The 63,391-nt window shown below is 43.0% G+C and overlaps 1 protein-coding gene across 7 annotated transcripts; it reads right to left on the bottom strand.

Annotated features, from left to right (window-relative positions):
• Nucleotides 1-23,383: 23,383 nt before the first annotated feature.
• Nucleotides 23,384-33,267, bottom strand: LOC106577588 (mucin-5AC). Of its 7 annotated transcripts, none has more exons than XM_014155766.2 (12): nt 32,978-33,267; nt 30,418-30,507; nt 30,127-30,240; nt 29,673-29,771; nt 29,453-29,527; nt 28,535-28,555; nt 27,144-27,212; nt 26,862-26,906; nt 26,161-26,262; nt 26,022-26,046; nt 25,814-25,884; nt 23,384-24,167 (listed from the first exon to the last, which is right to left on the bottom strand). In XM_014155766.2, exons 1-12 carry the CDS (start codon nt 33,039-33,041, stop codon nt 24,154-24,156), a joined length of 789 nt encoding a protein of 262 aa, XP_014011241.1. In that variant the 5' UTR covers nt 33,042-33,267; the 3' UTR covers nt 23,384-24,153. The 7 variants fall into 7 exon arrangements, with proteins under 7 accessions (XP_014011241.1, XP_014011242.1, XP_014011243.1 ...); XM_014155767.2 differs by having other exon boundaries at nt 25,817-25,884; XM_014155768.2 differs by having other exon boundaries at nt 27,168-27,212.
• Nucleotides 33,268-63,391: the final 30,124 nt, after the last annotated feature.

Raw genomic sequence — 63,391 nt, 5'->3', positions numbered from 1 at the left:
TGTGCTAAACAGAGAGTAGTGTAGTAAAGATTAAGACTAAAAGTGGTAAAGTAGTAGCCTACAAGAAGGAAAAATTCCATGTATACGGGAAGTGTCCAGATAAAAAATATTTCATAAATATTAGATGATACTTACCCAGACACGCTTGTCTAAATTGATGGGTCATGTGAAATAAATGCTGTAACCCCCAGCCAAATTTTGCTAAGTGGATGGGTCTTTACAGAAGGTGTAAACGGTACAGCGAAATAGTTACTTGCATAGTAGCAATATCAAAAAGAGAGTGTGTCAATATAAAGAAAAAAGAACAAGTGTCAATGCCAGTAGAGAAAGAACAAAATAATATACAGTATGTACAAGAACAATATCAATAATGATATCAGTGATTTTAGTGATAGATGAGGTAGTTATATGCATACAATCAGGGGTAAAGTGGCTGAGCTGCAGGATAAAAAGAAATTGTAGCAGCAACGTATGGCGTGTTTATAAGGAGAGAGTCATGTGAATAGAGGCACTGCAGATAGTGCTGATGACTGGGAACTCGCCCCCAGTGATAAACTGGCCCATCCAAACCACGAATGAACAAGGGAATCTATATTCAGAGAGCTTGTTTCTGTCCTGCCCTTGATTTTGGTGCAGGGCATGTGATGTCCACAGCCTCTTCGTCGCAAAACTCCCTGATTTTCTCAAAGCTAAGTTTGTCTAGCTGTGTCCAGTCCAGGTGGTGCTTGTACAGGCAAACCATCTATGGGAGGAAGGATGTCAGTGTTGTGCAGCAGCTGAAACCTGGTCCTGACTGAGTCTGAACGTTCCTTGGTGACAACAACACCAGGCTCTAGAGCATCGAAGCTGTAAAACAGGAAATAACAAACAAATTGAGAAGACATTACAACCTTGCATAACATTTATTCACCTCCCAAGTTTAGATAAGAAGAATAACCTCATACAATGCAATGGAAATGATATTCACCTGAAGTGCTGGTGCTGCTTGATCTGTGGCAGCGGCCTGAAGTACGGAGTCAGGTGTTGTTGCCAGCTATGGCTTTCCACCAGCACCGTACCATCCTCCAGTCCAACCAGCTGTGGGATGTTGACCCCTGTCACAGTGCTGTCCTTCACAACTGTCACGTCCTGACCAGTATTAGGGATTAGTTGAAGTTTGGTCAGGACGTGGCAGAGGGTATTTTGTTTGTGGTTCGGGGTGGTGGTTTATTTAGTAGGGTGTTTGGTTAGTTATTTCCGGGTTTTGGGGTTATGTTCTGTGTTAGTATTTCTATGTTCTTTTCTCGTTAGTTGTATATCTATGTCTAGTTAATTGGGGTTGGACTCTCAATTGGAGGCAGGTGCTTTCTAGTTGCCTCTGATTGAGAGTCCTATATATGGGTATGTGTTTGGTTTAGTGTTTGTGGGAGATTGTTTCTTGTTTTGCCGTGTGTGCCTGACAAGACTGTCTAGTTCGTTTGTGTTTTTGGTATACGTGTTTATTTTGGTTTTTCCTTCTTTGTCCTAATAAAGAAGATGAGTATACACTTCCCTGCTGCATTTTGGTCCTCTCCTTACGATATGCGTGACAACAACACCAGCAATCTCAGACAAAGTGTTCACTCTGGTCTTTTTGAAGCGCTGCTTGATGAGGCTGAAGCACCAGTTGGGGGCAAACTTGGTATGGCCTGCGATCAGGAAGTGGTCCAGACTGTGGTGGAGCTTGTGCAAGGTCCACCAGGCACAACACCAGAGCACAAACGTGTTATTGTTTTGGCCACTGCAGTGATCACAATTCAGGTCCACATGTGTTTCCCCAACTCCGTAGTTGGTGAAGAAATAGTGCATGTAGTTGATGACTGCGCTGCTGCCTTTGCTGGATGACATGCCTTCATCAATCAAGTAGTTGACTTGTTGTGGTATTCCATCACAGCAGACAACAAACAAGCCACACTTGCGAGGAGTTAAAAAGTAGATGGGACCTGGCTGCATAGGGTTCGAAGGATAGTGCACTTTCAAACAACAACAAAATAACATTTAAGAAATTAAAATGAATTCTCACCCCTGTCAGTCTGTCTTTACACAGCTCAGTGAAAGGCATTTGCCTGCTTCCCATATATATACAGTCGTGGCCAAAAGTTTTGACAATGACACAAATATTAATTTTCAAAGTCTGCTGCCTCAGTTTGTATGATGGCAATTTGCATATACTCCAGAATGTTATGAAGAGTGATATCAGATGAATTGCAATAAATTGCAAAGTCCCTCTTTGCTATGCAAATGAACTGAATCCCCCCAAAAAACATTTCCACTGCATTTCAGCCCTGCTACAAAAGGACCCGCTGACATCATGTAAGTGATTCTCTTGTTAACACAGGTGTGAGTGTTGACGAGGACAAGGCTGGAGATCACTCTGTCATGCTGATTGAGTTCGAATAACAGACTGGAAGCTTCAAAAGGAGGGTGGTGCTTGGAATCCTTGTTCTTCCTCTGTCAACCATGGTTACCTGGAAGGAAACACGTGCCGTCATCATCACTTTGCACAAAAAGGGCTTCACATGCAAGGATATTGCTGCCAGTAAGATTGCACTTAAAGATTGCACCATTTATCGGATCATCAAGAACTTCAAGGAGAGCGGTTCAAATGTTGTGAAGAAGGCTTCAGGGCGCCCAAGAAAGTCCAGCAAGCGCCAGGACCGTCTCCTAAAGTTGATTCAGCTACGGGATTGGGGCACCACCAGTATAGAGCTTGCTCAGGAATGGCAGCAGGCAGGTGTGAGTGCATTTGCACGCACAGTGAGGCGAAGACTTTTGGAGGATGGCCTGATATCAAGAAGGGAAGCAAAGAAGCCACTTCTCTCTCTCCAGGAAAAACATCAGGGACAGACTGATAGTCTGCAAAAGGTACAGGGATTGGACTGCTGAGGACTGGGGTAAAGTCATTTTCTCTGATGAATCCCATTTCCGATTGTTTGGGGCATCCGGAAGAAAGCTTGTCCAGAGAAGACAAGGTGAGCGCTACCACCAGTCCTGTGTCATGCCAACAGTAAAGCATCCTGAGACCATTCATGTGTGGGGTTGCTTCTCAGCCAAGGGAGTGGGCTCACTCACAATTTTGCCTAAGAACACAGCCATGAATAAAGAATGGTACCAACACATCCTCCAAGAGCAACGTCTCCCAACCATCCAGGAACAGTTTGGTGATGAACAATGCCCTTTCCAGCATGATGGAGCACCTTGCCACAAGGCAAAGTGATAAGTGGCTCGGGGAACAAAACATCGATATTTTGGGTCCATGGCCAGGAAACTCCCCAGACCTTAATCCCATTGAGAACTTGTGGTCAATCCTCAAGAGGCGGGTGGACAAACAAAAACCCACAAATTCTGACAAACTCCAAGCATAGATTATGCAAGAATGGGTTGCCATCAGTCAGGATGTGGCACAGAAGTTAATTGACAGCATGCCAGGGCGGATTGCAGAGGTCTTGAAAAAGAAGGGTCAACACTGCAAATATTGACTCTTTGCATCAACTTCATGTAGTTGTCAATAAAAGCCTTTAACACTTATGAAATGCTTGTAATTATACTTCAGTATTCCATAGTAACATCTGACAAAAATACCTAAAGACACTGAAGCCGCAACCTTTGTGAAAATGTATATTTGTGTCATTCTCAAAACTTTTGGCCACGACTGTAGATATATATACACACACAAAAAATGATATACACTGCTCAAAAAAATAAAAGGAACACTTAAACAACACAATGTAACTCCAAGTCAATCACACTTCTGTGAAATCAAACTGTCCACTTAGGAAGCAACACTGATTGACAATAAATTTCACATGCTGTTGTGCAAATGGAATAGACAACAGGTGGAAATTATAGGCAATTAGCAAGACACCCCCAATAAAGGAGTGGTTCTGCAGGTGGGGACCCCAGACCACTTCTCAGTTCCTTTGCTTCCTGGCTGATGTTTTGGTCACTTTTGAATGCTGGCGGTGCTTTCACTCTAGTGGTAGCATGAGACGGAGTCTACAACCCACACAAGTGGCTCAGGTAGTGCAGCTCATCCAGGATGGCACATCAATGCGAGCTGTGGCAAGAAGGTTTGCTGTGTCTGTCAGCATAGTGTCTAGAGCATGGAGGCACTACCAGGAGACAGCCCAGTACATCAGGAGACGTGGAGGAGGCCGTAGGAGGGCAACAACCCAGCAGCAGGACCGCTACCTCCGCTTTTGTGCAAGGAGGAGCAGGAGAAGCACTGCCAGAGCCCTGCAAAATGACCTCCAGCAGGCCACAAATGTGCATGTGTCTGCTCAAACGGTCAGAAACAGACTCCATGAGGGTGGTATGAGGGCCCGACGTCCACAGGTGGGGGTTGTGCTTACAGCCCAACACTGTGCAGGACGTTTGGCATTTGCCAGAGAACACCAAAATTGGCAAATTCGCCACTGGCGCCCTGTGCTCTTCACAGATGAAAGCAGGTTCACACTGAGCACGTGACAGACGTGACAGAGTCTGGAGACGCCGTGGAGAACGTTCTGCTGCCTGCAACATCCTCCAGCATGACCGGTTTGGCGGTGGGTCAGTCATGGTGTGGGGTGGCATTTCTTTGGGGGGCCGCACAGCCCTCCATGTGCTCGCCAGAGGTAGCCTGACTGCCATTAGGTACCGAGATGAGATCCTCAGACCCCTTGTGAGACCATATGCTGGTGCGGTTGGCCCTGGGTTCCTCCTAATGCAAGACAATGCTAGACCTCATGTGGCTGGAGTGTGTCAGCAGTTCCTGCAAGAGGAAGGCATTGATGCTATGGACTGGCCCACCCGTTCCCCAGACCTGAATCCAATTGAGCACATCTGGGACATCATGTCTCGCTCCATCCACCAACGCCACGTTGCACCACAGACTGTCCAGGAGTTGGCGGATGCTTTAGTCCAGGACTGGGAGGAGATCCCTCAGGAGACCATCCGCCACCTCATCAGGAGCATGCCCAGGCGTTGTAGGGAGGTCATACAGGCACGTGGAGGCCACACACACTACTGAGCCTCATTTTGACTTGTTTTAAGGACATTACATCAAAGTTGGATCAGCCTGTAGTGTGGTTTTCCACTTTAATTTTGAGTGTGACTCCAAATCCAGACCTCCATGGGTTGATAAATTGGATTTCCATTGATTATTTTTGAGTGATTTTGTTGTCAGCACATTCAACTATGTAAAGAAAAAAGTATTTAATAAGATGATTTCTTTCATTCAGATCTAGGATGTGTTGTTTAAGTGTTCCCTTTATTTTTTTGAGCAGTATATAAAGGAGGAAATGTTGCTTACTTGTTGAGCAAACTCAAAGCTGTAATGCATCCATGCTTGCTGGTTCAGTAGGGCCCCTCAGAGACAACTGCAGATCTTGACAGGTGGTCTTGCAGTCAGCAACCATCTTCTGGTAAACAGAACGCTTACTCTGAACAAGCAGGAGATGCGGCTCTTGGTTCTTCAGCTTGGCTGACTTAACAGCTTCTGGCAGATTGGCAGATCTGAAGACCTGATAGTTGTTCCTCTGGCACTGCCAGCACAGGTATGTCCTGGGCTTAGTGCTTGAGATGTGGGGCAGCTTGCTTGACCCGTTGTGTGAAGTCACTCTGGTTCACACTGACCCTGTGCAATGCCATAAGAATCATCCTCCTGAAAGTAGCCCTGAAAGTGGTCGATAGCGCCTGATAAATTCAGGCAGAAATGTTATTGAGAGCAGTAGAAACATATTTGCAGTTCTCCATGGCTAACGTTATATTTTTCGGAGAAAAAAAAATACAGTAGATGCTACACGGCAGACCAATCTGAAACTCATGTCTCGGCATGTCTGGCCCATTCATTATCTCAGCCAATCATGGCTAGCTGGAAGGACTTTTTCTTTGGCTAAACCAACTAGGCTCGTAATTTAACAACTTTATTCGTATTTACAGATGACAAATATGTTTGTTATTAAGGCACATGAAAATTCAAATGTTCCAGAAGGCATTTCTGCCAAAAAACGCATTTTGATAAAAAATATAATTAACGTTGGTGTTATTTTCTCATGTGGCACACAGTTCATATCATTTCATAAATGTTGCAGACCATAAAACCATGTTTTGCCCGCAATTGACCCATTGCCAAGTCCCGCCCTCAATAGCTCCTGTTTGCGAGGTTGGACACTTTTCCCCGTGCAAATAATATTATTATAATTATTATTATCTGTGCTTGTGCACAGGTGCTCCTCACACTGCTACAATGGTGATATTTATGGGACCAAAACAGCTGAGATCTGTATCTCTCTGCAGGCATACTCGGGCAGATCCTCTACATCTCTCTTATCAAGCCCTTTTGTTCTTGCAACCTCCTTTCTTCTCCTCTATCTCAGCCTTCACCTTGGCCACCTCTCTCTTTTTTCCTCCATCTGGGCCTTCACCCTGGCCACCTCTTTCTCTCTTTTTTCCTCCATCTGGGCCTTCACCCTGGCCACCTCTTTCTCTCTTTTCTCCTCCATCTGGGCCTTCACCCTGGCCACCTCTTTCTCTCTTTTCTCCTCCATCGGGGCCTTCACCCTGGCCACCTCTTTCTCTCTTTTCTCCTCCATCTGGGCCTTCACCCTGGCCACCTCTTTCTCTCTTTTCTCCTCCATCGGGGCCTTCACCCTGGCCACCTCTTTCTCTCTTTTCTCCTCCATCTGGGCCTTCACCCTGGCCACCTCTTTCTCTCTTTTCTCCTCCATCTGGGCCTTCACCCTGGCCACATCTCTCTTTTTTCCTCCATCGGGGCCTTCACCCTGGCCACCTCTTTCTCTCTTTTCTCCTCCATCGGGGCCTTCACCCTGGCCACCTCTTTCTCTCTTTTCTCCTCCATCTGGGCCTTCACCCTGGCCACCTCTTTCTCTCTTTTCTCCTCCATCTGGGCCTTCACCCTGGCCACCTCTTTCTCTCTTTTCTCCTCCATCTGGGCCTTCACCCTGGCCACCTCTTTCTCTCTTTTCTCCTCCATCTGGGCCTTCACCCTGGCCACCTCTTTCTCTCTTTTCTCCTCCATCTGGGCCTTCACCCTGGCCACATCTCTCTTTTTTCCTCCATCTGGGCCTTCACCCTGGCCACCTCTTTCTATCTTTTCTCCTCCATGAGTTGTCCATGATGTGATTCGAACACGCAATGTTTGAGTTGCTATACCTTCGCGTTATACGCCCACCCATCCTCCCCGACCAACGTCCCTCCTTCCTATTGTTTCTGTCTTAAGTAACCTACTGTTTTCATTTGTGATTGAAATTAACTGTATATACAAAATTGTGTGCCTGTCGTGAATTTCCAATAAGTAATTTGTGTCTATTTCACAATAATCTGTGATAGTGGGTTGTGTGTTGCAGTATGGTTCTAGGTTTGGGGACAGGGGTTGACCAGAGTAAGAAAAGCACATGTTCACATCTCTTCTCTATATCCACTCAACTTTCTTTCATTAATTTCCACCTTCTCTTTCTGTATATTTTCAAGCAGCTCCCACAGCATACCCTCTCAATCTCTCTCATACAGCCCTCCTGCTCAATTTGGGGATTTTTACAACTGGACACTTCCTTCTCTCTTTTCTCCTCCATCTCATCCTTCACCCTGGCCATCTACTTTTCTGAAATTAGCAGTTCTTAAGAGGCATAGCTTCTTACGACATGAACTGCAGAAATATGGCAAAATAACAATGTTTATCTCTGCGGTTGAATCACAAAGCAGAATGGGTTTGGGTGTACTCTGCACTTTCTCGTTCAAACAAATGACTAGCAACGTTTTAAATTCCAAACCACATGTTGTGTTAGAGCTAACATTGTGGATGGCAGTTTTCAGGTTACATGTCACAAAATAGTTTTAAAACAACTTTCGGTGGCTTAATCCAAAGCATAAATTGGAAAATTCATCTTTAGAGGTAGGCCTGGATGAATCCAAAATGTTTAGGAAATCTAACTTTTTAATGGACATAATGGTCACAATGGACTTTCAATGACATTGAAATGGCTGTAATGAGGGCAATAGTCTTCAGGCACTGCATCTGCCTGTGACCTTCAGTTTAAAGGGGAGCACTACCAAACTCTGCCTGTGAAATATTCCCATCTGTCGAATCAGCTTCCCTGAATGAGGCAAAAATATGACTAGTTGAGCTTCACATTACTAATCCAGTGCAACGGAGGCGGATCCTCTGTCCTGTCCAAGGGGCCTGGTATGCTGGCACCCATAGCCTCTCAGCAATGCATGCTTCATATTGCACCCCCTGACCTTCCTGTGGAATCTAAATCGGGTTGCATTTCTCTTCCACAGAATCCCCAGCTACATAGTAGTTGTCACTAGTTCACTATAATAGGCAGGTCATGTCTAAGAGGCAATTTGTTACCTGAATTGTTGAATTGAATCACCAGTTTCCTGTTTTAAAATTGGAAATGTTGAAAGCAGTGTTGCAGATGGTGGATTTCATGATTAAACTGAAGGAAAGCGCCAACAATGAAACTAAACCCTCATCACATCTTAAATGGGGTCATACATGTATACAGTTGGCACTGTGCCCACCGCTTCACTGTCTCTTCAATGTAAATGTGCCGGAAATCTAACCGCGACCCCCTCTCGCCTTTCAAATGCCACCTGCTCATTAATCAACTGAAAAATTGAGGTGACCCAGTGCCATGTTGAAATGGCAATGAGAAGCTAAGCTCCCGGGGGAGGGAGAAATGGTAGCTGATGAGGTCTCCTCTGGATTGTTGGTCTGGCTGGCCTTTCATAGTGTTCCTAGTCAGAATACTTGGGGAGAACTGGAGTGCATCTGAGTAGTTGCTTATGTTCAAATCAAATCAAATTTTATTGGTCACGTACACATGGTTAGCAGACGTTAATGCGAGTGTAGCGAAATGCTTGTGCTTCTAGTTCCGACCATGCAATAATATCTAACAAGTAATCTAACAATTTCACAACAGCTACCTTATACACACAAGTGTAAAGGAATGAATAAGAATATGTACATATAAATATATGGATGAGCGATGGCCGAACGGCATAGGCAAGATGCAGTAGATGGTATAGAGTACAATATATACATATGAGATGAGTAATGTAGGGTATGTAAACATTATATAAAGTGGCATTGTTTAAAGTGACTAGTGATACATTTATTACATCCAATTTTTAATTATTAAGTGGCTAGAGATTTGAGTCAGTATGTTAGCAGCAGCCACTCACTGTTAGTGATGGCTGTATAACAGCATGATGGCCTTGAGATAGAAGCTGTTTTTCAGTCTCTCGGTCCCAGCTTTGATGCACCTGTACTGACCTCGCCTTCTGGATGATAGCGGGGTGAACAGGCAGTGGCTCGGGTGGTTGTTGTCCTTGATTATCTTTTTGGCCTTCCTGTGACATCGGGTGGTGTAGGTGTCCTTGAGGGCAGGTAGTTTGCCCATGGTGATGTGTTGTGCAGACCTCACTACCCTCTGGAGAGTCTTACGGTTGTGGGCGGAGCAATTGCCGTACTAGGCAGGGATACAGCCCGACAGGATGTTCTCGATTGTGCATCTGTAAAAGTTTGTGATTGTTGTTGGTGACAAGCCAAATTTCTTCAGCCTCCTGAGATTGAAGAGGTGCTGTTGTGCATTCTTCACCACGCTGTCTGTATGGGTGGACCATTTCAGTTTGTCCGTGATGTGTACGCCGAGGAACATAAAACTTTCCACCTTCTCCACTACTGTCCCGTCGATGTGGATAGGGGGGTGCTCCCTCTGCTGTTTCCTGAAGCCCACGATCATCTCCTTTGTTTTGTTGACGTTAAGTGTGAGGTTATTTTCCTGACACCACACTCTGAGGGCCATCAACCTCCTACCTGTGCACCGTCTCGTCGTTGTTGATAATCAAGCCTACCACTGTAGTGTCGTCTGCAAACTTGATGATTGAGTTGGAGGCGTGCATGGCCACGCAGTCATGGGTGAACAGGGAGTACAGGAGAGGGCTGAGAACGCACCCTTTTGTGGGGCCCCAGTGTTGAGCATCAGCGGGGTGGAGATGTTGTTTCCTACCCTCACCACCTGGGGGCGTCTCGTCAGAAAGTCCAGGACCCAGTTGCACAGGGCGGGCTCGAGACCCAGAAGACGTCTCTCAAAGCACTTCATGATGACGGAAGTGAGTGCTACGGGGCGATAGTCGTTTAGCTCAGTTACCTTAGCTTTCTTGGGAACAGGAACAATGGTGGCCCTCTTGAAGCATGTGGGAACAGCAGACTGGGTTAGGGATTGATTGAATATGTCCGTAAACACACCAGCCAACTGGTCTGCGCATGTTCTGAGGACGCGGCTAGGGATGCCGTCTGGGCCAGCAGCCTTGTGAGGTTCAACACGTTTAAATGTTTTACTCACGTTGGCTGCGGTGAAGGAGAGCCCGCAGGTTTTGGTAGCGGGCCGTGTCGGTGGCACTGTATTGTCCTCAAAGCGAGCAAAGAAGCTGTTAAGTTTGTCTGGGAGCAAGACATCGTGGTCCGTGATGGGGCTGGTTTCCTTTTTGTAGTCCGTGATTGACTGTAGACCCTGCCACATACCTCTCGTGTCTGAGCCGTTGAATTGCGACTCTACTTTGCCTCTATACTGACGCTTAGCTTGTTTGATTGCCTTGCGGAGGGAATAGCTACACTGTTTGTATTCGGTCATGTTTCCGGTAGCAGTGGTTCATGCTTTCAGTTTTGTGCGAATGCTGCCATCAATCCACGGTTTCTAGTTGGGGAAGGTTTTAATAGTCGCCGTGGGTACATTCGCTGACCGAATCAGCATATACATCAATGTTGTTGTTCGACGCTATCTGGAACATATCCCAGTCTACGTGATCGAAACAATCTTGAAGCGTGGAATCAGATTGGTCGGACCAGTGTTGAACAGACCTGAGCCCGGGCGTTTCCTGTTTTAGTTTCTGTCTATAGGCTGGGAGCAACAACATGGAGTCGTGGTCAGATTTGCCGAAAGGAGGGCGAGGGAGGGCTTTGTATGCGTCGCGGAAGTTAGAGTAACAATGATCCAGGATTTTGCCAGCCCGGGTCGCGCATCCACCAGTCCAATAAGAGAGTATTCCTTGGAGTCCACCCTTTCCATCAGGGCCTGCACAGAGAAGTTGAGTGTCTGGATGGACAACAAATCTACAGGGGAGGACATTGACTTGGAACATCTCTGCCAGTCGAGGCTGCTGAGGGGAGGACGGTTCATAGTAATGGCTGGAATGGAGTCAATGGAATGGTATCAACCACATGGAAACCACATGGAAACCACCATTCCAGTGACTTCATTCCAGCCATTAATATGAGCTGTCCTCCCCTCAGCAGCCTCCATTGATTTCTGCTTTAGCTTTGAGAAGACGTACAGTACATACAGTGCGTTCAGATAGCTGTGTTACTGCCTGAATTATAAATGTATTAGATTGAGCCTTTGTGTCACTGATCTACACACAATACCTCATAATGTCAGGAGTAAAAATGTGCTTAACAAATTGCATAATAAGTTGCTAGTGGTTAACATGATATTTTAATGAATACCCAATCTCATACAATTATCTGTAAGGTCCTTCAATCGAGTAGTGAATTTCAAGCACAGATTCAACCACAAAGACCAACCAGGGAGGTTTTTCAGTGCCTTGCAAAGAAGGGCACCGGTTGGTAGATGTGTAAAAAAAATTAAAAAGCAGACACTGAATATCCCTTTGAGCATGGTGAAGTTATTAATTACACTTCCTAACTCAGTTGCCGGAGAGTAGTGCTGAGCGATTAGTGCTTTTTGAGGTTGTTTCGGTTCGATTATAGAAATTATTTCACAGTTTTCCCATTTTGGTTTCGATAAAAAATGGTTTAACATTAAATGTATTTTGTATTGTTGGTTGAATTCAGTTGAATTCAATAACAACACAGAATAAAACAATGAATAAAAGTCCCATGATGGTAGTGACTGCCCATTACTGCATATGACTTATTAACCATTTATTCACATTGCTTTACTTTTTAATACAATATTTCAGTTGTTCTGTATATTACATTTGTTTTATTTGATTACTTTATTTAATTCCAAGTCATCTACTCTCTATAGAGCTGCTGCCTATGCTGTCTGACAAAATCACTATTTTATTGTTCTTCAAAGTAAATAATGCATACTTTTATGACTGCTGAATACCAACTAACAATCACAGATCAGGGGTTGTAATTGTAAAATGCACTTTTTCAAAATTGGGTAGTGCATCATCAGTTTTCCTCTTGTCATGTGAGTCATTGCTGTGTCATTGTCAATTAGTTGTCATTCCAGTGTTCATTTGCTAAATTGTAATTACTTCTCTGCTATGGCCTATTTATTGTCTTACCTCCTTATGCCATTTGCACCCACTGTATATAGATTTTTCTATTGTGTTATTGACTGTACTTTTGTTTATCCCACGTGTAACTCTGTGTTGTTGTTGTTTTTTGTCGAACTGCTTTGCTTTATCTTGGCCAGGTCAACTGGCCTACCTGGTTAAATAAAGGTGAAATAAAAAATAAATAAAAAATTGCATACCTTAGAGAGCTATTTAAAACTTGTCAGAAATGTTCAGATCAACTAGCCCATGTCAGCTAATGTTTATTAGCTAGGTTTTTAGCCCATTGATTTTGTTGTAGTGTTTAAATCACTCAAATATCACATGAATACACATTAGACATAGCAAAATATAAAAAATTGCATGAAATAAGCTTTAAACCTGCAAAATTCTCTCCACGAACAAGAGGTGGGTGAACAGTTTGTGTTATGAACAGTGCTTGTGTCCATAGAAATAGACGTTGCGCACGCTCTGAGGGACCGCTGACTTATATCACGTATTTTCAGGTAGAGATACCTCGCAAAGCAACAGCTGCTCTCGATATCACCTGACGACCATCGCGCATTCTTCTCTCATCATTAGCAAGCGTAAAAGAAACACAGACCGAACAAGTAGATGCGCAATGGATTATGGTCATTGTAGTTAATTATCAAGTTTTATGCGATAAACTATATAGAATATTGGCCTGTTGAAAACGACAGTTCCCTACTACATCGCACAGTTCAGGCTGGATCTGAGTTATCTCCAGGGAAACTGGGCGATGTGCGTATTGAGCTCACAGGAAAAAAAACAAATGAAATGGAATTCAAATAATTGAACTGATATCGGTCAATTAGTTGTTTTTATAACTGAAAAATAACCAACAGTTCGATTAATTGCTCAGCACTACAAGAGAGGAAGGAAACTATGCAGGGGTTTCAGCATGATTTTAAAACAGTTACAGAGTTTAATGGTTGTGATATAAGAACACTGAAGATGGATCAACAACATTGTAATTACTCCACAATAGTGAAAAGAAGGAAGCCTGTACAGAATACAAATATTCCAAAACATGCATCCTGTTTGCAACAAGGCACTTAAGTAATACTGCAAAAAATGTGGCAAAGAAGGAACCTTTTTCTCCTGAATACAAAGCGTTATGTTTGTGGCAAATCCAACACATCACTGAGAACCACTCTTCATATTTTCAAGTATGGTGGTGGCTGTATCATGTTATGGGTATAGTTGTCATCGGCAAGGACTAGGGAGTTTTTTTTAGGATGAAAATAAATGGAATATAGACATAAGCACAGGCAAAATCCTAGAGGCAGACACTGGGAGACAAATTCACCTTTCAGCAGGACAATAACCTAAAACACAAGGCCAAATCTACACTGGAGTTGCTTACCTAGAAGTCATTGAATGTTTCTGCCTGAGTGGCCTAGTTACAGTTTTGACTTAAATCGTCTTGAAAATCTATGGCAAGACTTGAAAACAGTTGTCTAGCAATGATCAACAATCAACTTGACAGAGCTTGAAGAATTTTTAAATGAATAACGAGCAAATATTGTACAATCCAGGTGTGCAAAGCTCTTAGAGACTTACCCAAAATGACTCACAGCTGTAATGGCCGCCAAAGGTGCTTCTACAATGTATTGACTCAGGGGTGTGAATACTTACAGTACCAGTCAAACATTTGGACACACCTACCCATTCAAGTTATTTATATATATTTTTTTTACTATTTTCTACATTGTAGAATAATAGTGAAGACATCAAACTATGAAATAACACATATGGAATCATGTAGTAACCAAAATAGTGTTAAGCAAATCAAAATCTATTTTATATTTGAGATTCTTCAAAGTAGCCACCCTTTTCCTTGATGACAGCTTTGCACACTCTTGGCATTCTCTCAACCAGCTTCATGTTGTAGTAACCTGGAATACATTTCAATTAACAGGTGTGCCTTGTTAAAAGTTCATTTGTGGAATTTCTTTCCTTCTTAATGCGTTTGAGCCAATCAGTTGTGTTGTGACAAGGTAGGGGTGGTATACAAAATATAGCCATATTTGGTAAAAGGCCAAGTCCATATTGTCACGACTTCCGCCGAAGTCGGTCCCTCTCCTTGTTCGGGCGGTGTTCGGCGGTCGACGTCACCAACCTTCTAGCCATCGCTGATCCATTTTTCATTTTCCATTGGATTTGTCTTGTCTTACATCACACCTGGTTCCAATCTCATCAATTACATGTTGTGTATTTAACCCTCTGTTTCCCCTCATGTCCTTGTCGGTGATTGTTTGTTTGTATGTGATCTGCAAGTTATGTTCTGGTGCACGACGGGTTTTGTACCCACTTTTATTATTTTGTATATTTTGGTTTTCTGAGTTTTGTGAGCACTTATTAAATGACTCCGTTTATACCAAGTTCGTTCTCCTGCGCCTGTCTTCCCTGCCACCAGCATGCACCCATTACACATATTATGGCAAGAACAGTTCAAATAAGCAAAGAGAAACGACAGCCCATTATTACTTCAAGACATGAAGGTCTATCAATCCGAAAAAAGTAACAGACACATCTCAACATCAACTGTTCAGAGGAGACTGAGTGAATCAGGCCTTCATGGTTGAATTGTTGCAAAGAAACCACTACTAAAGGACACCAATAACAAGAAGAGACTTGCTTGGGCCAAGAAACACAAGCAATGGACATTAGACCGGTGGAAATCTGTCCTTTGGTCTGATGAGTCCAAAATTTAGATTTTTGGTTCTAACCACAGTGTCTTCGTGAGACACAGAGTAGGTGAACGGATGAACTCCACATATGTGGTTCCCACCGTGAAGCATGGAGGAGGAGGTGTGATGGTGCTTTGCTGGTGACAGTCGGTAATTTATTTAGAATTCAAGGCACACTTAACCAGCATGGCTACCACAACATTCTGCAGCGATACGCCATCCCATCTGATTTGTGCTTAGTGGGACTAGCATTTGTTTTTAAACAGGACAATGACCCAAAACACACCCCCAGGCTGTGCAAGGGCTATTTGACAAAGGAGAGTGATGGAGTGCTGCATCAGATGACCTGACCTCCATAATCACCCAACCTCAGCCCAATTGAGATGGTTTGGGATGAGTTGGACTGCAGAGTGAAGGAAAAGCAGCCAACAATTGCTCAGCATATGTGGGAATTCCTTCAAGACTGTTGGAAAAGCATTCCAGGTGACTACCTCATGAAGCTGGTTGAGAGAATGCCAAGAGTGTGCAATGCTATCATCAAGGCAAAGGGTGGCTACTTTGAAGAATCTCAAATCTAAAATATTTGTTTAACACTCTTTTTTGGTTACTACATGATTCCATATGTGTTATTTGTTGTTATGTATTGTATGTAAATTAGATATTTATGCATTTCATTTTCAATAAATTTGCTAACATTTCTAAAACATGTTTTAATTTTGTCATTATGCGGTATTGTGTGTAGTTCGGTGAGAAGAAAACAAATATTTTATCCATTTTGAATTCAGGCAGTAACACAACAAAATGTGGAATAAATCAAGGGGTATGAATACTTTCTTGAAGGCACTGTATGGCAGAGTCCTGAAAGCTACATAAGCTTTGCACCCTTCTCATCACCTGTTGCACTAGCAGCTCTTTTCAGTTTTTCACCCCCTTCATCACCGCTTCCTTCTTGTTCGCTCCAGTGAGAATAATGTCCAGTAAAGGGACCATACCCTCTTTGGTGTGCTTTTCATCGGCCTTTCTTTCCATAAAGCTACCAGGCTACATTAGCTATATTTTTCCTTTGATTAGGAAGTAGACAGTTTACGGTAGGCCAGTCAAGTAGGCGATACACTCATATGATCGTTTTTTTGTAGTAATGCTATGCATCTGAGAAGATTACTAGGCTTATGTTATAATATAGCCCATTAATATGGTTACTCAGACATTCAACACTTCATCCAGGCTCTGGGAGAACTGATAATCTGTGCAGTTTGACTGCAAAGAAAAACAACTTGTCTGGAACTATCATTGCAAACACTCAAAAAGCCATGGGGGCAGCTGTGCCTGGCTAAGGCACTTTAAGGTATGGCTTGACAACTGTTTTAACCAAGAGTTTGTGTGGTTGTGAAAGTAAAAGGGGAAAATAAATACAATAGTAAATGGCAGGTATTAGCTTAATACAACCTCCAATTTTACTTTTTTAACTGCATTGTTGGTTAGGGGCTATACTAGTTCATTTAGCAGACAAAATTAGCTTGTAATTCATGTGACATTATTTCAGAGTAACAACAATACATTGAACATAGAATATACAATATAACATAAAATATAAATAAACATTTTCCCAAACGATTTCCGGGGGAGTGCGCACATGCAGCTATTCTGTGTTGAGCGGTAAACAAAGAAACAGCTCCTCCAATATATTTAATTTTGAGTTATTTATGCAACTTTAATTGTGTTACAAATGTTAGACTATATGTTTTGATTTCTAATGAGAGACAAGCGCTCTGCTCGGTTTCTTGCGCAGGCTGCACACATTTCATCAGTCTCTCATTCACAATTTGACAAGCAGTTGATACTGTCACCCATCAGACTATTCCCAATTTAATCTGGTCTTTACATATAGCCTACTAATATACAGTACCAGTGAAAAGTTTGGACACACCTACTCATTTAAGGGTTTTTTCTTTATTTTTTACTATTTTCTACATTGTAGAATAATAGTGAAGACATCAAAACTATGAAATAACACATGGAATCATGTAGTAACCAAAAAGTGGTAAACAAATAAAAATATATTTCAGATTCTTCAAAGTTGCCACCCTTTGCCTTTATGACAGCTTTGCACAATCACCCAGTGAAGCATGGTGGTGGCAGTATCATGGTGGTGGCAGTATCATGCTGTGGGGATGTTTTTTCAGCGGCAGGGACTGGGAGACTAGTCAGGATCGAGGGAAAGATAAATGGAGCAAAGTACAGAGATCCTTGATGAAAACCTGCTCCTGAGCGCTCAGGACCTCAGACTGGGACAAAGGTTCACCTTCCAACGTGACAACGACCCTAAGCACACAGCCAAGACAACGCAGGAGTGGCTTCGAGACAAGTCTCTGAATGTCCTTGAATGGCCCAGCCAGAGCCCGGACTTGAATTTGATCGAACATCTCTGGAGAGACCTGAAAATAGCTGTGCAGCGATGCTCCCCATCCAACCTGACAGAGCTTGAGATGATATGCAGAGAAGAATGGGAGAAACTCCCCAAATACAGGTATGTCAAGCTTGTGTCGTCATACTCAAGAAGACTCAATGCTGTAATCACTGCCAAAGGTGCTTCAACAAAGTACTGAGTAAAGGGTCTGAAAACGTATGTAAATGTGATATTTCCGTTTAAAAAAATAAAATAAAAATTCTAAACCTGTTTTTGCTTTGTCATGGAATATTGTGTGTAGAATGATGAGGGGGAAAAAACTGTGTAATCAATTTTAGAATAAGGCTGTAACCTAACAAAATGTGAAAAAGTAAAGAGGTCTGAATACTTTCCGAAGGCACTGCATTTCATTAGGCTCTGTTGGCTATGGGCTCTCCAACCGTGTTCCAGGGGTCTTGGACCTATAGGCTACATTTGGGCTTCGAATTCAGGATACCCTCCAAGTGTAGAGGGCAGTCTTAACGGACTGAATCTCTCTCTCTCTCTCTCCCAAACTCCTCAGAATTGCGGTGCTGCAAGGGGGTTGAAGTAGAAGGCAATCTTCTGTTTTGCAAGCTGTTCTTGCAGGTTGGTAGACAAGTCATCAAAGGCCTCCGCAGCTCCTTCTCTCCTCCCCGGAAGTTTGTTCCCTGGTCGGAGCACAGCTCAGCAGGCCTCTCTCTGCGGGCGATGAATCTTCTAAGGGCTATCAGGAGGTCTAAGTGTACACCCCTCATGGTGAGACACTTGAAGATTATCCCCTATCTCTTCTCGATGCACCATCCCAGTTTGACCTGGAAGGGCCTGAAACATTCCATACCCGCTTGAAGAGGTGCAGGCGTGCAGCTGGCAGGTCAGCCATCTTGAGGACAGCAGGTCTGGATTTCCATTGACAGCCTTCTGTGCAAGTGTGCTGGAGGTGACGGATAACTTCCCGCCCGCAGAGGATCCAAAAAGTGCGGCGGATCTCTGCGAACATCCTCTCAGGGCCACGTAACCCCCTGCACGGAGATCTGTTAGCTCTTGAATCTTGAGCCACGTTGGTGCCTACAAAAACTTTGAAGTGACATGCCACATCAGCATGGTTGAGGAATCTGTTCACAGGATGGTCTGGTCGATCTTCAAGGTAAGCTCTTCCTCTAGTAGCTTGGCAAGCTGCACTCCAGTCTTGGCATGGAATGTAGTTGCTTATGAGCAACTCTGAACAGGTAGGTCTTGCCGTGACTATCTTCTGTTCACAGGTACGCAACGGACACTTAGGCTTTCTCAGAATACATATACATCTCTGGTGACACTCGACTGGTCGACATCTGCAGGTACGTAGCACCTAGACAGGGTGATGCATGGCAGGATCTGTAGCTCTCCTTCCCAATCATTCAAAGCCTGAAGTAGATCTTGAGGGAGAAGAAGGTCATCCCAGTGTTTATCCCAGAGGTGCTGGACCAACACCTTGGCTTGAGGGGTGTACTGCAGAATGAACCCAAGGTGGACGTACTGGCTGGCGAAAACCTTGTACACATTCCGCATGGTCGGCACTTTGTAGTCCACGGCTCGATCCTTGTACTCCAAGATTTCCAACTGGCAATGCCAGCTTAAGCTTAGGGTAGACTCAGGTAAATCTTCTTCCTCCTCTGGGGCAGGCCAAAGCTCAAGGCTGTCTAATCTGCACACCCAAGAATGGTCCAAGCAGCAGGGACTCGTTGAGGTTGAGACCCTGGAACTGGGAGGAACAGTTGAATACGATGCGATTCTTGCCGTTGTGACTCACCATGTGGTGGGGGATGTACCACGATTCTCCTTCTTGAGTATGTCAGGGCTTAAACTTCTTACCTGGGCTTGCCTGCATCAGCTTCTGTATCTCGGCACTGTAAGCTGCAGCTCTCTCTGGGTCCTTAGCAAGCCGTCTCTCCGTGCTTCTAAAGCTTGGCATCACCTCTTCCATTGGGACTTGGAAGCAGGGCGTGTCTCTCTTGCGCATTAGCAGGGTGACATAGAGAAGCACTACCTCCACGTGTGCAGTCTTGGGCTTTGAGAAGGTCGACGGCTTCCTGATCCTGCCTCGGCTGGGTCACCTCTTCCTCATTCTGGAACGGTAGGGTGTCAATCTGCCAGAGCTTCTTGACGTTCCTGAACAGCACAGAAGTTGGGGGAATGATGGACGTCAGTAGGCACTTCTGTGGCCAGAGGTGTTGCTCCACAACCCTTGCCGGACCCTGAAGCGTCCATCCAAGTCTGGTCCAGACGGTGATGAAATGGGGATAATCTGCACCGATGAGGACAATAGGCCTGGCATTGACGAATGGCTGTATGAGGTAACCAACCAAGTATTTGTACCTCTTCTGAAGGCAGGTCACTGGATAGGAATGGTCTGCTACTCCAAGACGAGTCACTGTGAAGGCCCATTGATTTGGAAACTGGTCTTGGGTTGCGAGGTTGGAGAGATGCTTAAGGTCACTGATGCACCACAGAGGGTCTGCACCAGAGAGGGTCTGAAGGGCTAGTTCTTCAGGGGTCCCCTGTAATTCAAGCTTCCATGCAGCGTCTGTAAGAAGCATGGTACGCTTGGACCCATCGTCCAGATTGGTGTAGGTGTCCAGGGTACGGTCTCCATGGAGTAGGAACACTCTGATCACCTTCAGCAGGACACAATTGCAGTTAGCTGGTCTGTCCAGGTAAAGCACGTCTGTGGCTGTGCTTCCCAGGCAGCTTTGCACTTTTGGTGCCTCTGTAGGGTGTCTGGCATTGACCTTGTGAAGGACTTGTAGATGTGTTACCCGGCAGAGATCGCAGGGCTTCTTGAGGGTGCACTGGGACACCTGATGGTCCCTTCCACAATGCAAGCACGTCTTGCTGATCCACTCTATTACTTGTTCCTTGGTGAGCATCTGGATGGCTGAACACTGGTTGAGATAGTGCTCAGAATTGTTGCAATAAGGACAGTATGCCTTCACCTTGCTTTTCTTCTTGCCAGCAGCCGAGCTGTTGGATGCTGTGGCAGCGGCTCCACTCTTCCGGGCTGCACGTTTCCCATGGCCCCCTTTTGACTTCTGCCCAAGCCTGTCCTTATGCCCTTTGTTTGATGACTGGCCATTGTTGTCTTCACACCATGAATCATACTGTAACCACTCTGAGAACTCGAGTATGGTCTATGTGGTACCTGTCTGGTGAAGAAGCATGTGACGGTGGAAGTCACGGGTGGTAGCTTGCTGAAAAGGCATTCTACATGAGACTCACACATCAGCTCTATGTTGCCATATGGACCCAGTGTCCAGAGCATTCTCGCTAAGAACTGGACCTGTATTGTAAACTTGTTGAAGGCAGCTGTATCTCCACAGCGTACATCGGGAGAGTCCATGACACTGGCTATCTTCTTTAGGGCGACATGGTGTGGCTCTCCAAACTTCTCGTTTAGGACTGCCATGGTGTCTGAGTAAGGCGTGGGGGTGTTGAGGTAGTAATCTGTCACTAGGCAGACTTCTTTTAGCTTTAAGTGATACACCAGGATCTGATCCTTGAAGAGCTTGTTCCCATCAGCTGGCAGGGGGTTCTCTAGTGCGACTCAGTGTCTTGACTCCTGAAGTTAGGGATGGTTGGCCTAGACCCTCTGTAGGTCCTGCACTGCTGCGGCGGCGAAGCCTCTAGGGGGTGGTAGATGGGGTTGAGGGTCTGGCCTAGGTAGCCATGGAACCTGGCGGGTCATAAGCTGCTGCATGAGGGTGAGTCCTATGAAGGAGAGACTGCTGGGTCACTGCACCACCTTAGTGCTGTGAAAGTGTAGCACTGGCCTGGTGAGGATTTTGGTGATAGTCCCCATCAGGGTGCTAGCTTGACTCTCTGGGACAGGGCAAATGTGTAGCCTCTCTTGGATGGTGGCCTGGAGGCAGCAGCGGATGTTGCCTGATCCCTCATGACTTTGAGCTTACTCATCATCTTGTCCAGGAGGTCTACTACTTGTTCTTTCTCTGGCTGCTCTGGTTCTTCCTTTGTAGGCCATGGTGGTGGATCAGGCCATTCACCATCGCCAAATTCCTCTTTGTTGTCATCGCACTCCTCACTGTACTCCTCGCTGAACTCTTCTTCTAGCTCAGGTGGGGGAATGAGGTGGACTGGAAGGACTGACCCGAGACGTACAGTGGGGCCAGACAGTTGTTGAGTAGACTTTGTGGGGGTGTAGCTGGAACTGGCTGCAGTTGGGTCAAGGGTTGGCTGGAGACTGCAGACCTTTTCCACAAGTTTCCTCATTTACTGTTTAACTTCGTCAAGCTTGGCAAATTCTCTCTGTACAGCTAGTTCAGACATATGCAGCTTCTCGTTCTCTTTATGGATCTCCTATGGAGCTTCCTGTGTTCCTGGTAAACGTAGGGTGTGGAGGGTTAGTATCTAGTATTTGATTAGGATCCCCAATTAGCCAAGGCAGTGGCTACTCTTCCTGGGCTCCAAACCTCTTCCTGAGGTCTGCTTTCCTCTGTGCTCTCTTTTCCTCTGCCAGCTGTAGGGTAGCTGGGGTTATGAACCATACCCTTTGTAGTGATGCTCTGATGGTCCCACTTTTGGGCAGCATCTCATTGAACCTGGTGATTGGATGAGGTTGCATGTGAAGAGGTGAAGGGGGTCATATTGGCCTCTCCTTCTTGATGAGAATGCCACTCCTCTCATGTACATCCTATTGTGCTGTGCTATGGTGTGGTGAAGCGTGCCGTCTTTGGCTCACATAGCTTACCTTGTAATTTTGTAGATGCTGTGGTAGCTGTGTCTGACGCTTCGGACAAACTGATGGCTGTGTGAAAGCTTCACTCACATACTAGTCTTGCAGCTTGCTCTGGAAGAAAGCACTGTGTCGAATGGACCAAAATGAAGTGGAGGACCTGTTGGACTGTATATTCTTAGGGTTTTCTTACCACTTAATATGTTCTCTCCCAGGTACTTGTAAGGGCACAGATGACAGACAGGTAGGATTCCAGTTGAGGTGGTTTAATAACGCTGATTCACATAGAGCAGGAACGGCATAGCACAGTGTATGGGCTAAGGCAATTTGAGGTATGGCTTGACAACTGTTTTAACCAAGAGTGTGTGTGGTTGTGAAAGTAAAAGGGGAATGTAAATGCAATAGTAAATGGCAGGTATAAGCTTAATACATCCTCCAATTACATTGGCTATAAACAATAATATGGCTTCAATAGCTAATGTGCTGCACAGGACAAAACAGCCTATCAACATGGCTGTGACTTCACTAATAAAAGATCAGAAGGGTGCAGCCACCCAGCACTACAAAGCAGCACCATCATCCTCACACAACTGCATGAACTTGAATGCATGTCTACACAATACACAATAAAACCAAATAAACTATACTTCACACATACAGTATTTATAGTTACAGGGCATATAAACAAGGCACTGGGGAACATTATACTATACAAATCACAAATGTCCGAAATGAGATGACAAAAACAACCGAGCTAGCAAGCTTGCATTTGCTAGCTTTGTGGCAAAAACGTAAATTAGCATAACAAAGATAAACTACATAATTGTCAGCGAGTACGTCCACAACATTAACACATGAAGAGTAAGAAATATGTACTCATATTTCTGAAGGACACACACTGGCCTTGGTAAAACAAATAATGCTAACTAAAGGAAAAAACAATAGATGGCTTGAACTAATCACTTGGAGATCGCCCAGCATGCTCTACTCCACATAACCGGTGGGCGGAGCTACAGCTCTCCTATACTGAATAGTTTATTCTCCATAGCCTTTTGTATGGTTGCGTTACATAATTCAGCACATTAAAGATATGGTGTGTAGCCAGGTGAAATCAACATCCAAAATCAACATAAACTTTCGTGAGCATGTACAGGTGCAAAACAACAAATATTCAACCAATGCCGATCAGTCAAATAACGTTCTTCTTTATTTGAGAAATTCAAATCATCTTTGACCAGTGGGAAGTCTTATTGTTTGCTCTAATATACACAAAAACTGGTTGAAAAGCAGGAAACATACCGGCAATATAGCTAATCTTTACAATCCTGGCATTTACACTGAAAGCTAAATCATTTATTACAACAGATTTAAAGCATACAAACACTTAATAATGTGTACTGGTCACTAACTGGTTTGAACCAAGGAATTGTGTGCTGAATTCAGGTTCAATGCATTTGGATTTCATACATGTTTGTGTGATATAAAATCAAAACCAGTATCTTAAATACAGGGATGAGACAAACAATCCTCTTGCACCCAGACAATGAGCTTTTGGGTTAATTTATTTATATTCATTCAAAATCTTGCATTGTTTTCCTGAATGAAATGTCTGGATGTTAGTCTTGATTAAATTGAGATCGCAGTTCCTCCTTGGCTAAATTACCATCAAAATAAGAATACAAAAAACAGTGAAGTACATATTTTTGAAATGATATACAGTATCTTAGTGAACATTTTTTAACAGACACATGTTCAGTTAAGAGTCCCATATCCTACAATACTCCACACCAATCTTCTTTCCACACTATACAGTATAAGAATGTGCCCACTTAGCTTTTGGGATTCTTATACGCCATATTTGATTGTCCAGCATTTTTAGATAGTTGAAGGTCTTGACCATTTTTTGGGTTGTGAGAGCTATTGGTCATATACTGTAGAATGGGACGCCCTCCTTTTTATCGTGCAGCAGCTGAAAGGGAGAGTTCAAAATTAACAAACTGGTTATGTATTATAAAACCCCAACCCAGGATCATACAGTATTTGAGAGGTGTGGTTGTATAACTGAGACCGCTCCTTATAACATCCCTCCCATTACAACAGGAATTTCAGTAGCCAAACGTTGTCGAACGTTGCACATAGAAATGCCATGAATAGAGCTGACGTGATTCCTTATTCTACATAGCATATTTCTATCTGAATGTTACATAACGTTGCCTCCTGTTGAAATCACCCCTGGTGTGTTTACTTTGTGGTTACTCAATAGAACAGTAGAGGTCAGTATTGTATTATTGTCCAGATATCTGAGTTTGGGCTGTGTCGGCTGAAAGTGGGACAATAGCCCTAGACCTAGGGGTTAATTGCACTGTGTTGCGCAAATGACAGTGGCCCACATGGTCATTTTGACAGATGTCTTTATCCAAAGTGATTTAGTCAAAGAAGCCTCTTATACATTTTATTTCATCATAAATCTCTCAGAGACTGCAACATCCAAATCTCCCAAACAGCTTTAAAACAACTTGATGTAATAAAGTGTAGGCTTATTGAAAAGGAAATTGAAAGAAATCCTAAATTGTGACAATAGCAGTCAGTTATTCAAAACCCTAACTAACACTTTCTCTCTCAGCAAAATTCCTGACCGCTGACACCATTTCCCCCTTCAGCTACTAGCCAACAGCTCAAGGCTCTGATTACACTCCATTTGCACACACTGTATATAGATTTTTCTATTGTGTTATTGACTGTACTTTTGTTTATCCCACGTGTAACTCTGTGTTGTTGTTTTTTTGTTGCACTGCTTTGCTTTATCTTGGCCAGGTCGCAGTTGTAAATGAGAACTTGTTCTCAACTGGCCTACCTGGTTAAATAAAGGTGAAATAAAATAAAAAGAAATAAAAACAGTGAAAAGAGAGGAAGGTGGGGATTTTTATGCCCAATTCCCATTTGGAGGGTAGACCTACAGATGTAGAATCTTAATTTGATCACACAATTGCAGAAGAACTTTACACACAGGGTCTGACCGGCAAACATTGACATTGACAAAAAAAATTAAAATAAAACATTTGCCGGCCCAGGGAGCCACACAATAGGGGCTGTCCAAAATAATATGTGTTTGTGTGAGGAAGCCTGTATCTTTCATCCCCTGCTGGTCTTTCAAGGGAGGGGCGAAAAATCACAGGAAACACCTTCCCCTGCTCTCCCCAGGCCAAGCCCATTACTGAACATGCACAATGAAATATTAAAGGCTCCCAGCTTCCCGGGAATAATTGCATGTCCACGCCAGATAAAACAAAGTTGTAATGTAAAGGGATGGGGAAAGGACAGAGAACTTGGAAAAGTTAAGTAGAAGACTACTAGTATGCATGTTTCTCTTGAACTTTGATCATTTGATTGAAGCTTTCCTCCTTGTCTTTCGATTACTTGAAGGGTAGGAATCATGGGAACTGCTTGGACTAATTGCTTGGTTGAATCTTTTCACACTACTGAGCCGAGCCAAACTGCACTGGTCTGGTTAAGCATCCACCATAGCTGCAGGAACTGTGCTGAAGAGGACCATGTGAAATATATAACAGCAATTGACAATGCTAACTTGCTAGTAAGTAAACAGTTTAAACGTACCACCTGAGGACTTCACCCCGAGAAGCATGACACCATCTTTGGTGCTGTCCGACCTGCTCTGGAAAGAGGCACTGCAAAGAGGAGTGAGCAGAGCATATTGGGAGTGAAATATAGTATTTTTCTTTAAAAGATTATGGTATATTTGAACTGTTCAAATGGGGTACTGTCTAAATGGTATCTTCGTCTACAGTCCAAAGACTATACTTACTTTTCTGTTCCATTATCAATTGCCTCTGTTGAGGGACAAAAAAAAAAGTGTGACACTTAGTTTGTAACGTCCTTAGACTTCTGTGTATGTAGACATAGTGCTGTGCAGAGTCACATCTAATTCAGTAATTAAGTAATACCTGTGTGATCGTGGACCTTCATGCATTTAAATTTGAAAATGAAGATGACAGCAGCCACCACAACTCCCAAGACTGGCAAAAGAATCCACAGCATCTTCTTATCTGGAGACAAAGAGGAAGCAAATCCTTCTTTAGTGTGGCAGACAAAACTGTTGTTTTTCACATACTATGAGAAGTTGGATTAGTACCATTGTTCCAACAATGTATCATGTAGCCAATTTATGATGAGTTGTAATTGAACATGGCCTGACTAATGACTTTGTACACACACACGCACGCACGCACGCACACACACACACACACACACACACACACACACACACACACACACACACACACACACACACACACACACACACACACACACACACACACACACACACACACACACACACTGACAACCCAGTCAAATGTGAAGTGTGTGCACCCTCTGGTGGGTGTGTTATTGGTAGAACATAGATCGGGAATAGGCAACCCTGGTCATGGAGTGCCACAGGCACTTCATGTTTTTGATTTAAACGACCTGGAAGACCAGGTGTTTTGAATTTAGGCATTCATTGAACTGATCAATTAGCCCAGTTGGTCAGGTGTGGTGCCTAGTTGGAACCAAATCCTGCAGTACCTGTGGCACTACAGGAACAGGGTTGCCTACCCCTGACATAGATGTTGAGGTAAATGGGCCCATAAAGTTGCTACATTACTTGATTTAGGAGTTTCCGGTTCTTCATCTCCAGCATGGTGACCACCTGAGTAGAGAAATAACATACTGTAAAACTCAATATACTCTGTAGTGTGTTTTATGTAGTAAATTCTATGATAACGTCTATGAACTTTCAATAACCACGAGAAGGAGATGCTAGTTCCATAATTTGGAACTTGCCATCTGGATAATGTGTCTATTTAAAATGTTCTGTTTGTTTTGCTGACTGTGTGTGTTTTTCAGTGCAAGGTAAATTTGTGTCAGTGTGAGTTCATTTATATACAGATGGTGATAGTAGAGGACCGACTGGCATCTTGACCCGCATTCCTATTGTTCTTGTCTTCTTCCTGACCTGGAAACATTGTAATTTTGATCATTATACCATCCTGTTCATTTTCAGGTAGTGGACAAATAAGTGCATTGAGGGTAGGGTTGCAAAGCTAATAGTCATTTAGCAAAGTTACCAGAATATTCAGTAATTTGGGTAATTAATAGGTAATTTATGGCAATCTATGGTAACTTTGATGATTTATACTTGAATAACTTTCAGAAATTGTATTGATATATAGTATTCCTTATTACAAATGAAAATAATGCCATTGTTGGTTAGATGCTCTTTTCATTAAATAGGCATTGTTCTCTTAAAACATCCACTAGAAATTCATAGAAAATATGGACACAGGTCTAATAATGAATACCAGTCAACAGTTTGGACACACCTACTCATTCAATGTTTTTTCCAATTTTTTTCCTATGTTCTGTAGAATAATAGTGAAGACATCCACACTATGAAATAACACATATGGAATCATGTAGTAACCAAAAAAGTGTTAAACAAATCAAAATATATTTTATTTTTTAGATTCTTCAAAGTAGCCACCCATTGCCTTGATGACAGCTTTTCTTGATTTAGCACCTGTGTTTTATTAGTTTCTTTATGAAAATAGTTAGCGAACACCATGACAGTAACTAAAGCAAGGGGCTATAGCAGCACACAAGTAGACATCAAATGCATGCTGGGCCGGGCATGCCCTGAGCTCATTAAGTTAGCACTACTGGAGCGAAATTGGAGTGGGCGAGAAGGCCGACGCTCCAGCCTTTGGGAATCTCGCCAATAATGAATACTATATATATATATATAGAGAGAGAGAGAGAAAGAGAAGGAGCTAGAGAGAGAGAGAGCATATGTTTCAAGACAAAATAGCCTAAAAAAAAGTATCTAATCAGCAATGGTATTATTTTCAATTAACTCTGCAACTGTCCCAACAACTGTCTTTTTTCACAGCTGCCAACAGTTTGGCGCCAAAACATTTACAAAAAGGACATTCACCTAGTAACAAAAATAAGTGTGTAAAAAAATATATAAAGGATATTCATGCTGAACATATTAAACACCAATGGTATTCATTAAGTTAATGGTTTATATTTAGGATAATGTTAATCTTATTTGATTATTTAAAATGTTTTAAGGGCACAGAGGGCCAGAGATAATTACTGACACCTATGATCATCTGAAGTACCCGGAAGGGCCACTAGATGTCTTGTGATAAATTATATAAAATCCTTGAAAGTTACCCAAATTCTTGTAGTTTACCTGTAAACTTCAAAATGTCCAGTAATATACCCTCGCTTTGCAACCCTAATTGAGGGACAGTGATACTGCTTTAGACTTACCTGTAATTCCACCACCTGAAACTGAAGAAAACATTATTGGCAAACCATTGTTATTGGGTCGTGAGGATAATACCTGAACAAGGCAGTTAACCCACTGTTCCTAGGCCGTCATTGAAAATAAGAATTTGTTCTTAACTGATTTGCCTAGTTAAATAAAGGTAAAATAGAAAATAAAAATACATCAAGTATTTGATGTATCCAGAGCGACTTACAAATTGGTGCATTCACCTTATGATATCCAATGGAACAACCCCTTTACAATAGTACATCTATATATATTTTTTTAATTTTAATTTTGTATTATTTTTTTTTGTATTTTTTTGGGGGGGGGGTTAGAAAGATTACTTTATCCTATCCCAGGTATTCCTTAAAGAGGTGGGGTTTCAGACACCTGAATCCCCACCTCTTTAAGGAATACCTGGGATAGGATAAAGTAATCCTTCTAACCCCCCCCAAAAAAAAGATATAGATGTACTATTGTAAAGTGGTTGTTCCACTGGATATCATAAGGCAAATGCACCAATTTGTAAGTCGCTCTGGATAAGAGCGTCTGCTAAATGACGTAAATGTAAATGTTAAGAAATGAAGGCTATCCGAAATTATGTAATATCTACACAAGCTGGCTTTGTCATATTTATTTATTAGAATGAGTATAGTAAAGTCACTTCCATTGATTGTTAGCTAGCGGTGGCTAGAGTTCGCTGAAGTTTTTAGTGGTTGTTAAGAGAAAACCCAACCATGGATTACAGTCTTCCTGGCCCATATAGACTACTTCCAGGGTAAGGAACCATCTAACGTTGAGTTGTAAAATCCTGAAATTCCCCTTTAAGTTACGGTCTCATCCAGTCCCAAGTTATTGGTTTAGTGGGTTATTTGATGGAACATAAGTGAATAAATCAGATTGACAGTAAACGGTACCTTTCTCTTCTGGTCTGGAGGTGGTCAAGGATCCTGGTGAAGGAAAACCATGGCTCTGTGTGGTTGTCTGAATACCTGAAGAATGACAATTTTAGCTTTACTGTAATCAGTAGGCTATTTCTCGTTACAGAGCAGAAGGTATCTTTAACCCAATGCTTTGCTTGCTATCATCTATCTTATCTCTATTGTAATTTGAGAGAGGGTAACAACTTCCTCTTACCTTGTAAGTGAGTCTTTGATATAGGCTGAACTGTGGTCACATCTTTGAGTGGGTCACTCGTGGGAACAGTTGTTGTGGCCTGGGTCTCTGCCACTTTTTCTGTTAAGGGGGAAGAATGCACTCATTTAGAGCATTTCTAACATTTAAGATCTGGGGCAGTATGTATCAATCATCTTAGTAGGAGTGCTGATCTAGGATCAGGTCCCTCCTGTTCATGTAATCTTATTCATTGTGATCTAAAAGGCAAGACTGATCCTAAATCAGCACTCTGAGATCCTTGATATATGGTCAGCCTCTGGTTATTATCATTTGGTTATTCCAACAGCCATGCATACAAATCATTAAAATCCAGACGGAAAATATTTACACAAGAAGCAACCTAATATCTCACAGAGCAGACTGTAGTCAGTATTTTTTTCAAATGAAACTTAAATGGCCAATTTAAATGAAATACCATCATCCTTAGCACGTAGAGATGTGGAACGCACTGAGAGATGGGATGTTGTTGATGCTGGTTTTTCCGTGGCAGTTACTGTGGCAGTTACTGTGGCAGATTTGGTCTCTGTCCCTGGAATGTAAAATAAGTCTAAGAGCAGAGTTTCTAAACCAGCATGCTGTACCTCTCTCTAAAGAGGAACCCGTTCTAAGGTTACAATGTCCTAAGGGTTTGACAGTTATTTGAACAAGAGATGAATACAGCTGTTTGAATCTGAAACCATGTTTTGATATGTTTTCTTTTACTTACTGCGTGTGGTCACAGCAGCGGTGGCAGCAGCATCGGTTGTACGGACAGATGTAATGACAGAAGGAACACTTGTATTGGGTGTCTCAGTTGCTATAATGACAGATCAAAGATATTCTAACTCAGTAGTGTAAAATAAGATGCAAATCATCAAAAAGTAGCAGCAGGAGTCATCGGTGATGAGAAAATCTTAGACTTAAAAATGCAACCAGATTTAAAAAATGTTTTACTATCACTGTCTATGCATCTGCCTATTGTTCATCTCTTGAAATATTACCTCAAAACCTCATAATGTACCTACGTGGAACTTGGTTTTATGGCAGTGGGAACCAAGTCTGATTAGGTTGCCCTGCTGCTGGTTCTGCTATTGGGGCTTTTGATCTTTTTTTAACAATACTTAACTTCTGTGGCAACACCATAGCCATACCGAATGACAAACAGGCAAAAAATGACTTCATGATTTAGTAAGTTGTTTACGTTTTCGAGACTGAATGTAATATATTGTTGGCTAATACTTCCTGTTAAGAGAACCTGTAATTGTACCACATTTGCAATAAGCTTCACCTGCAGACTAATTCTCGGTAAAGTGCGGCTCTAAATCCTAAAGCAATCTAGAGGATGTGAGCACTCCAAAGAGGTCACATTATGACAGATCGAAAGTCACCATTTCTATCTTGGTTGCTAAAACATTTCCTCAGAAATAATGGTCCCTTTTAGATTCAAAGGTTTGACAATTGTGTTGTTCCTGTTTGGCATGGTTTGAAAGACCACTGTCTGGCATCTATTTATTTTAATTTTAAATAGTCCGATTTTGACGATGCACCCTTGAGAAAGCCGTCCCGTCTGTGACACTTTGAGGTGGATATCCTCTGCTTCAGGCCCAGACCTGTGAAAAGCTGCATCCTGTTCCAGACAGAGTATTGTTGTCCCCTGGCCCCTACTGGCTCGAACAGCCAAAGGGCCAGGCAGGGTTTCCTGTCTTCTCCCCCGTCAGAAAGGGGCTTCAGCTCGACTGTCTTCATGCCTGATGTTTCACACTGACTTTTGAGCACATAACCCAATACTTGACCCCTGCTTTTGCCTCTTTTTCCTCTGCTATAGCTGCATTTTGTCTTGTACAGAGACCTCTCCTCATCGGCAGTGTTGGCAGATTCACCCCTGCCACCACCCTTTCATAATAAGTAATGTACCTTATGGCAACAGTAATAATCTATTTCCATGATACAGGCAAATGGAAAGCGCAATCAATAAGCCTACATGGTAGGCTAAATACACTTGCATTTCACCCTTTATCAATTTAGTTTTCTGTATAGTATGGTGGGACATATTTACAAGGGAGAAAACTGCCATTTCTCTCACCACTCTAGAGAGGCTTGCACTGCAGTGACGTTTGGTTTGGTGTTTCCTGCAGATGTTAGATTCATACTGGAAGGAGATTTGCTGCCGATTGGACCATTTCACTTCGAAAGGGACTCAGGACAATAATCTCTCCTCCTGTGAGAGAAGGGGCAGTTTGGTTCCCACTGTCTATCTGCAGTTCCAATCACCTCTCTGGGCAGCACATGACGGTTAACGATCCTCTTGGATCCGTGCCCATGCTCCAATCAAAACAAACAATCTGGAGACTCCCTCTTTTTTTCCCACCAGCCCAAGTAACCACATTAATTTGTCTTGGGCCTGGACATGGTTTTATTCCTAGATGTTTTGTCTTTGTTATCCGTGTTGTCCAATGCATTACGTCCCTCAAATAGATCGCCAAAGATGGCTAAAGTTGATCATAAGTTGACTTGAAATAAAGTCGACTTGAAAAAAGGTGTAAAGTGAACACAAGGTGATGAACAGGGTTCCTCATACACACCTAATAAAGACTATTTTAGGTGTGCATTTTGTCTTTCAATAGACCTTTAATAAAATAGGAATAATTTAGGTCCTGCCAATAACTTTGGTTGGCCTCCCTGTCAACATTCATGTCCATGTGTCCCTCTTGGGTGACTTGCACCATGGGGAGGTTTCAGAGTTATCCTGGTAACACTTGACGCAACTTAACACAAAGTGTTCAGAAATTGTATACTACTTTATAAATATGAATTGCACCTTATTAAGGTTTGTGGCTGTACCTACCTCCACATGAGGCTGACCAGGATAATATACATTATTTTGGGACACTACACAAGATTCAAATCAACAACAATAAAAAACAACGCTGCTCTTATCTCATGTCATACTATAACATAATTCATGATCCAAATGTCGATATACAAGATTTTTTGTTGCAAACCAAGTCTGATTAAGATGGTAAGTAAATACTACAGCCAATTAAAACAATTATTCTACTTATCAAGACAAAATAACATAAAACACAATAAACTTCAACTACTGGTAAGTCATGTTGTCTATTTTTTAAGTATACATTTTTCCTGACTACAACTTTTTAAATCCATTACTGACTGAATAAAATAAAAATAAACATTTCTGCATATGTGACAATAGATCCTTTTTTACCACGTACTATGTTTGTAGTAATTTTTTACTCCCAAAAGCAGATCTAAATATCCATGCTTACCTGTAGTGAGGAGCTTGAGTGGGGTTAGGAGGAGGATGAGAAGGGCTATCCTAACAGTCTTCATGGTGGTTCAACTGAGCGCTCCCGTCCTGGGTCCTTTTTAGGGGTCTGCAGAGCTGTGTGAGCCACTGCTACCAACCACTGGAAAAGTTGTTCACATTCTTGCCGATTGCTGCTTATTGGCACATTCTTTGATAAAAAAAATGGGAGGAAGTAGACCAGCTTCCCTTGAGGCCAAAGGGTATGGGGAGGCTGCTTCGGCCAGTGGGAGAAGTCTTTCACATGTCCCAGCTTGGACAGGAACTCGGCCCCTAAGATGTGTTTGCACTTCATCGCCAACTCCTGTCACTTATTTTTTCCTGCCCGCACGTTGCAGGTGTGGCGTGACCGGTGTGAAGGAATCTAGTAAGTGTCTCAGACTAGGCTGGGCTGTGTATGACCCAAAACAACATGTACAGATGTAGGATCTTAATTTGATCACTCTTTTGTTGCTGAGAATTTTCCTGCAAAGCAGGAAATGCAAACTTGTAGTGTATTTGAGTTTTAGAAGGCTTCTAAAGTTTGTAATTTCCACAATTTCCACCAATTTACTACATCTGTAAGGCCTATCAGTTCAGAATGGGCTTTCAGGAAAATAGTTTTGCCTCAAACTGAACTGCATGTTCAGCGTACCTTTGAGACACCCACATTTTCAAAGGAACTCATTCAAGGTGACAAATAATTGTTACACTTCTTATGTGAACCGTGCTCACTAAAACCAATATAGTGGTCAGTTGCAACTCTCGTTTGACTGTTTTAATATAACTAGGACCATTTGTAAAGACTTGGCACCAAACTCTACTGAGATGGTGAAAGGCACACCCCATCATCTTTGTTACAGTTTCTTTTAATGAACAGTTAACTGTGAGCCTCTTAACTGTGAGTCTCTAGATTTTGCTCGCCTGAAGTAGAGTTTATTGTGATAAATTGCAGGCCACACTACTTGCCTAGAGTGGTTTCAGCTATACTTTTTGTGGCTGTTTATTTACCACCACAGACAGATGCTGGCACTAAGACCGCACTCAGTCAGCTGTATAAGGAAATAAGCAAACAGGAAACCACTCACCCAGAGGTGGCGCTCCTAGTGGCCGGAGACTTTAATGCAGGGAAACTTAAATCAGTTCTACCAAATTTCTATCAACATGTTAAATGTGCAACCAGAGGGAAAATAACTCTAGATCACCTGTACTCCACACACAGAGACGCGCACAAAGCTCTCCCTCGCCCTCCATTTGGTAAATCCGACCACAACTCTATCCTCCTGATTCCTGCTCACAAGCAAATATTAAAGCAGGAAGCACCAGTGACTCGGTCTGTAAAAAAGTGGCCATATAAAGCAGATGCTAAACTACAGGACTGTTTTGCTATCACAGACTGCAACATGTTCTGGGATTCTTCCGATGGCATTGAGGAGTACACCACATCAGTCACTGGCTTTATCAATAAAAAGTGCATCGAGGACGTCGTCCCCACAGTGACTGTACGTACATACCCCAACCAGAAGCCATGGATTACAGGCAACATTCGCACTGAGCTAAAGGGTAGAGGTTTCAAGGTGCGGGACTCTAACCCGGAAGCTTATAAGAAATCCTGCTATGCCCTGCGATTAACCATCAAACAGGCAAAGCGTCAATACAGGGATAAGATTGAATCATACTACACCGGCTCCGACACTCGTCTTATGTGACAGGGCTTGCAAACTATTACAGACTACAAAGGGAAGCACAGCTGCGAGTTGCCCAGTGACACGAGCCTACCAGACGAGCTAAATCACTTCTATGCTCGCTTCGAGGCAAGCAACACTGAGGCATGCATGAGAGCATCAGCTGTTTCAACTGTGTGACCACGCTCTCCGTAGCCGACGTGAGTAAGACCTTTAAACAGGTCAACATACACAAGGCTGCGGGCCCAGACGGATTACCAGGACGTGTGCTCCGGGCATGTGCTGACCAACTGGCAGGTGCCTTCACTGACATTTTCAACATGTCCCTGATTGAGTCTGTAATACCAACATCTTTCAAGCAGACCACCATAGTCCCTGTTCCCAAGAACACAAAGGCAACCTCCCTAAATGACTACAGACCCGTAGCACTCACATCCGTAGCCATGAAGTGCTTTGAAAGGTTGGTAATGGTTCACATCAACACCATTATCCCAGAAACCCTAGACCCACTCAAATTTGCATACCGCCCAAACAGATCCACAGATGATGCAATCTCTATTGCACTCCACACTGCCCTTTCCCACCTGGACAAAAGGAACACTTATGTGAGAATGCTATTAATTGACTACAGCTCAGCGTTCAACACCATAGTAGCCTCAAAGCTCATCACTAAGCTAAGGATCCTGGGACTAAACACCTCCCTCTGCAACTGGATCCTGGACTTCCTGACGGGACACCCCCAGGTGGTGAGGGTAGGTAGCAACACATCCGCCACGCTGATCCTCAATATTGGAGCTCCACAGGGGTGCGTGCTCAGTCCTCTCCTGTACTCCCTGTTCACCCACGACTGCATGGCCAGGCACGACTCCAACACCATCATTAAGTTTGCAGACGACACAACAGTGGTAGGCCTGATCACCGACAATGATGAGACAGCCTATAGGGAGGAGGTCAGAGACCTGACCGTGTGGTGCAAGGACAACAACCTCTCCCTCAACGTGATCAAGACAAAGGAGATGATTGTGGACTACAGGAAAAGGAGGACCGAGCATGCCCCATTCTCATCGACGGGGCTGTAGTGGAGCAGGTTGAGAGCGTCAAGTTCCTCGGTGTCCACATCAACAATAAACTAGAATGGTCCAAACACACCAAGACAGTCGTGAAGAGGGCACGACAAAGCCTATTCCCCCTCAGGAAACTAAAAAGGCTTTGGCATGGGTCCTGAGATCCTCAAAAGGTTCTACAGCTGCAACATCGAGAGCATACTGACTGGTTGCATCCTGACTGGTACGGCAATTTCTCAGCCTCTGACCGCAAGGCACTACTGAGGGTAGTGCGTACGGCCCAGTACATCACTGGGGCTAAGCTGCCTGGCATCCAGAAGCTCTACACCAGGAGGTGCCCTAAATATTGTCAAAGACCCCAGTCATAGACTGTTCTCTCTACTACCGCATGGCAGGCGGTACCGGAGTGCCAAGTCTAGGACAAAAAAGGCTTCTCAACAGTTTTTACCCCCAAGCCATAAGACTCCTGAACAGGTAATCAAATGGCTACCCGGACTGTTTGCATTGTGTGCCCACCCAAACCCTCTTTTTACGCTGCTGCTACTCTCTGTTTATCATATATGCATAGTCACTTTAAGTATACATTCATGTACATACTACCTCAATTGGGCTGACCAACCAGTGCTGCCGCACATTGGCTAACCGGGCTATCTGCATTGTGTCCTGCCACCCACCACCCACCAACCCCTCTTTTACGCTATTGCTACTCTCTGTTCATCATATATGCATAGTCACTTTAACCATATCTACATGTACATAGTACCTCAATCAGCCTGACTAACCGGTGTCTGTATGTAGCCTCGCTACTTTTATAGCCTCGCTACTGTATATAGCCTGTCTTTTTACTGTTGTTTTATTTCTTTACTTACCTATTGTTCACCTAACACCGTTTTTGCACTATTGGTTAGAGCCTGTAAGTAAGCATTTCACTGTAAGGTCTACACCTGTTGTATTCGGCGCATGTGACAAATAAACTTTGATCTGATTTGTATGTAAACTTCCGACTTCAACTGTATTCAAATACGCTCATTATTGCTTTTTTTCTATGGGATTGGTGAAGTCAGCTCATTGTGGAAGAAAATGAATGAAGCGGATGAGTGTGAAGCAGCTAGAATGCTATTGATGACGTCTTCCATTCTTCTTTGTTTTCATACGAGTGTCACACACCCAGATGACCTTACACTGGTTGCTTGAGAATGTTGTTGTTATAGTATTGAGGTTGCAGACATTCACTTCCCCCGTATGAAGAATGTGAGCCCATATCGTATTGAAAAACCAATCTAAAAAACCTCTGGATAGATCTATTGAATTAGCATTCTAAATCCAGATATGTGCTTGCTAGAGGATTTGATGCAATAGTCGTTACTTGCACGTTCATGAAAATCATGTAAAAAGAAGTGTACACACAGTGCACTGTGGAATTCTAACAATTTTAGAAAATGTAAACAAATGATATCATATCAGAGTGAATCCTCACTTTAAAAAGTGTAGGGCCAGGATTCAATCCAATTGGGCTTTGCAGCTATGCACCGACATATGCAGTGTTTACCATGAATATGGTCTCCGCGAAGGCAGGAACATTGCCTTTAAAAGGTGCATAGCCGACAAAACACGATCAGATTAACTTTGAGCTTTACCTGTGAGGTTTATTATTTTGCTCCATTCCAAAGTCAAGGCTCTGGCCTTCCCTAAACAGGATGTTAGAACCTGCTTCCTTCAATTGTGCATTGTTTCTCATGTACAACTGAACAAGTCTGACAAGGGCCACTGGGAGGGACTCCATGTCTGTTAACATCTGGCTGCAGCTCTACCTCACGCTTGTGACACTGTCAGAGCCCCACCAAACCAGTCTTAAATGTTGGTGGCACTGGCCTACTTTTTGATGATATGTACATAAAAAGCTAACATTGGGTAACACACTTTCTAATTTATTGAATTAACTGGGGTTTAATCTTGACGAATCATTATCAATGACATTATCAATGTTGTTACTATTATTATGGTCCAATAAATAATAATCTGTTTCACTCTGCTCTGTGGGAATACAGCTATTGATCAAAGGTCAGAATCAGGATGGGAATGTGTTTGTTAAGCATCCCAGGCATTACTCATCTAAAAGGAAAGTATTCAGAACGCTTGACTTTTTCCAGATTTTGTTATGTTACAGCCTTATTTTAAAATGGATTAAATGTTTTTTTTCCCTCATCAATCTACACCCAATACCACATAATGACGAAGTTAAAACAGGTTTTTAGACATTTTTGCAAATGTATTAAAAATAAAAACAGAAATATCACATTTACATATGTATTCAGACCCTTTACTCAGTACTTTGTTGAAGCACCTTTGGCAGAGATTACAGCCTCGGGTCTTCTTGGGTATGACACTACAAGCTTGGCACACCTGTATTTGGGGAGCTTCTCCCATTCTTCTCTGCAGATCCTCTCAAGCTCTGTCAGGTTGGATGGGGAGCGTCACTGCACAGCTATTTTCAGGTTTCTTCAGAGATGTTAGATCAGGTTCAAGTCTGGGGTCTGGCTGGGCAACTCAAGGACATTCAGAGACTTGTCCCGAAGCCTCTTCTGCGTTGTCTTGGCAGTGTGCTTAGGGTCGTTGTCCTGTTGGAAGGTGAAGCTTTGCCCCATTCTGAGGTCCTGAGCGCTCTGGACCAGGTTTTCATCAATGATCTCTGTAATTTGCTCAGATCATCTTTCCATTGATCCTCACTAGTCTCCCAGTCCCTGCCACTGAAAAACCACCCCACAGCATGATGCTGCCACCACCATGCTTCACCTTAGGGGATGGAGCCAGATGTCCTCCAGACGTGACGCTGGGCATTCATGCCAAAGAGTTCAATCTTGGTTTCATCCAACCAGAGAATCTTGTTTCTCATGGTCTGAGAGTCCTTTAGGTGCCTTTGGCAAACTTAGGGCTGTCATATGCCTTTTACTCAGGAGTGGTTTCCGTCTGGCCACTCTACCATTAAGGCCAGATTGGTGGAGTGCTGCAGAGATGGTTGTCCTTCTGGAAGGTTCTCCCATCTCCACAGAGGAACTGGAGCTCTGTCCGAGTGACCAAAAAAGTGGTCAGATGAAGCAGATGCTAAACTACAGGACTGTTTTGCTATCACAGACTGGAACATGTTCCGGGATTCTTCTGGTGGCATTGAGGAGTACACCACATCAGTCACTGGCTTTATCAATAAAAAGTGCATCGAGGACGTCGTCCCCACAGTGACTGTACGTACATACCCCAACCAGAAGCCATGGATTACAGGCAACATTCGCACTGAGCTAAAGGGTAGAGGTTTCAAGGTGCGGGACTCTAACCCGGAAGCTTATAAGAAATCCTGCTATGCCCTGCGATGAACCATCAAACAGGCAAAGCGTCAATACAGGCATAAGATTGAATCATACTACACCGGCTCCGACACTCGTCTTATGTGGCAGGGCTTGCAAACTATTACAGACTACAAAGGGAAGCACAGCTGCGAGCTGCCCAGTGACACGAGCCTACCAGACGAGCTAAATCCCTTCTATGCTCGCTTCGAGGCAAGCAACACTGAGGCATGTATGAGAGCTTCAGCTGTTCCGGACGAGTGTGTGATCACGCTCTCCATGGCCGAGGTGAGTAAGACCTTTAAACAGGTCAACATTCACAAGGCTGCGGGGCCAGACGGATTACCAGGACGTGTGCTCCGGGCATGTGCTGACCAACTGGCAGGTGTATTCACTGACATTTTCAGCATGTCCCTGATTGAGTCTGTAATACCAACATCTTTCAAGCAGACCACCATAGTCCCTGAGCCCAAGAACATGAAGGCAACCTGCCTAAATGACTACAGACCTGTAGCACTCACGTCCATAGCCATGAAGTGCTTTGAAAGGCTGGTAATGGCTCACATCAACACCATTATCCCAGAAACCCTAGGCCCACCCTAATTTGCATACCGCCCAAACAGATCCACAGATGATGCAATCTCTATTGCACTCCACACTGCCCTTTCCCACCTGGACAAAAGGAACACCTATGTGAGAATGCTATTAATTGACTACAGCTCAGCGTTCAACACCTCAAAGCTCATCACTAAGCTAAGGATCCTGGGACTAAACACCTCCCTCTGCAACTGGATCCTGGACTTCCTGACGGGCCGCCCCCAGGTGGTGAGGGTAGGTAGCAACACATCTGCCATGCTGATCCGCAACACTGGAGCCCCCCAGGGGTGCGTGCTCAGTCCCCTCCTGTACTTTAACTATACATTCATGTACATACTACCTCAATTGGCCCGACCAACCAGTGCTCCCGCACATTGGCTAACCGGCTATCTGAATTGTGTCCCGCCACCCACCACCCGCCAACCCCTCTTTTACGCTACTGCTACTCTCTGTTCATCATATATGCATAGTCACGTTAACCATATCTACATGTACATACTACCTCAATCAGCCTGACTAACTGGTGTCTGTATGTAGCCTCGCTACTTTTATAGCCTCGCTACTTTATATAGCCTCGCTACTGTTATTTTTCACTGTCTTTTTACTGTTGTTTTTATTTCTTTACTTACCTATTGTTCACCTAATACGTTTTTTGCACTATTGATTAGAGCCTGTCAGTAAGTATTTCACTGTAAGGTCTACACCTTATGTATTCGGCGCATGTGACAAATAAACTTTGATTTGATTTGATCAACTCCCTTACCAAGGCCCTTTTGCCCCGATTGCTCAGTTTGGCCGGGCGGCCAGCTCTAGGAAGGGTCTTGGGGGTTTCATACTTCTTCCATTTAAGAATGATGGAGGCCACTGTGTTCTTGGGGACCTTCAATGCTGCAGAAATGTTTCGCTACCCTTCCCCAGATCTGTGCCTCGACACAATCCTGTCTCAGAGCTCCACGGACAATTCCTTCTCTTGTTTTTTTCTCTGACATGCACTGCCAACTGTGGGACCTTATATAGACAGGTGTGTGCCTTTCCAAATCATGTCCAATCAATTGAATTTACCACAAGTGGACTCCAATCAAGAAACATCTCAAGGATGATCAATGGACACAGGATGCACCTGAGCTCAATTTTGAGTTTCATAGCAAAGGGTCTGAATACTTATGTAAATAAGCTATTCCTGTTTTACATTTTTTATAAATTTGCAAAAATTTCTAAAAACCTGTTATGCTTTGTCATTATGGGGTATTGTGTGTAGATTGCTGAGATAAAAATACAAATACTTTTTTTAGAATAAGGGTAAGGGGTCTGAATACTTTTTGAATGCACTGAATGCTATCTTTTTTTCTATGGTATCGTTTTGGTATCATTTCGCTATCAATTATCGTGATGGTATTGAGTATTGTGATACTAAACCTGGTATCAGTATTGAAGTCAAAACACTGACACTGAGTAACTAAATCTTTACCAATAAGCTGTAATGCTTGCTATTATTATTATTGTTATTACTGTTGTTATTATTGCAGTGATTATTATTCAAAATGGTAGTGATAGAGGTAGTATGGGTAATGGTAGTAGCTTAATGGTGGTAGTGGCTGTAAGGTAACAAAATGTGGAAAAAGTCATAATATCCAAATGTGCTGTAATCAATATGAATTCAGAGGTCAGAAATTATTAAATATTAAACCATTAGACCTCTCACTAAAGGCTTCAGTTATACAAAAGTTATACTTAAATCCAAACTGATTCTCTAGCAGATTAGTACGAATGTCTCACCCTATGTGCAAGAATGGCCTTTTTCCCTTTATTTAGATTACAACCTCTCGCTTTCGGTTATTTGAAAATTAAATAATCTCCAAAATATTGCTATTTTTAAAACAAGCCATAGAAAGTTTGTTGCAATTTCAGTTTAATCAACCAGAAAAGACAGAACAAATATTACAACAAATATTATGGTTAAACTCAAATATACTAATTGATTCTCAGGGATAGGCGTCCCGTTAACGGGACATTTGTAAATCATGCAGCGCCTTATGTCACCATCGCAGATTTTAGAGAAATAATAAATGTTGGTACTGTGGTATCCCAGGAGGTCTAACCCGGGGGGTGGTAATAGAGGGGAGGTACGTGATGCGACGTTGGCTCCCTCTGCTGGGAGTACACGAGCTGGGCACCCCGACACGGATAGCTGTGGAGAAGTGGAGATAATTAGGGGAAAGTGCCAACCAGCCGTGGAGGCCACATAAAAGGAGCACTGTGGCACACCGCAGGAGAGGACCGGAAGAGACCGACACAGAGCTAAAGCTGAGAAGAAGGACCGAGCCAAACCTACGTGATTTTCTTTGTTATGTTTATTTCATGGCCTAGTAAAGTTGTGTTTGCGGACTAAAACCTCCGTCTCTGTGTTAATCTCTGCATGCTCAACCCAACACCCCACGGTTTACCACATATGGTGGAGAATGTAGGCAAGTCAGAAGCTTTGGGTGCCGTGGGGTCGAGCATACGGAGATTACCATGGAGGAGCTGTTGGCTCAGTTTATCCTCAGCCAGCAGAAGCGACAGGCTCTCCAGGAGCAAGCACTGGAGGAGCAGCACCAACAAAACCTCAGACTGGTAGCGGAGATAGCCCAGTTGAAGGCTGGGAGGGCTCAGGAGTCTGGCCCGAATCAGTTCCTGGTTAAGTTAAGGGAGGAAGATGACATGGAGACGTATTTGTGCAACTTCGAGAGGACGGCGCAGAAGGAAGGATGGCCCAAGCCCAAGTGGGCCAGCCTGTTGGCACCCTACAATACCTCTCTGAGAAGGCACAGAACGCCTACTTTGACTTGAACGCTGACCAGGCCGCGAATTATGAGGGACTTAATAAACGTGAGATCCTGAGCCGTTATGTATTCAGCCTCGCACGCCGTGCACAACTGGTCCACGACTGGGCCTTTGACCCCACCCTTTCCCCCGTGCTCAGATGAGCGACCTGATGCACCTGACCAAGGGATGGCTACTCACTGACGTACCGTCCCTACCGATGATCGACAAGCTCGTCCTGGATTGATATCTTCAGGCCCTGCCATACGAGATGAAGAAGACAGTGAGCATGCAGAACCCCCAGAGCCTGGAGGAATTGCTGACCGCTGTGGAAACTCACCAGAACACCCAGGACCTGCTGAGAGGGGCCCGAGCGAAGAGAGGGGACGCAGCGAGGGGGACGAACAACACAAAGAGTGGCGAGGGGCTGAAGGGGGCCCGGACGGAACCAGCCGAGGGCGGGAAGCAGGAGAGTGACCCAAACTGACGACGTCGGCCGCTGCTGGACCTAGATCAGAGGCACTGCTATGAGTGCGGTGAGCCGGGACACCTCGCTTGGAGCTGTCCCGGCTGGGAGGAGGCCATGCCCTCCGCATCCCCCAGCTCTGGGTTAACCCGGATGGCGAGTTATGTCACCTCCTGTTGGGTGCACTCCAATGATTCCTGTACGAATCGATGGCATTGACACCAACGCTCTGCTGGACTCCGGCAGCATGGTGACCCTGGCCCACCCACAGTGGCTAACCCGAGAGGGGAAAGATGAACCGGGGGACGAGGAGGTGACAGTGTCTTGTGTACACGGGGACACGAAGAGGTATCCAACTGTGCCGGTGAGGATAACCACCTCGAAGGGGGAGTGCCAGATGCGCATGGAGGCTGTTCCTAACCTGGCCGTGTCTATTCTCCTCGGTGGATATTGCCCTCTCTTCCAGGCACTGTGGAGTAGGGACCTGGGGAGGCGCGCAAGTGATGTAGGAAGAAAAGGAAAGGACGGTGGCCTGTGCAACCCACCCACTGCCACGAGAGGTGTCCACTGGGCCCGAGGCGGACGCGGAGGAGGGAGACGATCTTGCTCCGGCAAGCAAGCCACCGTGCGAGGAAGACCTCAGGCTCCCCTTTATGGAGGTGGAGGCCTCAAACGGACCTCCCGACACGGGAATCCTCACGGGTCAGTTCGAGACGGCCCAGTTAGAAGACCCCAATCTCCAGAATGCTAGGGGTCAGGTGATTTCGGTGGATGGCGTGCTGTTACCTGGGGTAAGTGAGTGGCGCTACCCCCACTTCGCCATCAAGCATAATTTATTGTATCAGGTAGTAAAGCACAATGGGGAGACAAAAGACTTGTTACTCATACCCAGGCAGTATGTTAGGACTGTGTTGCAGCTTGCCCACACCCACCTGCTTGGGGCACACCTGGGGATGGAGAAAATCAGGGAGCAGATCGGGAACCGGTTCCACTGGCCCGCAGTCAAGCGCACCGTGGAGGACTACTGCCGTAGTTGCCCGGAGTGCCAGATCACAGCTCCGAGGGCACATTATAGAAACCCTTTAGTTCCTTTGCCCATTATAGGAGTGCCATTCGAGCGGGTAGCAATGGATCTGGTGGGTCCATTGGTATTCCGCGGGAAATCCTGACGGACCAGGGCACCACATTCATGACTTGTGTGATGAAAGATGTCTGCAATCTATTACGAATAAAACAGGGGAGGACCAGTGTGTAGCATCCACATACGGACGGACTAGTTGAACACTTCAATAAGACCCTAAAGCAGATGCTGAAGAAGTCATCGAGAGAGACGGGAGGAACTGGGACCAGCTGTTGCCCCACCTGATGTTCTCAGTGTGCGAGATACACCAAGCATCCACTGGGTTCTCCCCCTTTGAGTTCCTGTATGGCCATCAGCCCCGCGGACTGCTGGACCTAGCCAAGGAGGTCTGGGAAGAGCAGCCGACCCCACTTCGCAACATAGTAGAATATGTGGAAGAGATGAGGGAGAGGATGACGGCGATTTGGCCAATGGTGAGAGAGCACATGGCCCAGGCGCAACGTGCCTAGGAACGTGTCTACAACCGGGGGGCCCAACCACGAGAGTTCCACCCAGGTGAGAAGGTCTTAGTGCTGATCCCTACAACAGAGAGTAAATTCCTGGCTATGTGCCATGGCCCTGGCTACGACATCGTTGAACGGTTAGGCGATGTCAATTACAAGGTCCGCCAAACAGGGCGGAGAAAACCCCTCCAGCTTTACCATGTGAACTTGCTGAAGAAATGGCACGCACGAGAGGCGCTGTGCGTAACGTGGACCCGGCCACAGCAGAGCCTGCCCTCTGTTGAAGTTGCAATGGGGGAAGACCTCAGCCCGACCCAACGACAAGAGCTCAGAGAGTTGGTCCAGCAGAATACGGCATTGTTCTCAGAGGTGCCGGGGCGCACGGATCTCGTAGAACTTCATATCCACACACGTCCGGGAGAAAAAGTGCGTAAACGGCCATACCGGATACCTGAAGCCCGGAGGGTGGCAGTCCAGTGGGAAGTGACGACAATGCTAGAGATGGTGCTGGTACCGAAACCGGACGGAACCATCCGCTTCTGCAATGACTTCCGGGGCCTGAACGAGGTCAGTAAGTTTGACGCCTACCCCAGGTGGACGAACTGATCGACTGAACTGATCTGACCGCGAACCCCCACAAGTGCAAGCTGGGCTACACCGAGGTGGAGTACCTGGGCTACCAGATCAAGAGGGGAAATGTGAAGGCCCAAGAAAAAAGAAATCGCTGCCATTAGGGCATGACCGGTCCCCCGAACCAAGAGGGAGGTGAAGTCGTTTCTGGGGTTAGCAGGCTACTACAGTCGATTTGTACCTAACTTTGCAGCAATAGCTTCTCCCCTCACAGACTTAACAAAGGCACAACTACCCCAGACGGTGCGATGGACAGAGGACACAGAGTCGGTGTTCCAGGCCCTGAAGGATGTGCTATGTTCGCACCCGGTACTCATCACCCCGGACTTCTCAAAAAACCTCCTGGTCCAGACAGACGCGTCTGACACAGGGGTAGGGGCCGTTTTGTCCCAAGAGCAGGAAGGCGAGGAGTACCCAATCATGTATGTCAGCAGGAAGCTCCCCCCGAGAGAGAAGTACTCCATTTTTTAGAAGGAGTGCCTCACCGTGAAGTGGGCACTGGAAACCCTCAAGTATTACCTCCTCGGGAGGAAGTTCACCCTGATCACTGATCATGCCCCCCTTGTGTGGACGGCAAGAGGTAAGGACACAAATGACCGTGTCACCCGTTGGTTCCTGTCCTTACAACAATTCTCTTTCTCTGTCATCCACAGGTCGGGGGCCCAGCACGGCAATGCGGACTCCCTCTCCAGGAAGGATGCAAACCTAGCCCTGAGCATGCCTCCCTCCCAGTCAGAGCTAAGGGGGGAGGGGGTGGTATCCCAGGAGTGGTATCCCAGGAGGGGGGGTGGTATCCCAGGAGGTCTAACCTGGGTGGTGGTAATAGAGGGGAGGTACGTGATGCGACGTTGGCTCCCTCTGCTGGGAGTACACAAGCCCGACACGGATAGCTCCAAGTGGAGGTAATTAGGGGAAAGTGCCAACCAGCCGTGGAGGCCACATAAAAGGAGCACTGTGGCACACCGCGAGAGAGAACCGGGAGAGACCGACACAGAGCCAAAGCTGAGAAGGACCGAGCCAAACCTACGTGATTTTCTTTGTTATGTTTATTTTATGGCCTAGTAAAGTTGAGTTTGCGGACTAAAACCTCCATGTCTCTGTGTTAATCTCTGCACGCTCAACCCAACACCCCACGGTTTACCACAGTACATATAAGTGTCTTATATCGGCTGAAAGCTTAAATTCTTGATAATATAACTGCACTGTCCAATTTAAAGTAGCTATGACTGCGAAAAAATGCCATGCTATTATTTGAGGAGAGCCCCTAACAACAAAACACTTTTTTCACCGCAATAGGTTTGATAAATGTGTACTTACATTCTGAAATCTTGCTCTGATTTATCATCCAAAGGGTCCCAGAGATAAAATGATGTGTTTTGTTAGATACAATTATTTTTCATATCCTAAAAAGGTCAATATAGCATGCACGATTGATTTTGTATTTCCACTCGTTCAATTTGCAAAGAAAGGAATCTGTGAATATCTAACCCTAAATGTTGTTTCAACCAGTCAAATCACGTTCGTATGTATTCCTCAGAGATCCTAGAACATAACCAGACTTCACTATATCATTCGGGGTGTAGTATATCCTATAGGACACCAAATTTGGTCAGAGAGCAACGCCTTCATGGCACGCCGATGACGCGGCCGGTCTTCATTTGATCGACTGTATCTTTGTCAAATAAGCACCAAATCGGGGTCAAGCTAGCTAGATAGCCAATGAGCTGGGCTTTACGGGGGTATCCGGAAACCCTGTATATGTTGCAAATTGTAGGTGCTCACCTATTGCGACAGCATGCCTTTTCCTTTTGGACAAAAATTACAAGAATATTCAGTTATGAAAACTAGTTGTTTTGCAAATGTTGAACTTATAATATGGCTACTAATAATGGAAAAGCTAAATCAAAGTCCAAGTATACAGATTTGACGATATTCTTGCAGAACAATGTAATATGAATGCAAATGTCTCCTTCACGATTTGCCCAAATCTACCTGGGTGACTTCACACTATATGTCATGTGTTTCGCTCATACTTCAAGTTATCCGTCTGAAACTTTGCACATACACTGGTGCCATCTTGTGGACACCATCGGAATTACAACCAGAGTGATGGCTGGAACAGGGACCTTTCTGTTGCATTTCAAAGATGGTGGTAGAAAAAAAACGGTTGGTTTTTTCTTTGTATTTTCTTCTACCAGATCTATTGTGTTATATTCTCCTACATTCAATTCACATTTCCACAAACTTCAATGTGTTTTCTTTCAAATGGTACCAAGAATATGCATATCCTTGCTACAGACAGTTAGATTTGGGTATTTCATTTAGGTGAAAATTGAAATATATATATATAAAAAAAAGTATAATCTTTGTAAATGATATCATAAATAGGACTGGTGGAGTTGTCACACATGCAGCTAACAAAAATATATGGGAATGTCTGCTCTACTCAAAATTACAACCAACTAATTACAGCATTACAGCAAAAATGGAAGAGGCAAATGGAAGGGGGAGAAAGTAAGGAACTTGTCTGTTGGCCCTGCATTAAAGACCAAAATTGGTTAAATAAAATTGTGATGAATAAAAAAGTATACCAGTTTAATTTAAGGATCAAACCATTGACAGCTTAGCCATATATATGTAGATTACAACATAGTTGGGAAGAGATTTTTGATGTACCTATTCCATGGCACATGGTTTATGAACTGATACACAAAATGACGCTGGACTCAAAACTTCAAGTTTTTCCATTTAAATGAATATACAAAATTCTTGTAACCAATAGAATGTTATATGGGGATAACACCATCCCAGCTCTCCAGATTTTGCTGCGATGAGACAGAATTATTAGATATTTTGTTTTGGTACTGTCCGTATGTAGCATTGCAACATTTACCTGGAGCTAACTCTGAAAATAGCACTGCTGGGGGATTTAAAAAGTCATAGTCAATCAATCAATAATATAATAATACTCTTAGCAAAAATGTTTATCTTTAATTTACATCTGTAGAAACTATGACAATAGAATGGTTCAGAACTTTTGTGAAACATCACAGCACAGTTGAAAAATATATGACAAATAGAAATCAAAACTGGATGGTGTACAGAGACAGGTGGGAGGGGTTGAGTGGGGGTAAAGGGGGGAACTAAAAATAACAAGATAAGTAATGTAAAATATACTGAGTCAGTAAAATATAGATAGGTTCTGAACTTTTGTGAAACAGCACAGTTGAAAAATATATTGTAAAAATAAATCAAACCTGGATTGTCTTCAGAGACCGATGGGAGGGGTTGAGTGGGGGTAAAGGGGGGGACTAAAAATAACAAGATAAGTCATGTAAAATATACTGAGTCAGTAAAATGTAGATAGGTTCTGAACTTTTGTAAAACAGCACAGTTGAAAAATATATGGCACAAATAAACCAAAACTGGATTATCTTCAGAGATAGATGGGAGGGGTTGAGTGGAGCTGAAGAATTGGACTAAAAACAAACAAAATATAACTATTGTAAAATATACTGTGTCCGTAAAATGTATATAGTATGTATAAGCTGGAAGTAGAAGCCTAAGTGTTTTTGTCCATTAGTTTACTCCAACTAGGGAAGGGGTGGTAGGGTTAGGGAAAATAATAATAAAAAAATATAGGAAAAGAATATATATGATATATATGGGTGATTGGAAATGATGCCGACAATTACATTGATGGGAACCAGAATCTATCTGCAATATTAAAGCTGATCTACCCCTAAAAAACAAAAACTAAAAACATTAGTTTTTTATTCATAGGCAAGGTTGTAGCAACCTCATGATGGCTACAGGGAAAATTTGAGCATCATGTAGTAGCCTAAACCCATCGATGTTACATTGAGCTGGGTGAATGAAATATGAAGTACAGCCATACAATATGCTGTAATAGAAATAAGACAATGTTAATAAAAAACTAATCATCCTCCCTCATCTTAAACGGCACCGACCGCCACTGTTTTTCACAGCCTTAAAGGAGAATTTAGCTTATTTTCTTATTTTCTAAATCTCTATTTTTTATGTAAATGGTCCAGACACTTTTTTTGTGATTTCACATGTTTTTGAAAAACTTACCCCAACCAGCGAGTCACTTCCTCATCTTCGTTGTGCAGTATGGGGGCTCTGAAAAAAGTTGAACAAATTCTCCAAAAACACCCAAGTTTGTCATTCCAAACTTTATCTGCAACGTTATATTCCATTTGGTTGCGACTCTAGAAATACCTCTCTGTCCATTCTAGCAGCAAGTTGGATGGAGAATGGAACAGCAGGAAAGGGGAAACAGCTCAAGTTGCACAAAATGGAATATAACGTTGCGGATAAAGTTTGGAATGACACAATTTCATGTGTACTAAATCTAAAGACCTGCATTACTAGACCGATAGCTTTTCAGTTTCTAAAAGGATGTATTAAGGGTATTTTTTGCACATTTATCTATGTTTTTTCAGAGCCACGTACTTGCACAACGAGTATGAGAAAGTGACTCGCTGGTTGGGGTAAGTTTCTCAAAAACAAGTGAAATTGCAAAAAACGTGTCTGGACCCTTCTATAACATGCCATTTACATCAAAAATTTAGATTTGGTTGTAAAAAGCAGAATTCTCCTTTAAGCCAAGTCTCTTAAGTTCCAGTGACTAGAGAGATACATACTTTTTGGGAGGCAGCTATGAAATCCAATTTATGAAATAAATAGTGTGCTATAAATAATAATTTATGAAGAGCTCATTATGAATGTTTTGGTGTACATTATGTAATCATCATTCAGTCATCATTAAAACATTTCCAAAAGTGTATATATTTAGGATGTAATACATTTTTTATTTTTTATGTTTACATTGACTTGAAATCTGAGAATAGGAATATACCACACACAAATAAACAGTTTAATTTAGGTTGAAATACATGCACATTTTTTATTGAACAGTAATATAAAATACTTTTTCATAGTTGAGTGCATGCTTCATCTGCCAACTGGTTTGAAGTTAAATTACAAAAGCAAGGCTTTATGTCGTGTAGTGAATTACTTGGGCACTTAAGCAGTTTAAAAAAAAAGTTTTTTTGTTTTATCTTAAAGTATTAAGCAGTAACAAACCTGTAACTGATATACAAAGCAGAGTTCCAAATAATAATAATAACATTAATAATAATAGTAATCAAATTACACTTTCTGTGGCACGTTTACAAAACAGAACAAACATTTCTAAACCGTTATATGGCACTAACAGTTATCATGCATTTTGAGTTCCACATGTAACCACAAACCTCACAAAAATGGTCAAACATGCTAAATCTGACTGTGTGCACTTAGAAGCGCATGTTAAAAATATGATTCCTTTTCCATCTCAGATAGTTAAATGTTTCAATTATAAAAGAAGTTGAAGGCATATAAAGCATTATCATGGTGTTAATTTAATGAATGCCGATATACATTTCCAGTATATATTCACTAAGCGCACTACATTTAAAAACAGGCCTCCGTAGCCAAGGCATTCAATTCATTTATCCATTCCTTTGTTTCATTTTATAAAACATGCATAGGCAGACACTTTCAGTTGATTGTTTTTTTTTACACAATATAGGTTCTTTATGTTTACTTTGCTCGCAATACTTTAAAAAGAGAAAAATGAACACTCACAGAATTCCAGCAAGCCACAATAAAATCTATATTCCCAAAAAACAACAAAAACATATTTGCAAATAATATATAAATGTAAATTCCAGTTATGAAACTCCCAAAAAATAGGTATTCATCACCAAGGTAATAATTTGCCATTTTCCAGAAATCTGGGTCAAAAGCACACACCAAATGAACCTGAGGTAAGCATAATCTGTACAAAACCATAAAACTTTGAATTTTTTGGGCATTTAAACAAAGTTGCAACATTCTTTTTAAGACTGCCTAATTTATTTCAGAGCTATTTTATAAGAGTAGCAAAAAAAGTTATCAATAAATAGTCCTTACTTAGTTTGTACACCCTTATATGTTAAAAACATTTTTTTTTATGTTTTGCCCTTTTTAGTGCTGTATTTTGTAAACGTACAATAGTTAGTAAGAAGTTACACAAAATTTCCATATCCAGTAAAACTGGGCTCTCCAACCCTGTTCCTGGAGAGCAACCGTCCTGTAGGTTTTCACTGCAACCCTAATCAAGCGTACCTGATTCTAATAATTAGCTGGTTGATAAGCTGAATCAGGTTACAGTAGTTATAATTGGGGTTGGAGCGAAAATCTACAGGAGGGTAGCTTTTCAGGAACAGGGTTGGAGAGCCCTGCAGTAAAATGAGCTAGGGGCTTTCATAATCTCTCTCTCTCTCTCTCTCTCTCTCTCTCTCTCTCTCTCTCTCTCTCTCTCTCTCTCTCTCTCTCTCTCTCTCTCTCTCTCTCTCTCTCTCTCTCTCTCTCTCTCTCGTCTCAGAATCAAGCACGATCAAGCACGTCATCACCAGCTTCGAGGAGGCCAAGGGCCTGAAAAAGTGAACGAGCGATAACTTTCCGTAGTTTGACCCACCCTGGTCGCCACAGGCTGCCACCACCAGCCGTGGTGGAGCGTGCCCCTTCACTGGATGTTGCTGCTGTCCTTGGCGTCCGTGCCATTGGTCTCCGAGGACAGAGCCTTGTTGAGGGAGTTGAGGCTGGCGTCGGAGGGGAGGCCGTCCCGCCTCGGGGGCATCCGCTCGTTGATGCGGTCCAGGCCCTTGGCCTCCGCAAAGCTGGTGATTTTGTGCTGGGGCGAGAAGCCCTTGATGGCTGGAGGATGGAGGGATGGAGAGGGGAAAATGGAGGGAATGGGTGATTTAGAGGAGAGAAGTAGAGAAGACATGTACAATATTTAATAAGGTTACTTATTTCTGGTTCAGAAGCACAAACACACATCAGTGTGTTTGGGTTGTCTTTGGTTTTGTTCAGAGTCAATAATTAATTGTGATATGAATCAAGTCATGTGATGACAAAATAATGAATTCCATACAACGAATAAAAATCAATTTTTCTGAAATGGTTGACTATATAAACCATTGCACTGAATGGAAAAATCACTTGATGGTTGTTAGCAGAGCAGAGGCTTAGTAGGCCAACCCACAGAAACCACAGCATTGACATTTTAACAATATGGTTATTTGTGAGAAAAATATATTTCTATACTATGCTTCACTCAATAGTATTAGAAACAACTACAGTAAGAATACAAGTTGGGTGTGTGTATTTATAAGTATGTATATAACTTAACTTCTTAATGCAGAGACATTTGAACACTTAAATTATAAATTCTATCTATTTTTATTCTCATCTTGTAATATCATAGGTATAAACCATCCCATGTAGTGTTCATTCTGCTTTTTGAAGACATTAGAGAACTATAATACAATCAATATGAACAATTCATCAGAGTAAATGACAACACAATATCAACACCAATTACCATATTATCGTAATTATATAACCCGAAAGACAAATGGATTACATAATCCTACTGAACATAAACCTACTGAAGAGGGCATGTCTGGTGCTGGAGGTAAATAGGTTTTCATTGTACCAGGAAATATTTACAAAAGTAAAAACACTGCTGATATATCACATAATTAACTCACAAACAGAAAAGTATGTACACTACTGGTCAAAAGTTTTAGAACACCTACTCATTCAAGGGTTTTTCTTTATTTTTACTATTTTCTACATTGTAGAATAATAATGAAGACATCAAACTATGAAATAACACATATGGAATCATGTAGTAACCAAAAAAGTGTTAACCTGTTAGGGCTAGGGGGCAGTATTGACACGGCTGGATAAAAAACATACCCGATTTAATCTGGTTACCACTCCTACCCAGTAACTAGAATATGCATATACTTATTACATATGGATAGAAAACACCCTAAAGTTTCTAAAACTGTTTGAATGGTGTCTGTGAGTATAACAGAACTCAAATGGCAGGTCAAAACCTGAGAGATTCCTTTACAGGAAGTGGCCTGTCTGACCATTTCTTGAACTTCTTTTCCATCTCTATCTTTTACTAAGGATCTCTGCTCTAACGTGACACTTCCTACGTCGTCCATAGGCGCTCAGAGCCCGGGAAAAACCTGAATGTCGTCATCCCAGCCCCAGGCTGAAACACATTATCGCCTTTCTCAAGTGGCCGATCAAGGGACTCTGGGCTGAGGCGCGTGACCCGACCGCCCCCGCCTTTGTGATTTTTTTCCTCTGTTTGCCGAAAAGGAGATTCCCTGTCGGAATATTATCGCTTTTCTACGAGAAAAATGGCGTAAAAATTGATTTTAAACAGCGGTTGACATGCTTCGAAGTACGGTAATGGAATATTTAGAATTTTTTTGTCACGAATTGCGCCATGCGCATGACCCTTCTTTACCATTTCCGATAGTGTCTGGAACGCACGAACAAAACGCCGCTATTCGGATATAACGATGGATTATTTTGGACCAAACCAACATTTGTTATTGAAGTAGCAGTCCTGGGAGTGCATTCTGACGAAGACAACAAAAGGTAATCAAACTTTTATAATAGTAAATATGATTATGGTGAGTGCTAAACTTGCCGGGTGTCTAAATAGCTAGCCCGTGATGCCTGGGCTATGTACTTAGAATATTGCAAAATGTGCTTTCACCAAAAACCTATTTTAAAATCGGACATATCGAGTGCATAGAGGAGGTCTGTATCTATAATTCTTAAAATAATTGTTATGCTTTTTGTGAACGTTTATCGTGAGTAATTTAGTAAAATGTTAGCGAATTCCCCGGAAGTTTGCGGGGGTATGCTAGTTCTGAACGTCACATGCTAATGTAAAAAGCTGGTTTTTGATATAAATATGAACTTGATTGAACAAAACATGCATGTATTGTATAACATAATGTCCTAGGGTTGTCATCTGATGAAGATCATCAAAGGTGAGTGCTGCATTTAGCTGTCTTCTGGGTTTTTGTGACATTATATGCTAGCTTGAAAAATGGGTGTCTGATTATTTCTGGCTTGGTACTCTGCTGACATAATCTAATGTTTTTCTTTCGTTGTAAAGCCTTTTTGAAATCGGACAGTGTGGTTAGATTAACGAGAGTCTTGTCTTTAAATAGCTGTAAAATGTTTGAGAAATTGAAGTAATAGGATTTTTAAGGTTTTGAAAATCGCGCCACAGGCTTCAAGTGGCTGTTACGTAGGTGGGACGAATTCGTCCCGCCTAGCCCATAGAGTTTAAACAAATCAAAATATACTTTATATTTCAGACTATTCAAATAGCCTCCTTTGCCTTGATGACAGCTTTGCACACTCTTGGGATTCTCTCAACCAGCTTCACCTGGAATGCTTTTCCAACAGTCTGGAAGGAGTTCCCACATATGCCAAGCACTTGTTGGCTTCTTTTCCTTCACTCTGTAGTCCAACTCATCCCAAACCATCTCAATTTGGTTGAGGTCGGGGGATTGTGGAGGCCAGGTCATCTGATGCAGCGCTCCATCACTCTACTTCTTGGTCAAATAGCCCTTATACAGCTTGGAGGTGTGTTGGGTCATGGTCTTGTTGAAAAACAAAGGATAGTCCCACTATGCGCAAACCAGATGGGATGGCGTATCGCTGCAGAAAGCTGTGGTAGCCATGCTGGTTAAGTGTGCCTTGAATTCTAAATAAAATCACAGACAGTGTCACCAGCAAAGCACCCCCACACCATAACACTTTTTCCTCCATGCTTTATGGTAGGAAATACACATGTCGAGATTATCCGTTCACCCACACCGCGTCTCACAAAGACACGGCGGTTGGAACCAAAAATCTCAAATTTGGACCAAACCAAAGGACAAATTTCCACCGGTCTAATGTCCATTGCTCGTGTTTCTTGGCCCATGCAAGTCTCTTCTTCTTATTGGTGGGTGTCATTTAGTAGTGGTTTCTTTGCAGCAATTCAACCATGAAGGCCTGATTCACAGTCTCCTCTGAAAGTTGATGTTGAAATGTGTCTGTTATTTGAACTCTGTGAACCATTTATTTGGGCTGCAATTTCAGATGAACTGAATTTCTGCAGCAGAAGTAACTCTGGGTCGTCCATTCCGGTGGCAGTCCTCATGAGAGCCAGTTTCATCATAGCGCTTGATGGTTTTTGTGACTGCACTTGAAGAAACTTTCAACGTTCTTGAAATGTTCCATATTGACTGACCTTCATGTGTTAAAGTCATGATGGACTGTCGTGTCTCTTTGCTTATTTGAGCTGTTCTTGCCATAATATGGATTTGGTCTTTTACCAAATAGGGCTATCTTCTGTATACCCCCCCCCAACCCCCAACCTTGTCACAACACAACTGATAGGCTCAAACGCATTAAGAAGGAAATAAATTCAACAAATTAACTTTTAAGAAGGCACACCTGTTAATTGAAATGCATTCCAGGTGACTACCTCATGAAGCTGGTTGAGATAATGCCAAGAGTGTACAAAGCTGTCAACAAGGCAAAGGGTGGCTATTTGAAGAATCTCGAATATAAAATATATTTTGATTTGTTTAACACTTTTTTGGTTACTACATGATTCCATATGTGTTATTTCATAGTGTTGATGTCTTCACTATTATTCTACAATGTAGAAAATAGCAAAAATAAAGAAAAACCCTTGAATGAGTAGGTGTTCTAAAACTTTTGACCAGTAGTGTATGTAAGTCAATTATGAGATGAAATTAAGCATTTTGGGGAAAATACATGTGCAAATTATTCAGTGTGAAAGTGAACGTGGAAGTAAATAGTGTAAAAAAAAATACAGTAAAAACAATTTTTTGCAACTGATGCTCTATCAAAAAATAAACCTGAAGATATTTGACTGCATATTTCAAAAAGGCACAACTGAAAACACCTGAGGACCCCCAGGACCAGACCACCCCACCACTGTACTACACAAACAAAACAAAAGGACCAAGGAAATGGAAAATAGAAAAATGAATGGAAAATAGAGGGTGGGGCCCATATACACTGAAACATACAGTATACCACAGAAAAGGTACTACAACAGTGAGACTACGCTCACATGCATAGACACTACTACAAAAGGTACTTGTTGCTAACCACTTGTTAAGCCTGCTCAGAACATGCAGCAAATTACTAAGGGACAAGGGGGCTATAATGGTAGTCAGCAGTTACATTTTCAGGATATCCTTTTTCTGGATCAGGAGGAAAAATTTTGGGGGAATTAGCGATATTATTAAATTATGGGTGTGGAGAGAGGGGGCTGATGGGTCTTGCAGTTGTGTTGCTGCATAGTACAGGTCAGACAGGTTATTAGCAGCTCAACAAAGAGAACAGGACACAGCAGGGCCACAGAGGAACCACATGGAAAAATAAGCTAAAAGAGTCTCGTCACTGATGCACGTCATCCTCTAGGGGGCGCTTATGAGGAGTCGCTGAACAATTCCAACATAAATAGCAGCTAGCTAGCAAATCGCTATTTAGTGCGTAGTTGAGCTTGTTCTTTGTTGTGTGGCTTTGTTTGCCCATTTTCTTTTTGGAGTTGGAGTCCAATTTGGCTTTCAAAGCCTCTGCTGGAAAAGCAAATTTTGTTCTGATTTGTTTCTATCTAACGTATATTAGTGCAAAGACAAAGCACAAATGTATTAGTTGTTTCAAAGGGGGACAATCAGATTGGTCTTTCATAGGAAGACTGAGTGGGTAGATGAGATGGTGTAGGGGCATGGGGTATTGTATGAAGTCACAGGTGTGACATAATATCCTGCTGAGTGCTGTTGTTTTTCAGAGAAACGTATGAGTGGACACTACTTAGTGGAGGGGATACTGCAAAACAATGTACATACAGACTAAGCTGAAAACCTTGTAGGTGGGAGGGTGGGGAGGGTGGTTATATCCTAGCAGGTGAAAAGAAAAGTAATGCACTTAATGCTCTCTGCCTAGTATGATCTTTGTTCCCCGTTGAAACAAGTGTGGCTTTTCTGTACTCCCCCCCACCTCTTTTTCTTGGGGGGGGGGCTTAATTATTATGCCACAATTTGTTAGCTCAAACACCCAACACACTCTGTAACAAGCTACGGCGAGATGGATAAAAACGCAGCAGGCGGGGGCCCCTGTCTATTGCGGTAAGAAGCAACAGAGAGGGCCGCCGGCCTAGTTACCTTCGTCTGCCTCAATAGCCTCAATAGTAGCTGAAGAGAAGAAGACGGGGGTTGCAAAACGAATGAGAAGAAGGGTGACCAGCGAGGAATTCATTTGGTTTTTCCCAGGAACCGGTCAATGAGCAGCAAAAAGAGAGAGCCAATGCAAAGACAACAATGTTAAAAAAAACTCTGTGTTTTTCAGACAGAGGACACTCATGAGAGGAGGAGCAGGAATCAAGCGGGTGTGTTAAGACAGACAAAGAAGGAAGGGTTAACCAAAAAGGTGACAGACGGAATGGAGCCAGTCAAATACCCATTGTAGACAAATGTGTGGTGCGCTGGTATTTTGAGCTTTGTAAAAACAGCACCCGTGTTTGACAAAGGGACAAGAAGCAGTGCTGGACGGCTATAGAAAATGGACGTCGGGAAGGGGGATGCCGTGACAAGTAGGACTGGAGAGGGTTGATGATTGTCAAAGGGGTGAATGTGAATATCTGTCTGATGTATCCTCACTCAACAAACTACACACTGGAGCAGGGTTGGGGGTGACATATGATCGGTGTTGAACAGGAGTTAGGGTACAGTACATGTAGACGTGTGAGCGAGAACAGAAACAACTCTGCCAAAGTCATAAATGCGGCTGCAACTGAACAACTGAGACCAGATAAAAGAAAAGAAGAATTCAAAATGTTCCCGGAAACATAGGCTACTAGCGATCTGGAACTGTAGCGCGGCCGCGTCTTTTGACGTGAACCGTCGAAAGAGCAGATGCACCTTTAAAAAAAACACATCATGGGAATATTTTGATGCACTTACCACTTACCGTACAAATCCTTCTGTTTTATAGCAATACTTATCATCAAACACTTATCACCAGAAATACGGAAATGACTCTGTACACAGAGAAAAATAAATGGGCTCGGGTGGGACTGCAAATAATACTTAGAGGCTACAGCTCTACACTTGAACAGGTCGATGTGGCTATGGAGGTACGATACATAATGCACAAGAGCGACGTACACACACAGGAAAGCTATAAGGAGGTCCAAAAGAAACCAAGTGGTTGATGGATTGCACAACATTGCGGTAGAAGCACATTGGAGACTGTCTGAACAATAGGAGCCTATGGCGAGCTGTGATTCTACCAATGCTGCGACAGAAAATCTCTTTGAACGTCACTCTGCCTCCCAACATGGCTCCTCCTCGCTACTACATCGCCATTGGATGGCTTTGGCCCATTGTTGCATCACTGGGAACTACTGTACATGGTTGCCCCTATGCAGTCGGAATCAACAATGTGTGGTTTATGTGTATGTGTGTGAGTATATTTGTGTGTGTGTGTGTGTGTGTGTGTGTGTGTGTGTGTGTGTGTGTGTGTGTGTGTGTGTGTGTGTGTGTGTGTGTGTGTGTGTGTGTTTGAGATAGAGTTATAGACTACTGTTTATAGGGCAAACATGTAGCATTTCTGTGGTAAACTTCGGGAGAAGTGAACCCAGAAATAGATGTCGACGGTTGAGAGCACTAGAGGATCGAAAACATGACTTAAATTCACTGTAGGCCTACATTCTAAAACAACTGATAGAGGAGACTTAAACTGACCAAGAGAACCAAAGAGAGGAGAATGAAGTTCTTTGGATTTCTGCCTTGTTTGTGGGTGACAAGGTAGATAATATGTATCCCCTTTCATACACGGTTGTTTATGTCAATTCCAATTCATCCTTTGCATCTTACTCGGTACCTAGCCTTCCATGACATCTTAAAAATCACTAAAATTTGTCAAATCGAAGGACATGATTTTGTTCTATTTAAAATCAATTCAAATTCTAAATTGTCTATGTTATAGCCTGATTCCGTCGGTAGATTATTCAATTCCACTTGTCATCTTTGGAAGAAATGTCTTCCCTGTGGAAAAGCATCTTATAATGCTAGTCTGTTACGTAAAGGAGATCGATCAATCGTCAGACTGTTTTTGGGAGTGTTTGGAATTCAACATGGGATGGTGAATTCTACAATATTCTCACAAAACACTGCTGACACAATACTTGCACAACAGATTATACCTGTGGTTTCTAGGGAAAGAGGAGAAAGAAGAAGACAGAGACAATATTTGAGATATAACCAGTAGATTTCAGAGAGAAAGGTGGAGAGAGGGGGAGGGGGGTAAGGAAAGCAAGACAGCATTAAAAGAGACAATGGCGAAAAACTTCTAACATTTTATGACGGTATTATCTAAAACAAACATCAGAGAAAGGGGCAACGCTTTGCAGTACTTAGATATTAGCTTATTCTAGGGTAACTTCGCTGTAGTAATGTTTATATTGAATATAGATAGTTACATTGTATTTCCCACTCCTGCAACTGTGTTCTATGACATAAAAGTCGTAAAGAAATATACCGGGTTTAAGATAAAATGTCCGGAGAGAAAAAAAATTGCGAAATAAGTATCAGGTAACTGCTTGTCTTTGAGGTAGATGCGTTGCTAATTAAATATTTTTATAAGTGTGTATTGATGGGGGCGGAACACGGTGGCCTGGGGAGTGTGAGGGGTGTTGTGGGCTAGGCATGGAGGTCCAGGGTGTGTGTTGTGGGGCGTACCATTCTGGAGCTTCTCCTTGCCTCCGGACAGCACTCCACTGGGCAGCATGCCGGTGGGGGTCAGCCCTTTCAGTGTCAACACACTCTCACTCTCCTCCCTGCAGGGACAACAAAGAAAGAAATGGAACTGGATTAGACTAACCATGAAGTTGTTTATTAGCTCAGTGTTTAGGAAAGTTATTGCTCCTATTGCTTCAGCTGTATGAAATGACAATCAAGCCATGAACTTTCTCAACGTTCAGTCTCTTGACCACGATGATTCAGGATGTTGTTTTTAAATTGCTTGTTTTTTTGCTGTTGTTGTTGCTTGACATCACTTTGAAATGTCTTTATTTAATGAATAGTGCTATAAAAGTTTAAGAAATTATTATTATTATCTATTGGGAGTTGAACCAGGAAGTGAGAGGTTAAACAGAAAGAGGAGCACTGAACAGGAAGAGTTGAGACACAGGAAGAGCTTTTCACTATTTAAAAAGTAACTGTCCAGTGCTTCAAGATTTCTATGAAATATGACCTATAATTAATAAACATTTGAGTGAAATAGTTTTCCTTACAAAAAAATGGTAATTAAGTTTGTTAAAAAGCAGATTTACTGTGTTTGAATGTTGTAGGCGTGTCCCAACAACAGAATGGTGTGGGCGTATACCAGTCATTCAAAATATTCATTCGAGTCGACCGCTGATTGGTCAGCTCAGCCAATGAGCCAACATGACATCATGTTTGAAACAGTCTGTTTGAGATACAAGTTTGAGGTGCTTCTTCTCCAATTTAGGCTTTGGCCACAAATACGTGCATAGGATGAGTCAACAACAGAATATTAACTTTTAAAAGTGAGAATTTCACTGGACAGTTACTTTAAGAGATAATTGGGGACGAGGTTGGTCAACGCGCCATGCCAAAAAGAAGTATTTAATAAAATACAGTATACGTTAATACATAAAGAATTTTGGCCTATGGTAAAAGGTTTTCATTAAAGCCTAATTCAATTCAAATCAAATCAAATTGCATTTGTCACATGCGCCAAATACAACCTTAACGTGAAATGCTTACTTACAAGCCCTTTACCAACAATGCAGTTCAAGAAATAGAGTTAATAAAATATTTACTAAATAGTGACTATGCATAGATAATAAACAGTGAGTAGCACCAGTATGAAAACAAAAGGGGGGAGGGTTCAATGTAAACAGTCCGGGTGGCCATTTGATTAGTTTAGCTGTTCAGAAGTCTTATGGCTTGGGGGTAGAAGCTGTTAAGGAGCCTTTTGGTCCTAGACTTGGCACTCCGGTACCACTTGCCGTGCGGTAGCAGAGAGAACAATCTATGACTAGGGTGACTGGAGTTTTTGACAATTTGTTGGGCCTTCCTCTGACACCGCCTAGTATATACAGTTGAAGTTGGAAGTTTACATACACCTTAGCCAAATACATTTAAACTCCGTTTTTCACAATTCCTGACATTTAATCCTAGTAAACATTCCCTGTCTTAGGTCAGTTAGGATCAACACTTTATTTTAAGAATGTGAAATGTCAGAATAATAGTAGAGAGAATGATTTATTTCAGCTTTTATTTTCTTCATCACATTCCCAGTGGGTCAGAAGTTTACATACACTCAATTAATAATTGGTAGCATTGCCTTTAAATTGTTTAACTTGGGTCAAACGTGTCGGGTAGCCTACTCAGGCTTCCCACAATAAGTTGGGTGAATTTTGGCCCATTCCTCCTGACAGGGCTGGTGTAACTGAATTAGGTTTGTAGGCCTCCTTGCTCGCACACGCTTTTTCAGTTCTGCCCACACATTTTCTGTAGGATTGAGGTCAGGGCATTGTGATGGCCACTCCAATACCTTGACTTGGTTGTCCGTAAGCCCAAGCTTTAACTTCCTGACTGATGTCTTGAGATGTTGCTTCAATATATCCATATCATTTTCCTCCAAATACAGGTGTGACCAAGCTTTAACTTCCTGACTGATGTCTTGAAATGTTGCTTCAATATATCCATATCATTTTCCTCCCTCATGATGCCATCTATTTTGTGAAGTGCACCAGTACCTCCTTCAGCAAAGCACCCCCACAACATGATGCTGCCACGTCCGTGCTTCACGGTTGAGATGGTGTTCTTCGGCTTACAAGCCTCCCCCTTTTTCCTCCAAACATAACGATGGTCATTATGGCTAAACAGTTCTATTTTTCCTTCACCAGACCAGAGGACATTTCTCCAAAAATGTCTCTGGCTTTTTTATGGTGGTTTTGGAGCAGTGGCTTCTTCCTTGCTGAGCGGCCTTTCAGGTTATGTCGATATAGGACTCGTTTTACTGTGGATATAGATCATTTTGTACCTGTTTCCTCCAGCATCTTCACAAGGTCCTTTGCTGTTGTTCTGGGGTTGATTTGCACTTTTCGCACCAAAGTACGTTCATCTCTAGGAGACAGAACGCGTCTCTTTCCTGAGCGGTATGACAGCTGCGTGGTCCCACTGTGTTTATACTTGGTACTATTGTTTGTACAGATGAACGTGGTACCTTCAGGCATTTGGAAATTGCTCCCAAGGATGAACCAGACTTGTGGAGGTCTACAATTTTTTTCTCTGAGAACTTATTTCTTTAGATTTTCCCATGATGTCAAGCAAAGAGGCACTGAGTTTGACAGTAGGCCTTGAAATACATCCACAGGTACACCTCCAATTGACACAAATGATGTCAATTAGCCTATCAGAAGCTTCTAAAGCCATGCCATCATTTTCTGGAATTTTCCAAGCTGTTTAAAGGCACAGTCAACTTAGTGTATGTAAACTTCTGACCCACTGGAATTGTGATACAGTGAATTATAAGTGAAATAATCTGTCTGTAAACAATTGTTGGAAAAATTACTTGTGTCATGCACAAAGTAGATGTCCTAACCGACTTGCCAAAACTATAGTTTGTTAACAAGAAGTTTGTGGAGTGGTTGAAAAACGAGTTTTAATGACTCATACATAAGTGTATGTAAACTTCCCACTTCAACTGTAGGTCCTGGATGTCAGGAAGCTTGTCCCCAGTGATGGTAGTGCGTACGGCCCAGTATCTCAGTAGCGCCTTCCGGTCAGATGCTGAGCAGTTGCCATACCAGGCGGTACTGCAACCGGTCAGGATGCTCTCACTGGTGCAGCTGTAGAACTTTTTGAGGATCTGGGGACCCATGCCAAATCCTTTCAGTCTCCTGAGGGGGGAAGAGGTGTTGTCGTGCCCTCTTCACAACTGTCTTGTTGTGTTTGGACCATGATAGTTTGTTGGTGATGTGGACACCAAGTAACTTGAAACTCTCGACCCACTCCACTTCAGTCCCGTCAATGTTAATGGAGGTGTGTTCGGCCAGTCCACGATCAGCTCTTTTGTCTTGCTCACATTGAAAGGTTGTTGTCTCTGACCTCCTCCCTATAGGCTGTCTCATCGTTGTCAGTAATCAGGACTACCACTGTTGTGTCATCAGCAAACTCAATGGTGGGTGAACAGGGAGTGCAGGAGGGGATTAAGCACGTACCCCTGAGGGGCCCC

Source organism: Salmo salar, chromosome ssa18, assembly GCF_905237065.1.
Source record: "Salmo salar chromosome ssa18, Ssal_v3.1, whole genome shotgun sequence".
NCBI classification, from domain to species: domain Eukaryota; kingdom Metazoa; phylum Chordata; class Actinopteri; order Salmoniformes; family Salmonidae; genus Salmo; species Salmo salar.
Note: the sequence above shows the minus strand (reverse complement) of the source record. Positions and strands in the feature narration are given on the sequence as shown.

Excerpts from the sequence above, each read along its gene's own strand:
- LOC106577588 (XM_014155766.2), bottom strand. The coding sequence starts at position 33,041 with ATGAAGACTGTTAGGATAGCCCTTCTCATCCTCCTCCTAACCCCACTC. Across the intron at positions 26,907-27,143 it reads GTCCTCTACTATCACCATCT|GTGGTCACCATGCTGGAGAT; the intron begins GTATATAAATGA and ends TTCTCTACTCAG. Across the intron at positions 26,263-26,861 it reads ACCGGAAACTCCTAAATCAA|ATAAGAAGATGCTGTGGATT; the intron begins GTAATGTAGCAA and ends CTTTGTCTCCAG.